Genomic DNA, 59,348 nt, shown 5'->3' on the forward strand with positions numbered 1-59,348 from the left:
AATTAACAAATAAATGAGAAATGAAATTATACATTAGTTTACAATTACATTCTATGATTCTTTCAACATATACACTGACAGTCATTATTTACTGTAAAAAAATATTAAACTTCAATAATCGAAAAATTCCATTCCGCGTTTACGCATTAATAACCATGATCAATAGCGTTCCTGACTGACTGTTGGAGACACACGTCGCGTTGCGGTGTCACAACGCTTACAACAGACAGGAACAAACATGTATAAATTTTGTTAGCGGACTTAAAGTTAGCGGAACTAAATTTAGCGGAAGCTAATTGGTCAGCTAAATACCAAAGTTAGTGAAAACGCTAATCTGCTAACGAGAAAGTTAGCTTCGCTAATTAGCGGTTAGCGGAACTGTGCCCACCACTGAGCACAGCCCGAAGGCTGAAAATATACATTGGACATAAATGACTTATTACATACATTGGTGGTTTAACAAAAGCCTTCATTAGAGAAAGGTAAAGGAACATACAGTGAACATACAGATTAATGTAGGTGTTGAACAGCAAAAACGTAGTGTAGTAACTCCCTCTCAGATGGTGTTAGGAGGAACTCACGTGGTGTGTAGTTCCCTCAGATGGTGTTATGAGGACCTGGCGTGGTGTAGTAATCCTCGCAGATGGTGTTATGAGGGCCTCCGTGGTGTAGTAATTCCTCACCGATGGTGTTATGAGGGACCTCCGTGGTGTCGTAATTACCTCACAGATGGTGTTATGAGGGACCTCACGTGGTGTAGTAATTACCTCACAGATGGTGTTATGAGGGGCCTCGTGGTGTAATAACTCCTCACAGATGGTGTTATGAGGGGCATCACGTGGTGTAGTAATTCCTCACAGATGGTTATGAGGGCCTGACGTGGTGTAGTAATTCCCTCACAGATGGTGTTATGAGGGCCTGGCATGGTGTAATTCCCTGCAGATGGTGTTATGAGGGGCCTCACGTGGTGTAGAATTCCTCACAGATGGTGTTATGAGGGACCTCACGTGTGTAGTAATTACCTCACAGATGGTGTTATGGGGACCTCACGTGAGTGTATTACCTCACAGATGGTGTTATGAGGGCCTCACGTGGTGTAGTAACTCCCTAACAGATGGTGTTATGAGGGGCATCACGTGGTGTAGTAATTCCCTCACAGATGGTGTGATGAGGACTTGGCGTGGTGTAATAATTCCCTCACATATGGTGTTATGAGGGACATGTGGTGTAGTAATTCCCTCACAGATGGTGTTTATATGAGTGAGGTTTGGTCTTAGGCCTTCCTATCGTGACCAATTAACATCGCTGGTTGTTGTTGAATTGGCCGTTATCACTGGGTACCTGGGACATCACTGTGTGAAGGTAACGTGCGACTGTTACTGTTGAGTTGTTCTCACTGACAGCACTGTTCACCTCTGTTTAACACTGGTTCCGTTCCTTTCCTAAATGAAATTGTAACTTCTGGCGAGCTTGTTGATATTCGGTGGGAGGGTTCAGGGAAGGGGTTGGTATGGGCCAACAACAGTTGACCTGGCTGCTCCGAGGCGCCAGAGTCGTCTTGTGTGTGTGTGTGTGTGTGTGTGTGTGTGTGTAACAGTGTGGTTAATGTTGGTGTGTGTGTGTGTGTGTAGCACAGTGTGGAATGTGTTGCTGTGTGTGTGTGTGTGTGTGTGTGTGTGTGTGTGTGTGTGTGTGTAAAACAGTGTGGGTAATGTTAGTGTATGTAGCACAATGTGGGTAATGTTGGTGTGTGTGTAACACAGTGTGGGTAATGTTAGGTGTGTGTTGGTGTTGTTACGCCGTCTCTTAATTTACTTAAATATCCAGGTTCTATGCGTAACCAAACAAAAAGTGAAGTAAATTATAAGAGAATAAAAATAAGTAAAGTAAACCTTTAAGCATTTAATTGATTAAATATTAACACAATAAAGACTCAAAAGGCTGTCACAACAAATTGATTCACCATCGAAACTTTTAAGACACAAGTGATACAAAACATGAAACATCAAAGAATAAAAATAAAGCATTGGATTACGTTAACACTGCATAAACATGTAAAAACTATCACAAATTAACTAACTTGAAACAACACTGAATTACTTGAATACTACAACTAACAAATACTGATGGACACAAACAGAGACATAAATAGGTACCACATAGATATACCACATTGGTGGCGACAGGAACAACACAAATAAATTAAGTATAAGTAACAAGTGACACTCAAAGGATGTGGACTGTATGACAGGAGAATTGAACTGACTCAAGTCAGTTGGTGGGTCCTATATATAAGGTCGGCTCCACCCGCGCGACCCGCCGGTGGATTTAACGATGCAGATAGTAGTTAGAGAACAAAAAATGCTGGTTACAATACAAAATAAAAGAAATAAGATGGGCAGACAAATAATGACAGTAAAACCTTAACAGCACAGGGTAAGGTGACTAGAATATATAATAGTAAATTTAACACATCATTACAGGAATAATATGGAACATGGGAGCATGTTATATATATAAAAAAAGAAAAAATCTGACACGGTAGCACTGTGTGTGTGGGTGTGTGGGGGTGTGTGTGGGGGTGTGTGTGGGGTGTGGGGGTGTGTGTGGGGGTGTGTGTGGGGGGTGGGGTGTGTGTGGGGGTGTGTGTGGGGTGTGGTGGGTGGTGTGGTGTGTGTGTGTGTGTGTGTGTGTGTGTGTGTGTGTGTGTGTGTGTGTGTGTGTGTGTGTGTGTGTGTGTGTGTGTGTGTGTGTGTGTGTGTAATATGTATTGACGGTTTATTGAAAAGTTCTGCAGCCGAAGGCTAATATACTTGGACATAAATGACTTATTACATACATTGGTGGTTTAACAAAGCCTTCATTAGAAAGGTAAAGGAACATACAGTGAACATACAGATTAATGTAGGTGTTGAACAGCAAAAACGTAGTGTAGTACTCCCTCCCAGATGGTGTTATGTGGGACCTGGCATTGGTGTAGTAATTCCCTCACAGATGATGATGTTGAGGGGCCTCACGTGTTGTAGTAGTTCCCCAGATGGTGATGGGAGGGACCTCAAGTGGTGTGTAGATTCCTCCCAGATGGTGTTAGGAGAGGACCTCACGTGGTAGTAGTTCCCTCACAGATGGTGTTATGGGGGCCTCACATGGTGTAGTAAATCCTCACAGATGGTGTTATGAGGGGCCTCCAGGTGTAGTAATTCCTCACAGATGGTGTTATGAGGGGCCTCACATGGTGTAGTAATTCCCTCACAGATGGTGTTATGAGGGGCCTCGTGGTGTAGTAATTCCCTCACAGATGGTGTTATATGGTGAGGTGTGTGTGTGTGTGTGTAGCACAGTGTGGGTAATGTTTGTGTGTGTGTGTGTGTGTGTGTGTGTGTGTGTGTGTGTGTGTGTGTGTGTGTGTGTGTGTGTGTGTGTGTGTGTGTGTGTGTGTGTGTGTGTGTGTGTGTGTGTGTGGGTGTGAAATGTGGTCTGTGCCAGGTGTGTAATGTGTTGGTGTGTGTGTGTGTGTGTGTGTGTGTGTGTGTGTGTGTGTGTGTGTGGTGTGGTGTGTGTTGGTGTGTGTGTGTGTGTGTGTGTGTGTGTGTGTGTGTGTGTGTGTGTGTGTGTGTGTGTGTGTGTGTGTGTGTGTGTGTGTGTAGCACAGTGTAGTGTGTTGGTGTGTGTGTGTGTGTGTGTGTTCGTGTAACGTGTGGGTGTGTTGGTGTGTGTGTGTGTGTGTGTAGTGTGTGTGTGTGTGTGTGTGTGTGTACACAGTGGGATGTGTTGGTGTGTGTGGCTGTGGTGTGGGAATGTTGGTGTGTCTGTGTGTAACACAGTGTGTGTATGTTGGTGTGTGTGTGTGTGTAACACAGTGTGGAATGTTGATGTGTGTGTGTAACACAGTGAAGTAATGTTGGTGTGTGTGTGTGTGTAACACAGTGTGGAATGTGTGGTGTGTGTGTGTGTGTGTGTGTAACAGTGTGGGTAATGTGTGTGTGTGTGTGTGTGTGTAACACAGTGTGGGTATGTTGGTGTGTGTGAACACAGTGTGGCTAATGTTGGTGTGTGTGTGTGTAGCAGTGTGTATGTTGGTGTGTGTGTGTGTGTAACACAGGTGTGGGTATGTTGGTGTGTGTGTGTGTAACACAGTGTGGCTACGTTGGTGTGTGTGTGTGTGCAGTGTGGTTAATGTTGGTGTGTGTTGTGTGTGTAACACAGTGTGGATATGTTGGTGTGTGTGTGTGTAACACAGTGTGGAGTATGTTGGTGTGTGTGTGTGTAACACAGTGTGAGTAATGTTGGTGTGTGTGTGTAACACAGTGAGGTATGTTGGTGTGTGTGTGTGTAACACAGTGTGGGTAATGTTGGTGTGTGTGTGTAACAGTGTGGGTAATGTGTGTGTGTGTGTAACACAGTGTGGGTAATGTTGGTGTGTGTGTGTGTAACACAGTGTGGAATGTGTTGGTGTGTGTGTGTGTGTAACAGTGTGGGTAATGTTGGTGTGTGTGTGTGTAACAGTGTGGGTAATGTTTGTGTGTGTGTGTGTACCAGTGTGGAATGTTGGTGTGTGTGTGTAGCAGTGTGGTTAATGTTGGTGTTGTGTGTGTAGCAGTGTGGAAATGTTGCTGTGTGTGTGTGTAACACAGTGTGGAAAATGTTGGTGTGTGTGTGTAACACAGTGTGGGTAATGTTGGTGTGTGTGTGTATACACAGTGTGGAATGTTGGTGTGTGTGTGTGTAACACAGTGGTAATGTTGGTGTGTGTGTGTGTAACACAGTGTGGGTAATGTTGGTGTGTGTGTGTGTGTGTGTAACAGTGTGGGTAATGGGTGTGTGTGTGTGTGTGTAACACAGTGTGGCTAATGTTGGTGTGTGTGTGTGTGTGCAGCAGTGTGGGGAAATGTTGTTGGTGTGTGTGTGACAGTGTGGGTATGTTGGTGTGTGTGTAACACAGTGTGGGTGTTGGTGTGTGTGTGTGTGTAACACAGTGTGGGGTAATGTTGGTGTGTGTGTGTGTGTGTAACACAGTGTGTGGGTAATGTTGGTGTGTGTGTGTGTGTAACACAGTGTGGGTGTGTTGGTGTGTGTGTGTGAACACAGTGTGCAGTGTGTTGGTGTGTGTGTGTGTGTAACACAGTGTGGAATGTTGGTGTGTGTGGCGTGTGTGTTGCTGTGTGTGTGTGTGTGTGTGTGTGTGTGTGTGTGTGTGTGTAACACAGTGTGGGTAATGTTGCTGTGTGTGTGTGTGTGTGGCAGTGTGGGAATGTTGGTGTGTGTGTGTGTGTAGCAGTGTGGGTAATGTTGGTGTGTGTGTGTGTAGCAGTGTGGGTAATGTTGGTGTGTGTGTGTGTGTGCTGCGGTGTGTGTGTGTGTAACACAGTGTGGAATATGTTGGTGTGTGTGTGTAACACAGTGTGGGTATGTTGGTGTGTGTGTGTGTGTGTGTAACACAGTGTGGGTAATGTTGGTGTGTGTGTGTGTAACACAGTGTGGGTGTGTTGGTGTGTGTGTGAACAGTGTAGATGTGGTGTGTGTAGTGCAACAGTGTGGGTAATGTTGGTGTGTGTGTGTGTAACAGTGTAATGTTGGTGTGTGTGTGTGTAACAAGTGTGTAGTTTGAACAGTGTAGTGTATTGGTGTGTGTGTGTGTAACACAGTAGTAATGTTGGTGTGTGTGTGTAACACAGTGGCAATTTGGTGTGTGTGTGTGTAGTGTGAATGTGTTGCTGTGTGTGTGTGTAGCACAGTGTGGGTATGTTGCTGTGTGTGTGTGTGTGTGTGTGTGTGTGTGTGTGTGTGTGTGTGTGTGTGTGTGTGTGTGTGTGTGGTGTGTGGAAATGTTGGTGTGTGTGTGGTGTGGGTAATGTTGGTGTGTGTGGTGTGTGTGTGTAACACAGTGTGGAATGTGTTGCTGTGTGTGTGTGTGTGTAGCACAGTGTGGGTATGTTGGTGTGTGTGTACAGTGTGTGTTGGTGTGTGTGTGTGTGTGTGTGTGTGTGTGTGTGTGTGTGTGTGTGTGTGTGTAACTCGTGTGTGTGTGTGTGTGTGTGTGTGTGTGTGTGTGAACACAGTGTGGAGAAATGTTGCTGTGTGTGTGTGTGTGTGTGTGTGTGTGTGTGTGTGTGTGTGTGTGTGTGTGTGTGGTGTAACACAGTGTGGGTAATGTTGCTGTGTGTGTGTGTGTGTGTGTGTGGGTGTAACACAGTGTGGTGTGTTGCTGTATGTGTGTGTGTGTGTGTGTGTAACACAGTGTGGGTAATGTTGGTGTGTGCGTGTGGTAGTGTGTGGGTATGTTGGTGTGTGTGTGTGTACACAGTGTGGGTATGTTGGAGTGTGTGTGTGTGTAACACAGTGTGGAGTATGTTGTGTGTGTGTGTGTGTAACACAGTGTGGAATGTGTTGGTGTGTGTGTGTAACACAGTGTGGATAATGTTAGTTGTGTGTGTGTAACACAGTGAGGGGTAATGTTGGTGTGTGTGTGTGTGTAACACAGTGTGGGTAATGTTGGTGTGTGTGTGTGTGTGTGTGTAACAGTGTGGGTATGTTGGTGTGTGTGTGTAACACAGTGTGGAGTGTATTGGTGTGTGTGTGTGTGTAACACAGTGTGGAGTATGTTGGGTGTGTGTGTGTGTAACACAGTGTGTGGCTAATGTTGGTGTGTGTGTGTGTGTAACACAGTGTGGGTAATGTTGCTGTGTGTGTGTGTGTGTGTGTGTGTGTGTAGCACAGTGAATGTTGCGTGTGTGTGTGTGTGTGTGTGTGTGTGTGTGTGTGTGTGTGTGTGTGTGTGTGTGTGTGTGTGTGTGTAGCAGTGTGGGAAATGTTGGTGTGTGTGGCAAGTGTGGGTAATGTTGTGTGTGTGTGTGTGTGTGTGTAACACAGTGTGGGTGTGTTGCTGTGTGTGTGTGTGTGCACAGTGTGGGTATGTTGGTGTGTGTGTAGCAGTGTGGGTAATGTTGGTGTGTGTGTGTGTAGCACAGTGTGGAATGTGTTGCTGTGTGTGTGTGTGTGTGTGTGTGGTGTGTGGGGAAATGTTGGTGTGTGTGTAGCAGTGTGGGTATGTTGGTGTGTGTGTGTGTAGCACAGTGTGGGTGTGTTGCTGTGTGTGTGTGTGTGTATGTGTGTGTGTGTGTGTGTGTGTGTGTGTGTGTGTGTGTGTGTAACACAGTGTGGGTAATGTTGCTATGTGTGTGTGTGTGTGTGTAGCAGTGTGGGAAATGTTGGTGTGTGTGTGTGTGGTGTGGGTGTGTTGGTGTGTGTGTGTGTAACACAGTGTGGGTAATGTTGCTGTGTGTGTGTGTGTGTGTAGCATGTATGTTGCTGTGTGTGTGTGTGTGTGTGTGTGTGTGTGTGTGTGTGTGTGTGTGTGGTAACACAGTGTGGTATGTTGCTGTTGTGTGTGTGTGTGTGTGTGTGTGTGTAACACAGTGTGGGTAATGTTGCGTGTGTGTGTGTGTGTGTGTGTGTGTGGGTGTAACAGTGTGGTGTGTTGCTGTGTGTGTGTGTGTGTGTGTGTGTGTGTAACACAGTGTGGAAGTGTTGCTGTGTGTGTGTGTGTGTGTGTGGCACAGTGTGGGTGATGTTGCTGTGTGTGTGTGTGTGTGTGTGTGTGTGTGTAACACAGTGTGGGTAATGTTGCTGTGTGTGTGTGTGTGTGTGTGTGTGTGTGTGTGTGTGTGTGTGGTGTAACAGTGTGGGTAATGTTGCTGTGTGTGTGTGTGTGTATAACACAGTGTGGTAATGTTGCTGTGTGTGTGTGTGTGTGTGTGTGTAACACAGTGTGGTTAATGGGCTGAAAGTTGTTTGCGGAAGCGAACCTTTTTAGTGTGTGAGAAGGAGGGTTGCGTGGTCAGTTCCCCCACTTCCTCCCTTCTCACTTAAGTGTGGCTAATTGTGATAGGGAGATGAATTTGATACAATAATGATCGTTTATAAATTCTCTATGAGACGTTTCCAATAATTCTGAATACTTTATCTAAAAGTTTTGTTAAATAAATGTATTTAAAAAACAAAAGCTCTCTCTGATACGGGCGTGAATTGAGCTGTGTTACCGTTCCTAGGAGCAGGAGTTATTTATGCAAGCACCACTGTACAAGTACAATATTGTTCACACTGTGAACATTATAATGTATACTACTGTATATATTGTACTCACCAGCAAATACTGTCATCTTTAGCCTAGAGTAGGCAGACACTTCATTCAGCTGACTGTAATACATAACTAATCATGTCTTAACACTTGTGATGGAGGTTGGGTGGGAGATTATTTGGTCATGTTATTAACCTGACCTGATGCAATGTCAGGTCACCCACTGTTGGGTGGGGGATTAGTGGGTCTTATGACCTGAAGATGTCTTGAATGACATTATTTTTTACCTATGAAGTATATACATAGTACTACAGGTATACTGTTTTGTATATGAAGGGTTCAGGTATTAAAAAGCACTGATTATTACAGTAACGTATCTTTAATAGTTAATGAAAAACTAATAAACAATATTGTATCATGAATGAGGCAGTACAGTACTGTAGTTGGTGACAAAAAAATCAGTGAGGCGACCCGGGGCGTGACATGGTCACATTGCATTTAATCTTCCCTCTCCTCTCCCCACCACCCTTCCTCACAGCATTCATTATAAACTTCTATTTGTGTTAGAGATGAATTTCATACCATAATGAGCCTGAATAAATTCTCCAAGAGACACTTCCAGTATGATATCTTAAATGACAAGCCAAATAATAAGGTAAAAATAAGTATTTTACTGTATATGGAGGAACTGGTATAAATAAGCTCAAATTATTACAGTTTCTATCCCCAAGTCTCTATGTACAGAACTAAACAAAGAATTTATTTGAAATACTCTGTAACATTCAATACCATAATACAGTCAACCCTCACTTCTAGTCCCACATTCCAGCGCGTTCCACGTTTAGCGGTGCCTGCCAGAACAGCACTCCCTACTGGCGGAATCGTGAACCCATTCACGCAGAGAGTGTCGGCCTGACGCTATTTTAGATTCGCCCCACCCGCCCACCCTGCCTGCTCAGCCTCGGCCTCCGCTTGGGCAAGCTGCCACGTATAAGGTTGCACAGTGTGTGTCTTGTTATGTTATCACTGACGTCATATGACGACGGACTGTGATTGGCCATGCATCCTGCACCCCCTCTGCTGCTAGCTGTAATTGGCTTAAAGTATTATGACGTGTCTACCCGGGAGGGAGGGAGGGAGGAGATGATCTCTGGACTTCCAGCTGCCGCTTAGTTTCATCTCTCCACGCCAGACTGCAAACGCAAGTATTCATTGTTTTTCAAAATGAGCTCACAACTACTACCCCCAGAGAGAAATTTCTTCTGGGACTCAGTGCATTAAGCCAAAGAAGACACAACGTTTTGCCATGAGAGAAGTATACTATCATTCAAGAGTTGGAGAAAGGAACAAGGCAGGTTGACGGGCGCTGGCCAGCATGGTGAATGACCCACGTATTCTAACAATAAAGAAGGATGCAGCCAGATAAAGGAGCACATGAAGATCACAAAGTCTACAGGTGCTTCTATGATCAAGTATTCACAACCAGGAAGCCAAGACAGAAAATGGCCAGAGGCACTTGGTGCTGCCAGGCTGAGACGTGAACATGGCGGCCGACACGCCTGTTGGCGACTACGCACGTGAACTGTGTACATGGCAGTGGCACGGAAGATGGGAACTACAGAGCCCAAAACCTTTAATGCCTCTGGTGGTTACAGAGGTTTAAGATCAGAACAAGATCACCAATATAAACATTGGTGGTAGAAGAAGCTTAGTGCTGACGTCAGAAGGCGGTTAGGGAATTTTACGCGGAGATTATGGAGGAAGGAGGCACTCGGATCACCAGGTGTTTAACATGGACGAATCTGGTTTCTGGAAAAAGTTACCTTCTGTTCTTCGTTGTAAAGAATGCTGAAGAAGATCAATGGAAGATGCAGAAGGAACGCATCACCGCCCAGTTTATCAATTAATGCCCGGCACCAGTAAGCTCAAGTTATCGGTGATCCACACAGCACGCAAAGCCGACTACAAAACCATGGACATGACCAAGCTAAATGTCTGGCTGGGACCGCACGTAAGGGCGTGATGTTTTCACACCGTTCCTCTCCTGTTTGATGACTGCTTGGTTCCGATGTAAATAGGGCCCAGAAAGCAACAGAATGTGCCATTCAAGACGGTTGCTGCCGGACAACGCAGCATCTTTGCATTTTCACTGTGCCAGATCGTCACCCCAACGTAAAAGTGGTCTTCCTTCCTCCCAACACTACGTCTAATTACAGCCCATGGACCAAGAGTTAATCTGTAATGTAAAAGCTGCATTCTCAACAAAAAAATTCAAACTCCTGAACGACTACACCAACACCAGGGAAGAGTTGCGTAACCTGAGTGACACCACCACCGATAGCAAGAGCGAAGAAGATGAGGATCAACAGTTGGCACAGCAAAAAATACTGTTCAAACAATTCTGGAGAGTATTTAACATCAAGAAAACTGTGGACTTCTTGGTGGAGTCATGGGATCAGCTGTCTATTGCTACAATTCGTCACGCATGGAGACATGTGTTGCATGGAATACCAGGTGAGAGGAGGAGTCATTCTGTGACTGGTGAGGTTCAGACTGTTGCAGTAGCAGTGGACCTTGCCAGAGAAGCTGCGCAGACTGTTACAGTTCCAGGCTTCTCCGAGACCACCAACGACGACATCCTGGAGGTGATAAGGGATCCTGATGTGACTACCGACGAGATGGTAGATGATGATGATGACGACGTCAGTGAAGAGGCAGGTGATGCGTCATCCCAAGAAGAACAACACTTATCCCATAGTAATGTTAGGGGTGCCATCGAGTGTATCGAGAAAGCCAAGCTCCTCCTTTCCAACGACCCTGACGCAAACAGGTATGAAATCTTCACTACCCAGCTGATGCAGACTATAGACCCCTACATCAAGGTGTATCACAACATCATCAACACCAGCCGTCAGCAAAGCATAACAGATTTCTTCGCCCGCAACCCACCACAGCCAGCCCAAGCCAGTGATAGTGACAGTGAAGATGACTTTGAGGGATTTGTCAGGGAAGCCCTGACAACTGTAAGTGACAGTGATGGTGATTCACCTAGTAATGGTGATTCACCTGAGGGCCAGTAATCTGCCCTCTGCCTCGGAACCGGCCTCCATCCCCGTATGCCGACCCATCTCTTCTACTAACGTAAGTGTTCCACCTAACTTTTAGTTTTCCTAGCCTAACCTTTATTTTTCCTATGTTAACCTTTATTTTTCCTAACCTAACCTCTTCTATATTACTTGTTTTTTCATACCATCATAAAGTTAAGATAAAATTTTGACTACAACAAAGTTGTGTCGTCAAAAAGTGGAGTTTGGGGGTCGGCCCGGACTATATTTCAATTAATCCCATATGTTATGTTATTCACTTTACACGTTCCTCACTTTCCGCGGAACCCTGCGGGTTAAATTAACCGCGTAAAGTGAGGGTTGACTGTATACTGACCACTGGGGTTAGTTATATAGACGTTTTCCTGTGAAAAAGCCATAATTTTGAGCAACATGTTACTGTACTACTGATTTTGTAGTCAAATGTACTAAGCGGAAGGACTAAAAGTTTTATCTCTTGTACAAACTATGAGATGTTTATACTCAAATTATTGCTATCTTGCAAGGATTCCAGCAATGCAAGTTATATTCTGCCAAGTCAAGTCAGTGACATTTTATAAACTTGAAGCCTTGGAGGAGGAGGGGGGGTAGGTGGGGGTGTTGACAGCCAGGAGGGGAAGTTAACACATACTCAAGGATTATAAAAAACAGTGAGCTAAGAGATTTTTCCCGCCAAATATGCTTGTTTGGCATCTAATGACAATTACTGGTGAAACTTCCCATAGTTTGTATTAGACATGAAAATTTTAGTAATTAACTTAGTACATTTGAGCACAGGTTGTGATAATTTGTGTGGTTGCTCAGCAGTTGTGGTTACATTTGCGAAGCTTCATGACATCACTAGTGTATAATGCATCTCCATATGCCCTGGTTTATTCACCGATTAGTTGTCTCAGTGCAAAAGTAGCCCTGTCAAGCTATCATGTATCAATTAATTTATAAAAAGAAATTATAAAGTAAAATGTTATAAGACAATGGTTTAGTAGTGCTGTTAATGTGTGTGCTGTGTAAGTGTCTTGGCATGTCACCTCACCTACTGCCTCGTCACCTCACCTACTGCTTCATCACCTCATCCATTGCCTCGTTAGCTCAACTCGGAATTACAGTTGTCCCTCGGTGAACAAACACAATTCGTTCCACAGAGTCGTTCGTTAACCGAATCTATTATTTCAATGGGATAATGGGTAATTGGTTACAACTCACAGAAAAGGTACATACAAAGTACTGTATACCAGTAATAGAATTAACAAAACATTAAATATATACTAAATACAGTATTGTACTGTACAGTATACTGTACAATAATAAATAAAAAAACAATAGAATACTGTATTTTAACTTACTTTGAGGTGTGTATGTCGTATTACCGGAAGCTTTGTTTACATATCAAACAGCTGATTGTAGAGGCAGTCGATGATGACGTGCCATATTCTTTACAGAGTGCATTGGTTCTAATGCCTTCTTCATGTTTCATAATAATTTCTGCACTGTATATTATCAATATGTTAACTAAATTTCAGAATGACCAATAATTTTAATGTAAAAATGCAAAAATATTCAAGAGACCAGCAAAATTGAAGTTCACTCCACTGTAAACAAAGTTAAACTGAGAAGCGTTGTTGGGTGATTCAATGAGCTGATGGGCGCAAAAAACTGTTCCCTGTACTGTCTATATTATCAATATGTTAACTAAATTTCAGAATGACCAGTAATTTTAATATAAAAAATGAAAAATATTCAAGAGACCAACTTTCTTAATATTTACTTCACTGGAATCGAATGTAAACACAGAACCAATTACTGTATTGGCAGACTAGCCGATCAGCTGATGCTCACAACAAAACATGTTTGTCGTAAGGATTTCGTTAATCAAAGTTTTGTTCGTTAATTCTACTGAAAAATCCTTATGGGAGCTAATTCGTTAACCAAAATTTCGTTAATCGAACTGTTCATTAACCGAGGGACCACTGTATATTGATTTATTACTGTATTATTATTATTTTTTTTTTTGCATTATATGTACAGGGGGTACATTTAAAGAAATATCTACAGTTTATTGGCACATTAATAATAAATAGAACATGAGCAGAAAAATCCAGCATTACCCAAGTGGTTGGTCTTCCCACCCACACACCAGCCATGTGAGGATGTGGCGAAACATGATGCAGTCGTTCATAATGCCGGGAACCCTTGTCCCCAGACCCTGAGCAGAAAGGTTTGGAGTGATTTTCTTGCACTTTTCTCAGATTTTCTAGTAATTGCGCATTATTTCATAATCAATATTTGCTTCCAGACCCAGAAATAATAATTTTGACACATTTTTCCAGATTTTTCTTTTTTGAATTTTCAGAAAATGACTCTGATTTTCAACCTTGGAATTTGTTCCCAAACCGGAATTTAGGGAATTTTACGGAAAAATTCCAAGAAAATTTCAATTCTGGCTATTGGAGAGTTCTGGGTTTGAGGGATTCTGGCTAACGAAGATATTACTATATGGATGTAGGATGGTGTGTGCATGTAACTGAGTAAAAATAAATGAAGAAAGTTATATATATCTGCCCAAAAATGCAAGATGAAAAACAATCATAACATCAGTAGCCTGGTGGTTATAGTGACGAATCTAACCTGAATACAATGCTGCCAGCTATATTAAGAGATGCAATTGTGAAGAAAAAAAAAGTTACAGTACAGGTTGTACCTCTCTAGTCCGGCAACCTCGGGACCTGACCGGTGCCAGACCATGGCAATTGCCGGACCATGGAAATTCACACTTTTCCTGGATAGATAGTGACTTGTGCTTATGCTTGGAAGCACTAGCACCACTTTCTCTGCATCATGGTCTCTTTGAAGACATATTGAAGGGTTAAACGTCGTATAGTAGTAGGGTGTGTCATAGGAGGGAAGATCAGCTAAAACTAATGGCCCATCACTTTTTTGGTAGATTTTAGTGTACAGTTGTACCCCACTTAACGCGGTCAATTGAACCCAGAGGGTCCCGCTTTAAGTGAAAACCGCGTTAAGTGAATAACAGAACATATGGGATTAATTCCAATAGAACCCAGCACGACCCCCAAACTCCACTTTTTGACGACAAATAACTATGTTGTAGTAAAAATAACATCTTAATTTTATGATGGTACATGCACACAATTAATACTTAAGAGAAATAGAGAAATACAGTCGCCAAGTTAATGTCCATTCAAATAATGGACTCAACTCCCTCCCCCTCTTCTCACACTACACTCACTGGCTCTTCCCTCTGAGAAATTTTTGGGGGAAAACCAGGTATAGTAATAAATAATTCCTCAAACTAAAGTTAGGATAATATAATAGACATTGCTGGATTCCTTGTAAGACCAGGAATATTTTGAATATAAATGTCATATATTTTTCACAAAAGATAACATATTTACTCAGAATAAATTTTACATCTAAAATTTGTATGTCTAATGCAAAATCTATGATGTTTATATTCAAAATGATCAGCAAATTGTAAGAATTCCAGCAATGTAAATTATATTCTGGCCGGATAATTTGTATGAATTTTATGAGCTAAAACAAATATCTTCAGTTAATAAAAAAAAAAAAATATTCTTCGACACTATCTGTCAATCAAAGTACCCCACCTTGCCTTCCCCCCCTCTTCCAACCGCATGGTCAGTCCCAACCCTCCCCCCACCCCCCACCAATCCTCCATTCAAGAGTTTTTAACATTTAGTATTAAATAATACCTCAGATTAAAGTTAGGATAATATAATTGACATTGCTGGATTCCTTGTAAGACCAAGAATATTTTGAATATAAATGTCATATATTTTGGACAAAAGATAACATAATTACCTAGAGAACAATTTTTATCTAAAAATTGTATGTTTAATGCAAAATATATGTTGTTTATATTCAAAATGATCACCAAATTATAAGAATTCCAGCAATGTAAATTATATTCTGGCTGGGTAATTTGTATGAATTTTATGAGCTAAAACAGGCAGTCAGGCAGGGTGGCGGGTGGGGGGTGGTGCGAATCTAAAAATAGCTCTGAGCCGGACACTCACCGCGTATATGATGAAAAATGCCGCGTTAAGTGAAAGTTCAGCTTTGGCAAGGCACCGCGTATATGCGAAAACGCGTTAAGTGAAAGCGCGTTAAGCGGGGTAATACTGTATATAAACAGAAAATAATTTCAGTTTCAATATTTTGCAACCTTTTGCAAGGTAAATTTTAGCGTGAAATTTATCGAAAATCTAACGTACAGCTGCATTAGTGCATTACAATTAAATAGTGAACATTGCTTTCTGACTTCATTCTTTAACAACCCAACTTACAATATTTTTTTCTATTTCAGATTCTGATGCAATTATAAGTTGATAATATTTGCGATGGCTGCTTGTGTCAGGACGAGGAACCAAAAATCCAGCCATCTCAGTCACTATCTTGGGTCTGGGAGAGAGCTCCTGAAGTCGGAGTTGCCTACATTGAGAACATTGAGAGATGCTTTGAGATACGGTGTTTTAATCAGGCAAATCAGTGAAAAGAACCAAAGAACTTACACAAACAAAGACATTGCCAGTGATATGACCAAAGCTGTCTTGGCACAGTACACTCTGGCTAACGCTCAGTTCAAGCCTCCAGTCATAACAAGTCAGAAGAAGATTAGTGAGAGACTGCTAGCCAGTTGGGAAAAGGCAAGAGATATCTCTCTTGGGGGAGGAAAACTTGCAGTTAAGGACAGCTTTGCCAAGCAACTGGACCAGTTATTTGACATAATTACTTGCAAGTGCCCAATTGTTCTCTGTCTTGAGTTTGGATCACGATCGTGACTGTAAATCCGGGGGCCCACATCTCCTGTATATTTGCAAGCGTGAACTGAAGATTCACATGATCGAACTGGCATTTGTCAAAAGCACAGAGAGAGAAGACTGGCAGTATAGGGGCTCTCTCATGATTTCTAGCCAAGATATTCCGGAGTCAAGAGATGGGAGGCTGCCTGAAGAGACAGAAGAGGAGAAGAGTTGCCAGGGAAAAAGAAGACTTGAGAAGGCCAGGGTGAGGTAAAAAGACCGATGATTGAGTCAAAGCTGATTCAGAGTTTAATGACTTCCCATGGCTGATCCGAGTGCTGACCAGGAGAATGGTGACTTTGTCCCTAACCCAGAAAATAATGATCCCAAACCTTCCAGGCATAAGATTCGAAATAGGAAAGATATCCCGAGCATAACTCTGGCCAGCATGCGACACCACACTGGTCTCAGAGAAACTGCAGAGATAGCAACAGCTGCCTGGATTGACGGTGGTTTGATAACACCTGATGATGTTCACCTAGTGATAGATCATAACAAAGTAAGGAGAGCTCAGGAGAAACTTGTCAGTAACCTAAAAGAGGAGTTTGATAAGGGGATAAGAGAAAATGGAATCAATTGTTTGTTCTTTGATGGGAGAAAGGATGACACTAAAGTGTTCATGAAAGTTGGAGATTCTGACAAGTTGTTCCCTGCCATGGTGAAGGAGGAACACTACTCCTGCTGCAGTGAACCAGGAGGGAAGTATTTGTGGCATTTTACTCCAGAGAAAGATGACATCAGGAAACCAGCTGAGATAGTGGCAGATAACATTGTGAACTGGCTCAGAGAGAGGAACGTAGACCAGACCCTGCAGGCCATTGGAGGGGACAGCACCAACACGAACACAGGGTGGCAAGGGGGGTCATACAGTGGATAGAGCGGAAGATTGGGAGGAAGCTGGAATGGATTGTTTGTGACCTCCACACCCACGAGTTGCCACTCAGACATCTGATCCAGGAGCTGGATGGCAAGACTCTTTCAAACAACAGATGGTCTGGTCCTCTTGGCAAGATGCTGGACTCTGCCACTGAGTTAGAAATAAATCCGAGCTTTGAAAAAATCACAGTTGGCCCTCCACTCGTTGAGCTTGCACATACTGTCATTGATGACCTGAGTACTGACCAGTACTATGGTTACATGATTTGCAGTGCCATCAAAACTGGGGTCATGCCTGATAGACTTGCTTACTTGCAGATAGGTCCAGTCTCACATTCTAGGTGGCTCACAACGGCTCTCAGGTTCTGCAGAATTTGGGTCGCTCATCATAAACTGAAAGGGAACCAGCTTCACAACCTGAGACTTATTGTCAATTATCGTGAGTGTCTACTTGCCAAAATTGGTTCAACACAAGGTCAAGTCATGGATTCCTCCGAAGGTCCGAGCATGTTCTCTTCCAGCTTGAGCTCCTGAGAGTCAGCCAAGAAGGTTGTTCAGATTGTGGAGCAGACTGTGAGGAGATCTTCCTGGTATTATGCTCATCCCGAGGCAGTTCTGCAGACAATGCCCTGCAGTAAGGATGAGGAGGAGAGAAGAGTGGCAGTCAAAAAGATCTTGGATATGAGACTTATGAGAGGATCTGGGCATGGCGAATCAGTTGGTGACGATTCCTTCAGGGTCAGGAAGACTCCTGAAGTCAATCTAGGTGCCAAGACCCTCACTGATCTCATAGATCTGGATAACATCCAGGCTGGCAGTGAGCCTCCTCTTACCTGCAGCCTCACCAATGTTCAAGTCAGAGCTTTCCTGGACAACCCCATGCATCTCCTGCCTGGCCCTCGCACACCAGAGTATGGGCGTTGTGTGCAGCAAGTGTGAGGCCAGCAATCCGTGTACAGCCAGGAGAGGAGGAAGGCTACATCCAGGCTCAGGTGGTCAGCAAGGAGAGGTGATGAGTAGAAACAGAAGCAAGAAGACATATTCTCCTATGGTGTGCAGCAACACCGGGTGCATTAATGGTAAAACCGGTTTTTGTATTTGATGATTTTGTTTTCTAAAGGAATATTAAATTTAATAAATGTGTCAAGATCATTAGTTTTCACTATTCTGGATCATTTTCATCCTAATAAATTAACCTGAAATACATTTACTTTACTTTAAATAAGCTATTTAGTGGTGTTGGTAAAAGGGTGGGAATACTGAATTTTCATAAGATTTCAAGTTAAAATTTACCTAGCGAAAAATGAAAACTTTTCAAATCTGAAGATATCACATGATTCTGCACATAGAACTACATCATTAATACCATGGGCCGAATTTTCAAACTCAAAAAAAAAAAAATTCGCCTCCGTATGACACACCCTATTATATATACTTGTATGATCAGCCTCTTATGGTGTAAGTTTTATCATGGTTAATATAAAATATTGAACACATTAGAAAAAATATGATGTATAACTATTAATTTGACATTAAAATTACATGACAAGTCGAATATAAGGCAATTTTTTCACCCAGACCCCTCTACTGGGAGGGGAGTAGGTGGCTGGTAAGCTTAGCCATTGCCAAATTTATCAGTTTTTTATTTAATAATTACAGTACAGTGGTCCCTCGGTTAACGAGCACAATTCGTTCCAGAAGGTTGCTTGTTAACCGAAAAATTCGTTAACCGAAACCATTGTTTCAATGGGTTTTTGGGTAATTGGTTCCAGCTCACCGAAAATTGCCTAAAGTCAACAAAAAAGGTAGTAAAGTACACTTACTTTGAGGTGTGTATGTAGAAGGCTCCTGGATGATGATGATGATGATTAGAATGGGGGTGGAGGAGAAGGGAGAAGAGAAGGCATTGGGGTGGAAGAGAAGTCACCCCATGGTGCCATTTCACCCATAAAATTTGAGTTCACTTCGTGTAATTCAACATTATTTTCTTTAAATCAACACTGCACTGCATTATATATTGTCAATATGTAAAATAAATTTCAAAATGACCAATAATTTGACCGGAAACAGAGAAAAAAAGCGTTTATGTTGAAGAGAGCCTGAAGCAAGATGTTACCTCCAATGAAAAGACACATACAGTAAAAGTAAAAAAATCCGGATGCAAAAAATCCGGACCACCCGAGAATCCGGACTTTTGGAAAACTAATTATTATTTTTTTTTTTTACGGGCTTTTGTGTGTATGTGCACATGCGTGAGCGCCACAGCTGCACAGCGACAGCAAGCGACCACGTGGTCTCCACTTTAAAACGAGCAATCAAACTGTGACAACATACCGTATATACTCATCTATAACCCCCCCCTCGTTTATCTGTCGACCCTGATTTTTTGACCAAGAAATCGTTAATTTATGATATTCCTCGTTTATAGTTCGACCCACGTTTTTGAGGGTAACAACAAAACCTTCAGTAAAAACGCTCTACGTCCTATAAACTGAAACACGAGTGCCGAAGGCAAATTGTTTACCATTTATTATTACAACACTTTACACTGAAACGCGGGTAGTTTCAACAAAAATATTGTATATTTCCATTCAAGTATTTATTCAAGTCAATTAGGAGGGAATATTATTGTAATACAACAGTTTTTTAACTAAACCATTCAAAAAGCGATTACGGTAACATCTTTTGAACGAAAGAAAGCGAAAGCCATTGTTTTCATCACGATTTTATCCCACTTTCCACTGTAATACGTACGTAATTTCAGCAAAAATATTACATTTCCGTGAATGCATTATATCAAGCACAGTATGAATAGAATATCATTGTAATATAACAAAATTTTAACCGAAAACTATTAAAAAATAAATTTTAGTTCCTCACTTTACGCGGTTAATGTAACCCGGAGGGTACCGCGGAAAGTGAGGAACGCGTAAAGTGAATAACATAACATATAGGATTAATTGAAATGGAGTCCAGGCCGATCCCAGAGGGCAGATTACTGGCCCTCAGGTGTATCACTATTACTAGGTAAATCACCATCACTGTCACTTACAGTTGTCAGGGCTTCCCTGACAAATCCCTCAAAGTCATCTTCACTGCCACTATCACTGGCTTGGGCTGGCTGTGGTGGGTTGCGGGCGAAGAAATCTGTTATGCTTTGCTGACGGCTGGCGTTGATGTTGTCGTGATACACCTTGATGTACGGCTCCATAGCCTGCACCAGCCGGGTATGGAAGACTTCATAGCGGTCATCGTCATTGTCGCGGGAAAGGAAGGACTTCATCTTCTCAGCACACTCCATGGCACCCTTAATATCACTATGACTTAAATTGTGTTCTTCGGAGACTGCCGCACCTTCTTCCTCCTCTTCACTGACGTGTTCTTCTTCCAACATCTCGTCGGCAGTCACTTCAGGATCTCTGATCACCTCCAGGATGTCTTCGTTGGTGGTCTCGGAGAAGCCTGGAACTGTAACAGTCTGCGCAGCTTCTCTGGCAAGGTCCACTGCTACTGCAACATTCTGAACCTCACCAGTCACAGATTGACTCCTCCTCTCACCTGGTATTCCATGCAACACATGTCTCCATGCGTGACAATTGTAGCAATAGACAGCTGATCCCATGACTCCACCAAGAAGTCCACAGCTTTCTTGATGTTAAATACTCTCCAGAATTGTTTGAAGAGTATTTTTTGCTGTTCTAACTGTTGATCCTCATCTTCTTCGCTCTTGCTATCGGTGGTGGTGTCACTCAGGTTACGCAACTCTTCCCTGGTGTTGGTGTAGTCGTTCAAGAGCTGGAATTTTTTTGTTGAGAATGCAGCTTTCACATTGCAAATCAACTCCTGGTCCATGGGCTGGATTAAAGACGTAGTGTTGGGAGGAAGGAAGACCACTTTTACGTTGGGGTGACGATCTAACAGTAGGGGCGAGTGTCCTGGTGCGTTGTCCAGCAGCAACAAAATATTAAATGGGACATTCTGTCGCTCACAGAATTTCTTTACATCGGGAACAAAACAGTCATCAAACCAGGAGAGGGACAGTGTAGAGAACATCCATGCCTTACGTGCTGTCAGCCAGTGGACATTTAGCTTGGTCATGTCCATGCTCTTGTAGGCATGCGGCTTGCGGGCTGTGTGGATCACCGATAACTTGAGCTTACAGGTACCGGAGGCATTGGTGGTAAACAGGACGGTGATGCGTTCCTTCTGCATTTTCCGGCCCCGAATCCTGCTGGCATTCTTCACAACGAAGGACTTGGAAGGTAGCTTTTTCCAGAAAAGACCAGATTCGTCCATGTTAAACACCTGGTCGTCACTGTACTGTCCTTCCTCCATAATCTCACGTAAAAACGGAGGAAATTCCCGAGCCGCAGCACGATCAGCACTCGCTTCTTCACCACCAATGTTTATATTGGTGATCTTGTTCCGGATCTTAAACCTCTGTAACCACCCAGAGGAAGCATTAAAGGGTTTGGGCTCTGAAGTTCCCATCTTTCGTGCCACTGCCATGTACAGTTCACGTGCGTAGTCCTTAACAGAGCGCGTGTCGACCGCCATGTTCCGTCGCGCCTGACGCACCAAGTACCTCACAAGTAATTTTTCTGTCTTGAGTAGCACCTGGTTGTGAAAATACTTGATCATAGAAGCACCTGAAGACTTTGTGATCTTCATGTGCTCCTTTATCTTGGCTGAATCCTTCTTTATAGTCCGGATCGTAGATTCGTTCACGCCATGCTGGCGCGCCAAATCAACCTGCCTTGTTCCTTTCTCCAACTCTTGGATGATGCTATACTTCACCTCGTAGCTTAAGGAACGTCGTGTCTTCTTTGGTTTAGTGCCGCTGGGTCCAGGTAAGGAAAGGTTTCTCTCTGGGGGTGGTGGTCCGGCGGAAGCCATTTTACGGAACAATGGATGCGCGTTTACACGGAGTGGCCTTGAGGGATGAAACTGCCGCGGCTAGGTCAAGCGTCGTCTTTCCTCCCTCCCTCCCTCCCCCGGGTGGACACGTCATAATACTTTAAGCCAATTACAGCTAGCAGCAGAGGGGGGTAGGGATGCATGGCCAATCACAGGTCTGATACGTCATATGACGTCAGTGATAACGCAACAAAGACACACACTGCGCAACCTTACCGCTCCGCTTGCCCAAGCGGAGGGAGGAGGAGGGAGAGGCAGGCAGGCAGGGGGGCGGGTGGCGGGTGGGGTGAATCTAAAAATAGCGTCGCGCCGGACACTCTCCGCGTAATGGGGTTCACGTACCGCGTAATGTGAGCACGTGAGGTTCTGGCAAGGCACCGAGTAAACGTGGAAACGCGGAATGCGGGACCGCGTAAAGTGAGGGTTAACTGTAACATCTCAAGAACATCGGAAGCTTAGGTAAAGTCTTTTGTTTTCGACATGTATTTTATCCTATTTTACATTGAAATACATCACGTTTCAGCAAAACTACTATTTATTTCCGAGAATATATTCATTCAGGCGCAGTTTAGGTAAAATATACGTGTGATGTAATAGTTTTTTAACTGAAAACGATTCGAAAAACACGTACCCTCTAGCCCTGTTCAAGGAGAGGACTGGGAGAAGCTGTTTGGTGCTGCAGACGATGACAAGGAAAATGATTTTGATGGATTTTAATGAAAATATTCAGAAATATGGTATCGTAGTATTTATTCAAGTCAATTAGGATAGAATATTATTGTAATACAGTACAACAGTTTTTTAACTAAACCATTCGAAAAGTGATTACGGTAACATCTTTTGAACGAAAGAAAGCGAAAGTCATTGTTTTCGTCACGATTTGATCCCACTTTCCACTGTAATACGTACGTCATTTTAGCAAAAATATTACGTTTCCGTGAATGCATTATATCAAGCACAGTATGAATAGAACAATATTTTGAGTCCTACTCTTTCCATTTACAGATTACTGTACAAGCCCATAATAATGGCTCCTAAAGTAGATAAACTTCGTTGTGTGAAGAGAAAGAAGAACACGTTGAAATTGAGTGACAAACTTGAAATAATTAAGAAACTAGTACGTGGTGTGAGCAATACTGTTCTAATGGAAAATACAACATTGGAAAGTCTACAATTTATGATATCAAAAAGGCAAAGAATAAAATTCTAGAATTCACAGCTTTTTCATTAAAACTGCTCATTTTGATAAATGAAGCATGCTATATTTGCTAATGAATAAACTATCAAAATGTACCTGTTCATCTCTTCTTTATTCCTCCTTAAATTTTAATTTTAAAAGTACTGCCTGAGAATCCGGAAAATCCGAAAATCCGGACCGACCCAATCCCCAAGCAGTCCGGATTTTTGGACTTCTACTGTAGAATGACGCCTGTATGGTGTGTTGACAGGCTGTTTGGCGCGCTAAAAACTAGTTTCCTTGTACAGGTTGTACCTCTCTAGTCCGGCAACCTCGGGACCTGACCGGTGCCGGACCATGGAAATTCACCCTTTTCCTGGATATATAATGACCTGTGCTTATGCTTGGAAGCACTAGCACCACTTTCTCTGCATCATGGTCTCTTTGAAGACATATTGAAGGGTTAAATGTCGTATAGTAACTTCTCAAATTTTGCGAGTTTTTAATTCTTAACGTATTTTATTGGAACACAAAAAAAATCAATACAAATTTTGACGGCGGAAACTTGAATTTTGACTGGTTTGAACGGCCCGCCAACGTGCAGACGGCGTGCATAATCATGTAAACAGCGTCATTTCTCTTATGTACAAAGGATTCATTATTGTTTATTACTGAATGTCTTTTTTATTGAATTAATGTTTATGTGTGCAAAATGAGTAATACAATTCATTAATAATACGTAGAATATTAAAACACACGAGGAAATGACACAGCATTGTTTTCGTTGATTACAAAACCAGTGACTGACTGGTTCTACATATAAAACTGAAGAAAATAAGACCCTGGTTGTAGCTGTAGTAAAATTAATATGGTTGTTTTAAGTAATGTTATTTAATGCTAATAAATGGAACAATAGAAGTAGCTAACGATAAAGGTAAAGAAAAAAAGAGAGATCTCGTATGTAAGTGCGCAAATGGGAAAACATATCTCCATTACTTTACATAAGAATACGAAAGCAATACTTATTTACTGTTCATATATATTTTAATTAATGTTTCTGAGTTTGTTTTTATTGAATTAATGTTTGTGTGTGCAAAATTAACAATGCAATTTATTAATAATACGTGGAATATTAGAGGAGACGAGACGGCTGCCGGCATTGTTTATGTTAAAGCTTACAAAACCAGTGACTGATTGGTTCTACATATAAAACTGAAGAAAATAAGACCCTGATTTTAGCTGTAGTAAAATTAATGTAAAAAAAATTAATATGGTTGTTTGAAGTACCTGTAATGTTATTTAATGTTAATAAATGGAACAATATAAGTAGCTAACCATTAATGGTAAAAAAAAAAGTGAGACTGCGCGTATGTAAGTGCGCACATGTGAAAACATATCGTCATTACTCTACATAAGAATATGAAAGCAACACTTATTTACTGCTCATATATATTGAAGGGTTAAATGTTGTACTCTGTATAGACAAGCAGAGAGAGAGAGAGAGAGAGAGCAGCCGAACTGCCGGATGTAAACAAACCTTAATTTCCCGCGGCTTTGTTTTTTTTTTTTTAAGGGGATTAGCCCACCCGGGCATAGGTCACTGACCCACATTGGGAGGGCACAAAAAACTGTAATAATATGTAATAAAAAAAAAAAAAAAAAAAAAAAAAAAAAGCTGCCTATCTACCTATTGGACAAACTAAAATCGTTCCGGACCACGGGAGTTTCCGGACCACAGAATGCCGGACTAGAGAGGTACAACCTGTACTTAAATTATGTTAAATAATTGTTAAAATGACTAAAAAATTTAATATACTGTAAGACTTAAAATTATTGAACAGTACAAACTTCTTGATATTTACTAAAATAGTAAGGAATTTAAGCCCTAGAACCGATTACTGTATTGGCGGACTAATACGACAGCTAGTGGGCAAAAAAAAAAAAAGCTGCCTATCTACGTATTGGACAAACTAAAATCGTTCCGGACCACGGGAGTTTCCGGACCACAGAATGCCGGACTAGAGAGGTACAACCTGTACTTAAATTATGTTAAATAATTGTTAAAATGACTAAAAAATTTAATATACTGTAAGACTTAAAATTATTGAACAGTACAAACTTCTTGATATTTACTAAAATAGTAAGGAATTTAAGCCCTAGAACCGATTACTGTATTGGCGGACTAATACGACAGCTAGTGGGCAAGCAAAAACATGTTGAGGGGCGCTCGTAAGGAATTCATTAATCGAGGGAATGCTCGTTAACCGAAGTTAAGAATCTTATGGAAGGTAATTCGTTAACCGAGGCGCTCGTTAACCGAGAGGGATCACTGTACTGATACATTATAAAAAGTATTGTACTGTATTATATTAGAAGGGTACAGGTATTAATAAGCACAGACTATTACAGTAAACTTCTCTTTATTAGTGAATAAAATACAAAGTAAAATTTTTTACAATGGTAATGGCAGACCTGAGGAGAAGAGGAATCCTCTCTCTCTCTCTCTCTCTCTCTCTCTCTCTCTCTCTCTCTCTCTCTCTCTCTCTCTCTCTCTCTCTCTCTCTCTCTCTCTCTCTCTCTCTCTCTCTCTCTCTCTCTCTCTCTCTCTCTCTCTCTCTCTCTCTCTCTCTCTCTCTCTCTCTCTCTCTCTCTCTCTCTCTCTCTCTCTCTCTCTCTCTCTCTCTCTCTCTCTCTCTCTCTCTCTCTCTCTCTCTCTCTCTCTCTCTCTCTCTCTCTCTCTCTCTCTCTCTCTCTCTCTCTCTCTCTCTCTCTCTCTCTCTCTCTCTCTCTCTCTCTCTCTCTCTCTCTCTCTCTCTCTCTCTCTCTCTCTCTCTCTCTCTCATCTTCTTATTCCTTACTGAATTTTAAATGAAAGAAAACATTATATAATTTGTATAACGAACATTCTCATAAATTACCGACTCATGAATTATAGGAATAGAATATGAATTACACAGTACAGTATTAAGATACTGTACAAAACTAGATTTGGGTGTGTAGACCGGGGGAGATGACGGGTGGTAGAGGGAGGACAAGTGGACAACTTGCCTCCTGGCCCGTGCTGTCACCAAAATTCCAGTGCTGTACTGTATTAAGGTTCATTTTGCTTCTGTTGACATCTTAACACAGCTTAAACACTGTGTTGTAGGATGATTGTGTTCTATGTACAGCAGTTTTACAGTACTGCACAACAAACATAGGAGCGAGCAACAGATGAACTTTGTAGGGGGACTGGTGACAAAGAATTATGCACTAAGTCTGCCCTGAGGCTAGCCTGGGTGAGGAGGGGGTCATCTACAAGATGCAGCAGCCAATTACAGATGTCCCATGAGGTCACATGACAGCATTAGCCAATCATTGCATGCGAGCCTATGACCTAAGTTACCTCGAGCGTCTCCTGAGCCTTCTGCCACCCCTGCACAGGTGACCCAGGACTCGGGAGCATGATGCAATATTTCCTCATTTTTCTATACAGTAGAATGTCGATTTAAAGCGATTCAATTTAAGATTATTGATTTACGGCAACACCCACAATTCAGGACAATGTTTTAATTTAAAGCAAATCTTTCCTATTTTGCACGAATCAATCTGGTGCATCATATTTTAAAATTCGCACCTAATGTTTCTCTGGGCATGCTACACTGTCCTAAGGGCAAAGCTGTACTGTATATGTACTCAAAATAATGTACTAAATGATTACTAAAATTTTTGTCTAGTGCAAACTATCGCATGATTATACAGTATAGTCTGCATTTGCGCGGTTTTTGTTTACGAGTTTGGTCATTTACGCGTTGCCTTGCCAGAATTTAAATGCTTTAATTACGCGGTAAATTTGGTCATTTATGCGGAGAGCGACTGGAGGTCCAGATGAGCCGCGCCATTTTTTATTCATGCAGTCAATTCTCGACTATACGCTGGAAGCGGCGCGGATATGGATGCGCAGTATGTCGCTGTTGCGTTATCGCTGACGTCATATGACGTATCGGACTGTGATTGGGTCACGCATCCTTATCCCCCTCCGCCGCTAGCTGTGATTGGTCTAATGTTATATGACGTGGCCTGGCACGGGAGAGAAGCTACTGACCCAGCCGCGTCAGTCTCATTGTTCTCAGTCACTGCGTATACTGTTCTCTCTTGTGCTCGCTAATCTGTTCAACAATGGCATCCACTGGACCCCCACCACCCCAGAAAAACCTTGCATTACCTGGACCCAGCCGCCCCAAGCCCAAGAAGATACGACGTGCCCTAAGTTACGAAGTTAAGTACAAGATCGTGCAAGACTTAGAGAAAGGAACGAGACAAGTTCATTTGGCGCGCCAGCATGGCGTGAACGAATCTACGATCCGAACGATCAAGAAGGATGCCGCCAAGATTAAAGAACACATGAGCATCACAAAGTCTGCAGGTGCTTCAATGGTGAAGTACTGTCAGAATAAGGTGCTGCTCAAGACTGAGAACTTACTGGTGAGCTACTTAATTCGTCAGGCAAGACGTAACATGGCGGTTGACACGAGAGCAGTGCAGGACTACGCTCGTGAACTGTACTCATCAGTGGCACGCAAGATGGGAATTGCAGAGCCCAAACCCTTCACTGCTTCCTCTGGGTGGCTGCAAGGGTTTAAGAAAAGGAACAAGATAACCAACATTAACATTGTTGGTGAAGGAGCCAGTGCTGACAGTGCTGCCGCCATGGATTTTCCTCCATTCTTATGAGAAGTTATGGAGGAAGGACAGTACACCGACAACCAGGTGTTCAACACAGATGAATCCGGTCTGTTTTGGAAAAGATTACCTTCCAAGACCTTCGTTGTCCAGTCTGCCAGCAAGTGTCGGGGCCGGAAATTGCAGAAGGAGCGCGTCACCGTCCTGTTTACCACCAATGCCTCCGGTACCTGTAAGCTCAAGTTGTAGGTGATCCACACAGCCTGCAAGCAGCTCGCTTACAAGAACATAGACATGACCAAGCTAAATGTCCATTGGCTAACCTCACGTAAGGCGTGGATGTTTACTGGTCTGTCCCTCTCCTGGTTTGACGACTGTTTCGTTCCCAACGTGAAGAAAATTCTGAGCGCAAAATAATGTGCCATTCAACATTTTGTTGCTGCTTGACAACACACCAGGACACTCGCCCCTACTGTTGGATCGTCACCCAAGTGCAAAAGTGGTCTTCCTTCCTCCCAACACTGTGTCGTTAATCCAGCCCATGGACCAGGAGTTGATATGCAACGTTAAGGCTGCATTCTCTGCAAAGAAGTTTAAGCTCATGAACAACTGTACCAACACCAAGGATGAGTTGCGTAACCTTCTGAGTGGCATAGATAGCGAGAGCGACGACAACGAGGATGCAGAACAAGAGTTGGCGGAGCATGAAGTGCTAGTTAAACACTTTTGGAAAATGTTTAACGTAAAGAAAGCTGTTGATTTCTTGGAGGAGGCATGGGGGCAGCTGTCTGTGGCAACGATTCGTCACGCGTGGGGGCATATGTTGCAGGGTATCCCAGGTGGGAGGCAGAGTCAAGCGGTGGCTGGAGAGGTTCAGTCTGTTGCAGTGGCAGTGGACCTTGCAAGAGAAGCTGCACAGTGTTACAGCTGCAGGCTTCTCCGAGACAACCAACGACCACATCATAGAGGTAATCAGGGATCCTGAGGTGACTGCCGACGAGATGTTGGAAGACGATGACGTCAGTGAGGAGGCAGGTGGTGCGGCAGCAAGAGAACAGAAGTTAACTCATGGTGAAGTAAAGGATGCCATCGAGTTTGCCGAGAAACTAAAGCTCACCCTTTCAAAAGACCATGTCAATCACTGGTATGAAGTCTTCAATAACCTTCGAGACCAAAGTACGGAGCAGTACATCCAGATGTATCACGACCACATCAACACTAGCCCTCAGCGTAGCATCACAAACTTCTTCGCACGCAACCCACCACAGCCAGCCCAAGCCAGTGATAGTGACTTTGAGGGGTTTGTCAGGGAGGCCCTGACAACTATGGTGGATAGTTATGGTGATTCACCTGAGGGCCAGTAATCTGCCCTCTGCCTCGGAGCCAGCCCCCATCCTCGTATGCCGACCCATCTCTTCCACTAACGTAAGTGTTAAACCTTGTTTTTCTTTTACCTAGTACAGTATATTATTCTCTTACTGATATTTCTCTTCTATATTATGTGTGTGTGCATACCATCATAAAATTAAGATACTATTTTTACTACAAGGTACGTATTGTGTTGGAAAAAGTGGAATTTGGGAGTCGGCCCAGTCTCTATTTCAATTAATCCCATATGTTTTGTTATTTCATTTACGCGGCACTCCACGGGTTCAATTGACCACGTAAATGCAGACTATACTGAATTCAAATTAATCACTATCTTATAAAAATTCCAGCAATGTAATTTATATTCTCCCCAGTCACTTCTGTGACATTTTTTGAGCAAAAAACATAAACTCAAGCTAAAGGACAAAAACAAACAAATAAATACTTCATTAGGCCTTCGGCGCCAACTGTCAAACGTGTCACTGTCACCTCCATCCCCCCCCCATCTTCCCAGCCAGGGTTTGGTGGTCATAGGCTTACAGTTTTTATCTTATATAATATCACAGACTAAAGTTAGGAGAATATAATTTGCATTGCTAGAATCCTTGCAAGACAGCGAATAATTTGAATATAAACGTCATACATTTTGCACACAAGATAAAAATTTCAGCCCTTTGTAATAAAATTAATTAGAACATGTCAGTTCAGTGACATTTTATAAGAGAAACACTTAAAGTCACTCTTAGATAAATAAATAAATAAGCACTAGACCTTGGCATCAACTGTCAAACATATCACCTCACCTCCCTCCCTCCCCCCTTCCCATCAGCTGATCACTAGTAAACAAACCATTTCATGTCCCATAATTTTAGCTGTGTTGATTTATGAGTGTTTGTTTTAACATAATACTACAAAAAACAATGTTTTGTTTATTCTTGGAGATGGGCTGAGGTGCATCTGGGTAGACTCTCAGTCTTTTTAGTATCTTGTGTTTCTCTCAAGTACCAAACTAAATTATTCCATTGATACAACACTTCGATTTAGTGTGAATTTGGTAATACAGTAATAATAAATGTTGGAACTGTGAGTATCGCTGTATTGGTATTCATAGCTAGGACCCTTTTCTCAAAATTTATAAAATACATTAATGAAAATGAATGGAAATTAGAAGCAATAGATTCATAAATTGCAAGAAGTTAGATGGTCCATCTTTATTGTTATTTGTATTCCTTTCATAAATACTGTATACATAGTCATTTCTGCTACAACGCGTGTTTTGTCAACGCGAATTGGCTATAACGATATTAATGAATAGAACGATATTTATAAAATGCGAACGCGTGTTGGCTGTACTGTAATGCGATTCCACTCGAACGTTTTAAGTGTACTGTCGCTTGGCGCGGGGTTATGCAGTGTTTACAGTTCACGTTCGGCATCACATGTTCAATTGATTCATGTGTTTTGTTTGTGAAGTGTTATTTGATAGGGACTCTATAAATTTCATCCTTTTTTTGCAAATTTAGCTGTTCCCATAAACAGTGTATGAAAAAAATAAATAAAAACAGTGTTTCGCAGTGCGGACTAATAGCGTTTTACACCCGCGCTCTCTGTTTCCATCACACAATCAGTTGAAACACGTGGGTTGTTTTGAAGCTTCCTCAGCGATTTTTGCTTACAATTTCCCCAATTTTGTGGTATTAACTGTTAATACGGAAAAGAAGAATATCCCCAAGAAGCGTTCTGGTGATCGCATTCCCGGTGGTGATCTAAAAAGAAAGGCTATAACACTTGAAGAGAAGCTTGATGTTATCAAGCGTTTTGAATGTAAGGAAAGAACATGTGATATTGTGTGTGCAACGGGAATAAAGAAGCAGGATTGCAGTTCGCGGTGTTAAATCTTTTTGGGCACCTGATGAACAGCTTCTTTGTAAAAGAAGAAAGGCGGCAAAGCAGCAAACATTAGACGTCTTTTATAAGTCAACCCCCAAGAAGCAGTCTGATGACACTGAACCACAGCCATCCACTTCTGGAATTAGACTTTTTTTTCGTCCCAACCATGCAACAAAAATTGCACCTGATGATGACAACTCTCAACTCCTGTCTGCATGACTACTCAACCTCAACATCACCCTTCTCCCCTATCAAGTTATATTCATATTTTTTCAAGATAAAGTGTAACATTTACTGAATGATTTCATAATTATATATGAATGTAACATTTATTGAGACTGTGCTATCGTTTGTGTTAGGCTAACTACTAAAATTTTTTCGATTTCGAGTAATCTGCACCTAAACCTATTTTCTCCATTCAGCCCTGTTATTTCTATTGTGTGAATTTCTACAACGCGAGGTTTTACAAGAACACAATTATCGCGTTGTAGCAGAACTGACTGTACGTATATTCAAAAGATTCCCTGAAAATTTCTTGATTTTATACCATATTACTCATTGATGAGTCATCTATCATGAAACAAGTTGACTATACACCTATGTGTAGTGATCTCTTGGTGGGGGGGTGCAGTCGGCATCTCCTACCATATGGACAGGACTGATTCCCGTCAGCTTACAGTTACCATTTAGGGATTTTTCCAAAGCAATTATCCAATAGTATTTGGGATGAAATGAGCAGGTATTAGAGCTTATTGTATTGATCTTGTGTACACTCGCAACAAAAAGTATCAGTGCATACTGTAGTGTGAACAATTTGAGACCAGTGACGATAAGTATTGGGAAAGGTGAGTTGTTCCAGCCGTATGTTGGCAGCCCTGTAATCCTGCTGAGCTGCTACTATGGCCTGGTCAAGTGAAACAAACCATTATAAATAAGGTCGGGTGGTGATAAATGGACAGTATGGAATATGAGGAGCTCCCTGTTAACAAAATTATTTGTGATACTTGCGAATATTGCCACATTAATTTATGCTACCAAATAAACCACTCAAACTGGTCGTCCTGAGGGGTGGTGCAGCGCAGACGGCCGCTCCGAGACCTGTCGTCTGTAGCACCAGTTTCGAGGTATCGCCGAATCCATCGTGCAAGGGTGTTCCTGTGGACACCAACCCGCTGGCTAATATCTGTGAAGCCGAACCCTTTGTTACGAAGGACAATAATAGCTCCTCGTGTTCCCTCTGAGGTTTCCATTTCGTCTGGCATGTGTAGATCTCTACTGCTTCATATTGCCTCTTTTTTCTACCCATGTTCACCGAGACCAAACCCTCGCTCATCATTCAGTCGACACAAAGCAACAATCCGAAAAGAGGAAACAAACACACTGATTGTCAGCAATATGGCAACACCTAGTGGTGGTGGTGGGGGGGGTTATGAGGATACACTTACCAACTCTCCCGACATATCACATTGTATACTTATCGTTTCGGAAGTCGTCAATCTCACCCTGCACCGATACTTTTTGGTGCGAGTGTACATTAAAGCCTTGACTAATAATGGTTGTAGATGTACAGTAGTAAAATTAATGTAAAAAATACTGTATGTATCTTTTAATTAATGTTATGTAATGTACGTACAATAGAAGTGATCAATGAATTGGTAGAGAAAAAAAGTGAGACTGAGCGGGAGGCAACATATGTACTCATGGAAACAGTGTCATTTATCTTATGTACACACACACACACACACTCCACACTGACACACACACACACGGTGAATTAGCCGTTTGGGGGGAGGGTGTTGCGGTCACTTTTACCCCCAACAGACCCTTTTCCTCAGGCTGGGAGGAGGGGTGGGGGAGAGATTAACGCATACAGTACTTAAGGATAAAGGCAGAAGGTTTTATTGTTTTGCTTACAAAATGTAACTGATTTGACTTAGGAGAATATAACTTGCATTGCTGAAATTCTTGTAAGATTGCAATTAATTTGAGTATAAATATCCCTTATTTTGCACTATACATAATAATTTTAGTAATTAACTTAGAACATTTAAGTACAGGTTGTGATAATTAAAGTGGTTGCAGTTTCAAAGCTTTGTGACATCACTAGTGTATAATGAGTCTCCATATGCCCTGGTTTATTCATTATCCAGTTGTCTAAGTGCAAAAGTAGCCCTGTCGAGCCATCATGTATCAATTACTGTAATTTTAAAATATAAATTATAATGTAAAATGTTATAAGACAATGGTTTAGTAGTGCTGTTAATGTGTGTGTTGTGTAAGTGTCTTGGCATGTCACCTCACCACCTGACTCCTGAACAAACTCTTCATCAACTTCTTCAAATCTACAATGTGCTTGGCAAGCTCAAAACACACACACACACGGGAATTAAGACAACAAGCCTCCAGTGAGGGTCTTGTTGTGTGACTGCATGGAGGCAAATTAAAAGATCAGCTGTTAAGGAGCTTATCTCTTGGCAAAACTGGTGCATGTTACCACTCCTTTCCACTCCATCTCTCTAATCACCCACACCTTTCTCACTCCATATTCTAAAATGTTATGTAATGTAATGTTGAAGGGATACAACTTTACTCATTTATACTTATAATTCTCACAATCTCCCTAAAAATACTTAAGGTTTCGTGTTTAGTCAAGACATTTTCAGAAAATGCTCTCGATTTTCAACCTTGGAAAATTTGCTCCCCCAAAGTCAGATTTTTTTTTAAATTTCGGCTTTGGGAATGATTTTTCGAGCAAATTTTAATTCCGGTTATCGGAGAGTTCCGGATTTGAGGGATTCCAGCTAACGTAGATATTACTGTACAGTAATGTTGCTCAAATTTATGGCTTTTTCAAATTCAATTTACATTTAATATTTGTTTAATTTAAGTTTCTACCAGTCCATGGTGCTTTAGAGACACAGGAGGTGTATAATTAGTGGGTCAGAGGTGTATTGTTGATTTATTATTACCTGACCTCGGTTGATCCGGCAAAACGGATAATCCGGCATGGCTTTGGATCCAAGGGTGCCAGAAAATCGGTGGTGAACCCATAATAACAAACCCCTAATATCCACTATCTACACTGTTTGGTTTATGCATTTTTTATTTACATAACCATTGTCAGGAATACAGTGGTCCCTCGGTTAACGAACGCCTCGGTTAACGAAATTTCGGTTAACGAACTGCCTCCCATAAGATTCTTAAATTCGGTTAACGAAAAAAAATTCGGTTAACGAATTTCTTACGAACTGACCTCAACATGTTTTTGCTTGCACTGGCCGGTCAACCAGCTTTAGTATTAGTCCGCCAATACATTAATCGGTTCTAGGGCTTAAATTCCTTACTATTTTAGTAAATATCAAGAAGTTTATACTATTCAATAATTTTAAAAGTTTAATATTAAATTTTTTAGTCATTTAAACAATTATTGAACATAATTGAAGGTAAAGTGACTAGTTTAATGCGCGGCATCCGGCCTCTTAACACAGCAAACAGGTGTTAGTCTCTTTCTGTTTTCACTGGAGGTAACATCTTGCTTGAGACTCTCTTCAACTAAACGCTTTTTTTCTGTGTTCCAAGCAAATTATTGGTCATTATGAAATATATTTTACATATTGACAATATATAATGCAGTGCAGTGTTGATTTAAAGAAAATAATCTTGAAATACACCAAGAGAACTAAAATTTTATGGGGGAAATGGTGGCATAGGGTGACTTCTCTTCCACCCCAATGCCTTCTCTTCTTCCTTCTCCTCCACCCCCATTCTAATTCCCATCATCATCATCCAGGAGCCTTCTACATACACACCTCAAAGTAAGTGAACTTTTCTACCATTTTTGTTGAATTTAGGCAATTTTCGGTGAGCTGGAACCAATTACCTAAAAACCCATTGAAACAATGGTTTCGGTTAACGAACAACCTGCTGGAACGGATTGTGTTCGTTAACCGAGGGACCACTGTATAATTATTGTGCTCTTAATTTTGTTATAGTTTTATATTATATTTTCTTTTATATCTAAATCACATTAGAGTGTTGAAATAATATGTCCACAACTTTTATAGTTCCATTACATGTAACAATGGCAACATACCATCTCACAGGTCACCTCATACCCAGTTTTTCCCCTTTCCAGTGAGTCAAACTATCGCTAAACTGTATTTTGGCCTAACACTAAGTGAGAAAGGGGTGTAAAAATTTTTTTGAGCTAAACTGAATTAACATTAAGTGAATTAATGCTAAGTGAGGGATAACTGTATGTGCAGTCGAGACATATGAGTTGCAAGATGTGAGAAGAGAAGTCAAATATTCAGACAAGAAAAACAAACTCACTAAATTAAAAAAAAAAATTTTAAATTTGATGAGCAGTTATGGAAATACTGTACAGTACTGTTCTGTAATCAAATCATGTATACACTGGATATAGTAATACTGTACTAGCATTATAATACTTTACTGTACTCACATTCCTTTTTGCATAGTGTTTCTGCTTCTGATAAACATTTCTATCAATACCAAACTGGCACTCCAATAGTTTGCTGCCGAGGAGAATGTACGGGATGCCATCATACATGGGAGTGTAATTTTCAGTTTTAATCTTTTGCTCATCTTGATGCCACAGAATTTTATGATTTTCTGCAGTCCAATCTGAAGAATAAAATCAATATTAATTTAATAAACCAATTACTGTACAGTTCAGGTACAGTATTACACATGGGAACAGAATACCTTCTTGTATTCAGTTACTGTACATAAAAAAAGGGGGTCTTTGATGGTGTAGGGCATTAATCAGTAGTAAGAAGAGAGTGAGTGAAACTATGTTAAATCATATGATGTAACAGTACTGTCTCTTGCAAGTCATTCCTCTCCTCTAATGTAGGAATTTGCACCAAAATTTGTATTCAGTTGAAAGTTGGCCACACTTCTGGAATACAGCTAGACCCCGACTTACGACCACATGGACTTACTTTCCATTGGTACTTACGACCTGCTTTGACCGTACGTCCGTCGGGACACGACCGCGGCAGTCGTGACCAAAAATATTTTCAAATGATGCGCGCATTTTCGATACCGAAACGTTTCCGTCTGGGGCGAGTGGGTGGCGCGTCTCAGGTCGCCTCATGGGTACACTCACTCAGTGGGGCGCTTTGTTTGTGTTTGGCTATCGTATCCTATACTGATCGCGCTGTGAACTTTCGTTATTATCATATTTAATTGACTTTATAATGACTGGAAAGCGTAAAAGTGAGAGTGCTGGTGGTGTTCCAAAGAAAAGGAGACAGGCAATTACTTTTGAGATGAAAATTAAGATAATAACACAGCATGAGAATGGAAAAACAGTAGCAACAATCTCACGCGACCTAGGTTTCTCACACTCGACTATACCCACTATTCTGAAGGACAAGGAACGTATTCGTGAAGTAGTGAAAGGAACAACACCTATAAAGGGAACTATAATATCAAAGAGAAGATAAGGTCCTATTCACGACATGGAAAAATTATTGGTGATATGGATAGAAGACCAGATACAGAAGCGTGTACCCTTAAGCCTTCTAACCATACAGGCTAAAGCAAGAAGCCTGTTCCAAAGCCTGAAGGAGCAGGCAGGAGATGAATGTGATCAAACATTTACAGGAAGTCAAGGGTGGTTTGATAGATTTAAAAAACGCTACAGTCTACACAATGTTAAGGTGAGTGGAGAGGCAGCTAGTGCCGATGTTGATGCTGCCGAAGCTTTTAAGGAGGAGTTAGATGAAGTGATTGTGGAAGGGAATTATTTGCCTGAGCAAATATTCAATGTGGATGAGACTGGATTATTGTGGAAGCGCATGCCTGAGCGGACATACATCCACAAAGAGGCAAAAACAATGCCCGGATTCAAGGCATTCAAGGACAGAATTACACTTCTGTTGGGGGGAATGTTGCTGGTTTCAAGCTAAAGCCCTTCATGATCTATCATTCAGAGAACCCCAGGGCTTTTAAACATGTCAGCAAGCACACACTGCCAGTGTTTTATCTCAGTAATAAGAAAGCCTGGATGACCCTAGTACTGTTTGAGGATTGGTTCATGACTTGTTTCATTCCACGAGCCAAGGAGTATTGTCTGCAACAACGGATTCCATTCAAGATTTTACTGATTTTGGATAATGCTCCGGGACACCCACTACACATGGACGACATGCACCCTGATGTTAAGGTACATTCCACCTAACACTACCTCTATCATCCAACCCATGGATCAAGGTGCTATTGCGGCCTTTAAAGCATATTATTTACGCACGACCTTCGCTCAGGCTGTTGCTGCTACTGAAGGTGAGAAAACGCTCAGAGAGTTTTGAAAGGAGTACAACATTTTGTCATGTATAAAAAACATTAGTGCAGCATGGGATCAGGTTACAAAACATTGCATGAATGGAATATGGAAGAAAATCCTGAAAAGATATGTGCACAGTTTCAAAGGATTTAATGAAAATGAAGTTATTTCGGATATTAGTAACACGATAGTGGAGTTAGGTAAACAGCTGGAGTTAGAAATTGATACTGAAGATGTTGGACAGTTGGTTGAAAGTGTAGCAGAAGAGCTCAGTAACGAGGATCTTATTGAACTAGATGCACAGAAAATTGCAGAGGAAGAAGAGACAAAATGTAGCAGAAGAGCCTGCACCCCCCAAAAAGTTTTCAGTGAAACAAATGGCAGAGGCATTTGCTACAATTAATAAAGGAATGCAAATGTTTGATGGCATGGATAAAAATTATGAGCGTTATGCCAAAGTTGACAGAACGATCCAAGATGCACTTGCTCGCTACAGAGAAATTTATAATGAAAAGAAAAGCAAACTGTGCAGTCTAAATTGGACATCTATTTCAAGAATTCCCCCAGTGCTGTCTCCTCAAGCCCCACCAGTGCTGCCTCTTCACTCCCTCAAGATGATCCAATACCTTCAACCAGCAAGTTTTCACAGCACATAAACCTGTCTGAAGAAAGCGACATTGATGACCCACCCAACCCTGTCTCCTCTTCTGCTTCTTCCAATTAATATAGTCTCCATGTATCCTGTAAATATAAAATTAAGGGAGCCCTGTGTGCATTCAGCTGACTACATTTAAGGTAAGTGCTCAGTCACACTGTATCCATTCCTCATTATTTATTACTTTTACTGTACTGTATCCATTCCTCATTATTTATTACGTTTAGTGTACTGTATTTCATTGTAGATTTTTAAATTTAAAAAAAAAAAATTGATTTATTTTTTATTTTTTATCTATGTCGGACTTACGACCTGGATTTGGGTCCCTAACCCCGTCGTAAGTCAGGGTCTAGCTGTAATGTGTTCTGGCCATTCTATCAATCTGTTTCAACCATTTGACAATGTATCTTACACGAAGAGTGTTCAAGATTTCTTATTCGGGTAAAGATTTTTTTTATGCAATAACGGTAAATTTTTACTAAAATAGTTTTTTCTTATGTATTTTTTCTTTTAGAAACATGAGTCATGCAAAGGAATCTGATGATAGGCAGACTTCAAATCAATGGTTGTAAAGAACCGGTACTGTGCTACCTTATTGACTAAGTCATCGATACGAGGCAGTGGGTATGCATCAAATTGAGTAAAACAGTTCACAATCTGAGAATAGTCTATGACCATCCTTCTCTTATGTCGTTCATTAGTAGTAACAAGAGCCTGTGGCCGCTAAGAAGATGAGCTAGGTTCAATAATGCCTTCTAAAAGTTGTCGACTGACTTCAGACTCAATGAGTTTCTGATCGGCGGTGCTGTATCGTCTAGACTTGGTAGCAATGGGCTTACAATCAGGCATTACATTAGAGAAAAGAGGTGGAGGAGGAATTGATAAAGTGATCAACCCATTTACTGTTAAAGGAGTTTCGTCCCTCCAAATTTCACACTTACATAATCATGTTGTTGCATAAAATCCTGATCTAATATAACATCACTACACAAATCTAAGTTTACAATACAATATCCTGCCACCTTAGTCGAGAAAGACGAGGTGGCCATAGACACTAGGCTATTTCTAGGATACAGTGATATATCATAATGCTTCGCCAGCTTTTCACATACAGTATAGTTTTTTTTAAGCGTAATGTTAATGGTAGGAATTAATGTTGAAAAGATGATTAATGTCTATCTATCAAAAAAATAAACGAAAATTGGTCTCATGTTGAGGTTGCAAATCACCTCAATACTAATTACAATAAGGGAACTGTTCTTAGAAATAACCTTTATCATCTTATGAAAGCAGTACTACGTCAGACGGTAATAGTTCTTCTCCTCCTTGGCGTACCGGTACACCTCTAAAGTATCGTCCAATAGATTGTCGCAACTTGTCAGCAAAAGTTGTGTGAACACGTGAGTTTTGTGGAAGGTGACTACACTTTCCTCACCAAACTATGTGGCCTGTCAGTTTTAAACGAGAGCTACCAATACGAGTGATTGATTTCTTTTATGGATAACTGCCACAACTAGAGACATACAGTATACAACACATAAAATGTTCGCTCAACTCCAACTAAAAGTGATAAGTGGGACACACGTTTCATCACCGAAGTCGCCGTAGATTTAATATTTTACACCTGAATCAACGCTTAAAAAAGAATAATTGCCTTAAAGTTCTTCTTTTTTTTAAGGAATCTGTTTCGCTTTTCTGTGTAAGAATGAGGTTAGAAGATACTTAATTCTTTAAAGGGAAATATGCACTGTGATGAACCTTCTCCTTATTCCTCGATATGTTAAATTATTGTTGGGACTTAATGGTCAGGGAAGGTTCAAGACTGGCAAGCGTAAAAGTGAGAGTTCTCGTGATGCTGAGAAGAAAAAGAGACACCCATTTTAGAATGTCTATGTATTATTTTCGCCTTTTCGATTTACGACTAATTCGACTTACGACCTGGTCGTCGGTACGAACCCCGTCGTAAGTCGAGGAGAGACTGTACTAGTTGACAAGGGTTTGGTAGCATGGATCAAATATGCTGAACTTTATTAATTTTGGGTTGCTGGTTTCAAGTATGGCAATAAAAAATATCAGTTACAAAACATTTTTATGATACAGTATGTGTGTATATGTACTGTAGGAATATAAGAGACGTATTTGTGTTGATAGGGATATATTAAATGCAAGGTTCACAATACTGAACAGGAGAATGGAGAGAATACTCGTACAATGCTGAGGCTGTGTTAATTCACCAAATTGCGTATCAAAATGTACCTTCAGCAATAAGGCCCGTTCCTCACGGAGAAGGCCTCTCTATACCCACACCACCGGCTAATTTGGAAGAGCTCTCAACTTCAGATGAGGAAATTGAGGAAGAAATTCCAGAATCATCCCATGATTCTCATTTCATTGACCAGACTTCCAATGAACCACATCTTATAGAATAAAGTAAACTTAATGATCTTGTACATGATCTTCCTCTGTCAAAACAGCAGGCGGAATTTTTAGCATCAAGACTGCAGGAATGGAACTTGCTAGGGAAACAAATAAGAATGTCTGTTTTTAGGAAAAGAAATATTACATTACTTTCATTCTACAGTATGCAGGATTCTCTCTGTGTGTGTACTAATGTAGATGGACTGATGTCAGAGTTGGGAGAGAAACATGACCCAAAGGAATGGTGGTTTTTCATAGATTACCCCAAGTTTAGTTTGAAAGCAGTGTTGTTGCATAATGGGAACCAGAAGCCCTCAGTTCCAGTGAAGCATTCTGTAGGTTTGAAGGAAACCTATTATAGTATGGAGGAAATACTGACTGCTATTAAATACAAGTAGTATAGATGGCAGATCTGCGGCGATTTGAAGGTTATAGCCCGTCTATTCGACCTTCAATGAGGGTTCACGAAATAGTGCTGTTTTCTGTGTTTATGGGACAACAGAGCAACAGAAAAACACTACAACACAAAGGACTGGCCAAAGAGAGAAGAGATTGTTCCAGGAAAAAGCAACGTTAAATATACTCCCTTGGTAGACCCAAACGATGTACTTCTACCCCCTTACATATCAAGCTGGGACGAATGAAGAATTTTGTGAAGACTATGGACAAACAAGGTGATGGGTGCATGTTCTTGAAGGGAAAATTCCCACAGCTCAGTGATATCTAAAGTCAAAAAGGATGTCTTTGTTGGCCCACAGATAAGAAAGTTACTTCGTGATGACGACTTTGAAAACAAACTGAATGAAAATTAGCTAGCTGCATGGAAATCCTTCACATCTGTATTCATGGTTTCTTGGAAACAAGAAGGAAGAAAATTATTGCCAACTTGTAAAGGAACTCTTAAAAAACTACAAAACTTAGGAGACAGGATGTCCCTAAAGGTCCACCTCTTAAACTCACACTTGGACTTTTTTCCTGAGAATCTGGGGCCGGTTAGTGATAAACAGGGAGAGCGATTTCATGAGGACATTAGACGTCTGGAGTAAAGGTAACGGGGTAGATGGGATCCTGCCATGATGGGGGACTATTGATGGTTTATACAATCGGAGGACAAAACAACACATAAAAGGATGAAATAAAATAACAAATGCCCAAACTGGCTAATTTAATACTTTTGTGTCTTCTTAGGATTGTTTTCATTCTTTATTGAATTTTAGTGTGATGACGTGGAAAAAAATAACAGGAATAACAGGAAAAATATTAGTTTTCACTTTTTATATTTGTAATATTTTTTTTTATAAAAAATAAACTGTACGTGCCAGAGAATTTTCATTGCCAGATTTGAAATCAGCACCTCAAAATTACCAAAAGGAAGCTGCTCTGAACCATGTTCCGGATTATTTTAAAACATTTGTTGCCTAGTGTTATTATATCACAACTCAGTGATGAAAATATATGGCATTAAGAATATAAATATCAAAACAAATAACTCGTCAGCTGTGAAGTCCTCCATATTAGCCATATCTCCTAATTTACAACAACTTTTCCGAGAAACACTTCCATCGGAAATGAATATTAACGAAAATAAATATCTGGGGGTAAGAAATTAAGTGAGCATATTCGGAGAGTTCTTTAGTCTACGCTGCCTATGAAATAATGACAAGTAGAGACCTCTAGTGGTTTCCCAGAGAGTTACCCCATGCTTATCTGCACTTCATCCTTGACCACCGAAGGGTCAAGGCCTATTCAGGCGCTGCTTCTGCTGAGCAGCGGCACCCCTTGGCCATGTCGGCCTATCCCTTAATTCCCTCTTCCCCGACTCATCCTCACCACAGGAATACACATGAATCAGGTTGTTGCTCTCACGTCCACCAAAAATGTCAAATTACACCATATAATAGTAAGTTCTTTCTGTTTAATATGCCGGAGGGTTGAGCCTCACAGCTAGGAAGTTAGACAAGGTTAGGTGGGTTTCTTTGATTAGGTGTTCTAACAACAGTTTTGCTGTTTGTTTTTCTTATCAACTAAGGTTAGGTTAGGTTTCATTTAGAAATAGCTGTAACTAATTTTTAACACATTTGCCAGTGAATATTTAGAAAATGACACCAGCAACTGAATATTGAGGGAGATACATTGGGAGAGAGAAAATAAAATAAAATTATTTTATTCTATAACGTTTCCGCCAAAAATTTATAGTTTTTGAGTAAATGTAAAAAAAAAAAAGAAGAAAACAAAAGAAAAGTAAAATAAAATATTTGGCCAATCAGCGTGTGTTGATGTAACGTCATAGTCATGCTCGCCAATCAGCGTGTGTTGAAGCGACGTAATACACGTGCGCTAATCAGCATTCGTGGTCACTTGGAAGCGGGCGTTTGCGTAAAATGGATGTACATGGGCTGGCTGTCGTATTATTCAGAGCATTTTGGACAATGAATCAGCAACCGTTGTCATTTTTAGGGCTCACGGTGTTTTTGTTTCGTCAGTACAGTAAAGTGTCCGAGAAGTAATTCAGAGTGTCAGTACCATGTATGGTGGCCAAACGTCCGGCTTTTGAGCACTCTGTCCTTCGTCCGGCGCTACCTCGTGCCAGACATTAATTTGTCCTCCTTTTTGTTGTCGGAATAAAAAGAATTATGTAAATTACCTTAGGTATACTTTTAAAACAGCGGGAACTGAAGGCCATAATAACCGTTAATGTATTTTTATTAAATGTAGTTGCATTGTGAACACTGCTGATGAGCCGCATTGTATGATAGTACGAGTCAAGTGGTCAACACTGTCAACACGTCCGAGATGGTCAGTCTGCCCAAGGCCGCAGTGTATAGTGGTTGACTTTTTTGTTCTTGCTTCAATTTGGTTAGCATATGTTGTTTCAGCAGGAGTAAAAATGAATATTCATTTCTTTCAGTTCTTTATTTATACTGTATGAATGTATGTATGTAATATATACAGTGCATTTCCAAAAATTTTAAATTTTATAAAAATGACCACAATAGCATTCATCACATTATAGTGATATTTGACAAATCAACAATTTTTATAAGTATGTTTTGTGTATTTTATACCTGTACAATGTTTTATATATTTTCAACTCATCATTAAACATGCTTATTTAGGTTAAAAAAATGGGTCCGCCTAATTACCCAAATGTAGCCGCAATGAAGTCAAATAATGGTCCTACATGAATAAATCGGACTGCCAATCACTTCTCGACTAGTATTTGGTGTCACAAAGTAAAAAAAAGGAACACTTAATTTAATCTGAGTTAATAGATTGCGTGCATGTACCGAAGGAGCGATTAATTACCCAAATGTACCCAAATGTAGCCGCAATGAAGTCAAATGATGGTCCTACGTGAATAAATCGGACTGCCAATCACTTCTTGACTAGTATTTGGTGTCATGAAGTCACAAAAAATTGGTAAACTTAATTTAATCTGAGTTAATAGATCGAGTGCATGTACCTAACCTAACCTAACCTAATACAACTCAGATTAAATTAAGTTTACCAATTTTTTGTGACTTTATGACACCAAATAATAATCGAGAAGTGATTCACAGCCCGATTTACGCTTGTAGGACCATCATTTGACTTCATTGCAACTACATTTGGGTACATTTGGGTAATTACTCGCTCCCTCAGTACAAGCACGCGATCTATTAACTCAGTTTAAATTAAGTTTTCCAATTTTTTGTGACTTTGTAACACCAAATACTAGTCGAGAAGTGGTTGGCAGTCCGATTTATTCATGTAGGACCATCATTTGACTTCATTGCGGCTACATTTGGGTAATTAGTCGGACCGTAAAAAAATAGGTGTCACACAAATAAATTAAATAAATGTCCTCCCTCTTGGAAATGGTAGATGGCCCTGCATGGTACTGTGGTAAGAGACGGACACTGACAAAGATACCACTACCTCATTCAAGTCACATCACTATATCCTCCTGTATCTCTTACTTAAGGTAACTTTCTTATGCACTAGGGGTTAGGTCTGGTTTGGTTTGGATATATATATATTTTATTTTTTAGGTTTTTACATTGTTTGACCTTCCACTTTTTTTTTCAAATATCTCAACTACTAGTCATTTGCGATGACAATTAAGGTCATCCTTGTATTTAACACGATGACTTACACTAGAAAAACCTATTTTCAATATTCAGTTGCCTGGTGTCATTTGCCATAACTACGGAGGTGTTCACCATATAACAGTGAAGTTGCAGCTATTTAAGAATTCTTTTTCTGTGAAAAATAAGCGGCTGTGAAGCCGTAAATTTTTACCGGAGATATAGCAAGAACATCGGTCAAAATTCCCGAGAACCAATTATGGCTGAAACTGTGCTAATACCAAAACATTTACCCTATCTGTAGTCAAAAGTACTTACCATCTCTTCCAAAACTTCTCTGAACCTTGTAACAAACAAACCGATTCAAAGTTCTCTCTTGAAATAAACTTAAAGTCTCGTTTGCCTTCTCCACAGTATAGACATAACCAAAGGTGTGTTTCAGCATAACATCAAAATAATCATGGTGTGAGGGTGTTGATGGACTACAAGGCAACTCTATCGTCTTCTCGGCTCTCGCACTATTGCTATCTGGATCTGTGACAATTTCTGCATTTATAACAGCTTCCTCAACCGTTTGGGGATCTTCTACCTTAATAGTAATTGACTCTTCCATATTTAAACTGTGGCGTATATGAAGAAGCGTCCATTTACAATGTTTACATCGCCTTTGCTATTATTACCGTCTTCTTCCCGCTTGGAAATTATTGAAACTCTATTTATAATAAACACAAAAAAGTCTTCAATAAAATGTAATATAATTAATACTTAAAAAAATAAATGAAATATAATTAATAAAAATAAAAACAAAAGGAAAAAACAAACTATATTTATTTAAAATGAAATCGGCCATTAGGATACAAGGTGTTTGAAAACTTGTGTTTTATTTCTCATAGAGGAAACGTTATCACTTTTTTATTACGCTAATTAAATATCTCGTTTTACATTACATAGTACAGCATAGCATATTATACTCTTTTTTACTATGCAAAGTATATAACAACTTCTAACTGTATAATCATTACCGCAGTGGCATATCACAGGTAATAATAATAATAATAATAATAATAATAATAATAATTGTAGGGTTGGTGGCAGGTTATTCTACGAGCTTGTGGGGTTCAAGATGTTTGGTTCACACTCAGAATGGGATGGAGAAAGGAAACTCACAATGTGCTCTCTATATACATGTTGTATTGGATGTACTGTAGTGGATTTCTCCCCTACAAACGCTGTTTGTCGCTGAGTAGCTGACCCCACCAATTCCCCAGTGTATGCCTCGTGGTCTGGGTCAACCAGCGCCGCCATACATCACGGAACGGGGATCAACTACTAAGCCACGCCTATCCCCGCTATTTAAGACCTGACCTCGTGGTGACCTGCCTCTTTCTACCTACACCAACCAGCCAGCAACACCTCCTCCGCCGCTGCCTGGCGGCCCTCGCTCCTCCTCCGCCTGCCTGGCGGTCCTCTCTCCCGCCGGCAGCATGGCGACCCACAGGCTGGTCCTTCTCTGAGCGTCCTCACCATCCAGCTTTCTCTACATCACGCTTGTAACAATGCTGCCTTCCCAGCACCAAGCTGCATTGTACATCCAATACAAAATGTATATAGAGAGCACATTGTGAGTTTCCTTTCTCCATCCCATCCTGAGTGAACACAAAACACCTTGAACCCCACAAATGGTGACCCCGGAGTTTCGCACTCACACAGGATGGAGGAGAAACCGATCACTCTCCCAGTCTTCAAGCAACATGGAAGACTGGCTTATCCACACAGAAGCAGCTCTCATCGGCTCTACAACTACTGTCTCTACACCGCAGGTTAGACACCCTAGAGCAGCACTGCTTCTCTAAGCAGACACCAGCTCCTCTTCCTGCCCCAAGCACCACGTCTTACCGACCCCAGCACACCCGTCCTGCCTCAGACGCCGCCCCCGGCCCAACAGTAACCCCTGCCGCCCCTGATGCAGCCTCTGTTCCTGAGTGCGGACCCACACACCCCTCTTTTCTCCCTCAGGTACTCCCTGCTACTGTCCTGCACCCTGCTGCTGTCACGAGCCCTCATCCGCTTCTGCTGATGCAGCCCCTGCTCCTGACCCAGGCCCACACACACCACAGCAGGCGCATCTGACGACTCTGTACCTGCCGTGAGGGAAGCACAACATTCATCGCCTCCACACACCCTTTTTCTCCCTCTCTTCTCCCACAGATAGTGTGTATATAGACAGTTGTATCCAGCGACCTGCTCATCCACGCCATCGCCGTTGTCTCACATGAGGCATGCACCGCCCATTCTGCCTCACATGTGCTAAGCATCCCTGCAGACAACAAGTCCCCTGCACCGCCTGGAGGGAAGGGGGAGTATTGTAGTGGATTTCTCCCCTACAAACGCTGTTTGTCGCTGAGTAGCCGACCCCACCAATTCCCCAATGTATGCCTCGTGGTCTTGGTCAACCAGCGCCGCCATACATCACGGAGCGGGGGTCAACTACTAAGCCACGCCTACCCCCGCTATTTAAGACCTGACCTCGTGGTGATCTCCCTCTTTCTACCTACACCAACCAGCCAGCAACACCTCCTCCTCCGCCGCTGCCTGATGGCCCTCGCTCCTCCTTCGCCTGCCTGGCGGTCCTCTCTCCCGCCAGCGAGCATGGCGACCCACAGGCTGGTCCTCCTCTGAGCGTCCTCACCAACCAGCTCTCTCTACATCACGCTTGTAACCATGCTGCCTTCCCACCACCAAGCTGCATTGTACATCCAATACAACATATATACAGAGAGCACATTGTGAGTTTCCTTTCTCCATCCCATCCTGAGTGTGAACCAAAACACCTTGAACCCCACAGTACAATGCAGCTTGGTGCTGGGAAGGCAGCATGGTTACAAGCGTGATGTAGAGAGCTGGTTGGTGAGGATGCTCAGAGAAGGACAGCTTGTGAGTCGCCATGCTTGCCGGCGGGAGCGAGGGCCGCCAGGCAGCGGCGGAGGAGGAGGAGGTGTTGCTGGCTGGTTGGTGTAGGTAGAAAGAGGCAGGTCACCACGAGGTCAGGTCTTATATAGCGGGGGTAGGCGTGGCTTAGTAGTTGACCCCCGCTCCGTGATGTATGGCGGCGCTGGTTGACCTAGACCACGAGGCATACACTGGGGAATTGGTGGGGTCGGCTAATCAGCGACAAACAGCGTTTGTAGGGAAGAAATCCACTACAAACTCACAATTCTAACTCTAAAAAAGTTTGCCCTGACAATTTCTGAACTTTCAGCCTCTACAGTACAAAGCTGTGACCTCTAGTGGGGTATGGGATGTTTTGTGTTCACTCAGGATGGGATGGAGAAAGGAAACTCACAATGTGCTCTCTGTATACCTGTTGTATTGGATGTACAATGCAGCTTGGTGCTGGGAAGTGGCAGCGTGGTTACAAGCATGGTGTAGAGAGAGCTGGTTGGTGAGGGTGCTCAGAGGACAGCTTGTGGGTCGCCATGCTCGCTGGCGGGAGCGAGGGCCGCCAGGCAGCGGCGGAGGTGGTGGTGTAGCTTGCTGCGGCTGTAGCTAGAAGAAGAGAGGGCACCACGAGGTCAGGTCTTAAATAGCGGAGGTAGGCGTGGCTTAGTAGTTGACCTCCGTGATGTATGGCGGCGCTGGTTGACCTAGACCACGAGGCATACACTGGGGAATTCACGGGGTCGGCTACTCAGCGACAAACAGCGTTTGTAGGAGAGAAATCCACTACAATACTCCCTCCTTCCCTCCAGGCGGTGTAGGAGACTTGTTGTCTGCAGGGTTGCATAGCACATGTGAGGCAGAACGGGCGATGCATGCCACATGTGAGCCATAACGGCGATGGCGTGGATGACCCGGCCGCTGGAGGACATAACTGTCTAGATACACAATATCTGTGGGAGAAGGGAGAAAAAGGGTGTGTGGAGGCGATGAATGTTGTGCTTCCCTCACTGCAGGTACAGAGTCGTCAGATGCACCTGCTGGGGTGTGTGGGCCTGGGTCAGGAGCAGGGGTTGCGTCAGCAGAAGCGGATGAGGGCTCATGACAGCAGCTGGGTCCACGACAGCAGCATGGTGCAGGACAGTAGCAGGGGATACCTGAGGGAGAAAAGGGGGGTGTGTGGGTCCGTGTCAGGAGGAGCGGCAGTGGGTATTGCTGGGCCGGGGTGGCGTCTGAGGCAGGACGGGTGTGTTGGGGTCGGTAGGACGTGGTGATTGGGGCAGGAAGAGGAGCGGCTGTCTGCTTAGAGTAGCAGAGCTGCTCTAGGGTGTCTAACCTGCGGTGTAGAGACAGTAGCTGTAGAGCCGATGAGAGCTGCATCTGTGTGGATAAGCCAGTCTTCCATGTTGCTTGAAGACTGGGAGAGTGATCGGTTTCTCCTCCATCCTGTGTGAGTGCGAATCTCCGGGGGTCACCATGTGTGGGGTACGTGATGTTTGGTTCACATCAGGATGGGATGGAGAAAGGAAACTCACAAAGTGCTCTCTGTATACATGTTGTATTGGATGTACAATGCAGCTTGGTGCTGGGAAGTGGCAGCGTGGTTACAAGTGTGATGTAGAGAGAGCTGGTTGGTGAGGGTGCTCAGAGGACAGCTTGTGGGTTGCCATGCTCGCCGGCGGGAGCGAGGGCCGCCAGGCAGCGGCGGAGGAGGTGGTGTAGCTTGCTGCGGCTGTAGCTAGAAGAAGAGAGGGCACCACGAGGTCAGGTCTTAAATAGCGGAGGTAGGCGTGGCTTAGTAGTTGACCTCCGTGATGTATGGCGGCGCTGGTTGACCCAGACCACGAGGCATACACTGGGGAATTCATGGGGTCGGCTACTCAGCGACAAACAGCGTTTGTAGGGGAGAAATCCACTACCCGGCAAGCATCCGCCAGCTCCAGTGTGAATAGTCGACAAAGTAATATTCTCTGAGATGTTTATAAACGAGCTGAACAGTGACGAAGAGGAAAAAAGTACAAGTAAATCCGTTGTCGCCAATACTACAAATAGGCAAGCGGTGCAAAAACTGAAGCACTTACTGTTTAAGTAACTTAGAAAGTGTGAGTAATCGTTCTTATAAACAGACTATAAAAATATTGCGGTTTTGCTGGCATTCAAGAGTTACAAATACATAATTTATGTTATATTAATTTCATGACTAAGCAAAAAATATTTAGGAAATACTGTAATTATGTAACCTTTAGTTTATCCCCTTCGCCACTCATCGGTCTGTTCGCATGGGCGGTCGGACACTTTTACGTACTTTTATCTTCTTCGCCATTGATCGGTTCGTTAGCCGCTTTGGTGGTCAGTCACGTATGATCTCTTACACACTGTTAGCAAGTACTGGGACTCTACTCATTGGTACAGGGCATGCATGCTCCGGCTCCTGAATATATCTGATAATCTGAACTGTGCTTGCTTGGAGCTGCTCCAACAATTTATAACTCTTACTCCCCAAAAAGTTTGCTCTGGCAGTTTTCTGAACTTGTAGCTCCTTTAAACTTAAGCTGTAACTTCTAGTCATCTAGTGAGACAGTCCACCCTAGAACTAGAGAGCTATGGGCTAACTGGTAGGAAAATCCAGTACAGCATGAATATATCTTTTACTTTACTTTTATCCTCTTCACCATTGATCAGATCGTTACCCGCTTGGGCGATCGGTCACATCTCTGTTACTTTTCTATTTTTTATCCTCTTCACCAAATGAACGGCTCGTTAACCGCTTGGGCGATCGGTCACGTCTCTGTTACGCACTGTTGGCAAGTACTGGGCATGCACCGGCTCCTGAATGTACCTGAACCTGCTCCAGTGTTGGTTAAGTCTGGTCTTGAAAGAGCTCACACTCGGTGCCGTCACAACACTTTCTGGTAGATTGTTCCAAGAGTTCACAACACTCACTCTGAAAAAGATTGCCCTCACAGTTTTCTGGACTTGCGACTTCTTCAATCTTGAGCTGTGATCCCTTGTGGGGCGAGAGTCCGCTAGCTCCAAGTAAGGACACTCGACTGAGCAGTTCTCCTTGAGAAGCTTATACATCTCAATAAGGTCGCTCCTTGCCCGTCTGTAGTATAAGCTAGGCAAGCTCAGGCGCTCCAATCTCTCAGGGTAGTTGAGGTGCCGAAGTGCAGGAACCAGTCTGGTGGCAATCCTTTGAACATTTTCAACCAACTGACAGTCCCTAGCATATTTCGGGGACCAGCTGGGGTGACAGTACTCCAGATGGGGAAGCACTTCACTCCTGAAGATCGTTACGAGGGACGGACCGTCTAGATATCTGAACGACCTTCTTATAAGACCCAATAATTTATTTGCCTGATATACCTTCTTCTCGCAATGGCCCAAGAACTTCAGCTCATTGTCAACATACACACCTAGGTCCTTCTCACATTCAGTCTCAAATAGTGCCGATTCTTCAACCCTTTGGGACATATGATACACCTCCTTACCGTTGTTACACCACATACACTGCGTCCGGTCATATAGAAAGTCTTCTATCCATGCTAGGACATTTCCCAGAATTCCGTACCATTCCAGTTTGGTTTTCAGCCTTTCGTGGGGGTACACTGTAAAAAGCCTTAGTAAAATCGCTTGAACTTGCCTAGCTTATACTACGGACGGGCAAGGGGTGACCTAATTGAGATGTATAAGCAACACAAAGGATATTACTCAGTTGAATGTCCTTACTTGGAGCTGGCGGACGTTCGCCCCACAAGGGGTCACAGCTCAAGATTGAAGAAGTGGCAAGTCCAGAAAACTGAGGGCAAACTTTTTTGGAGTGAGAGTTGTGAACTCCTGGAACAAGCTACCAGAAAGTGTTGTGACGGCACCTACTGTGAGCTCTTTCAAGACCAGACTTAACCAACATTGGAGCAAGTTCAGGTTCATTCAGGAGCTGGTGCATGCCCAGTGCTTGCCAACAGTGCTCAACAGAGACGTGACCGATCGCCCAAGCGGCTAACAAGCCGATCACTGGTGAAGAGGATAAAAGTAAAGTAAAAGTAAATCTAGGTATATTTTGTCGATATTACCACCCCGTTCCAGAATATGGGTCCAAATATCCAATACCTTGAGCAATTTTGTCAAGAAGGAGCGCCCTGGCATAAAACCGTGTTGGCAATCCTTTACAAGGTTGTTTTGTCGTAGATGTTCCATCTCTGCACCACAGGACATGTTGCACCACAACTTGATGTTCGTGCCAGGAACGGGGAGTTCTTGGAGGGCGAGACCTGAGGGAGATGTCTTGTATGCTGCAAAGTTGTAGAGGCCTGGCCAGCAGGATATAAATCCCTTGCCAGCCTAAACAGGATCTTATAAAAAGGAAAGTCAAGAACCATGGGTTTCCAAGGGGTAATAAACAACTATAAGAGATTGACATCTCTTTACTCAGAAAATAATAAACAAAAATTCACTCTGACACCACTCACACAAACATTAAATAAACAGCACTGGAGTCAAACAATTACTTAAAACAAAACAATCAATAAAACACGGAACAGTTATTTCCTACGGCTGCAGATGAAACTTCCTTCTAACCAGTCCTGTAGAATGTTCTGGTAATGCGGTGATCCTCTCTCAGGGGGAAAAGCCAGGGCAGCTTCCTCACTTGGCGCCGGCGTTGGTGGGTGATGTCTTGCCACACAAGAGAGACGTCAGGGCACGGACTGAGGATAGGGCTTGGAGGAAGTTGTGATCACCTGGCAGCTGCGGCAGTAGCTGGAGTAGGTGACTGGAGTTGACAGACGAATAGTGAAGGACTGGAGAATCAGCCCACGAGCCCCAGGAACCTCAGATGAGTACACAACCAGAGTTGGAATCAAACAGCGGGGTGAAGTAACAGCTGTGGTGAAGGCTGAATCATGTCTCCCATGCGACGAGACAGCAGCGACCTTCTCACCTCCGTCTTCTCCCCCTAGTGGGGCCACGAACAAGCAAACGGGCGGCGGACAACCATCCTGCTCGTTACAACCTTTACATAGGTCTTGTCGTTCTCTTGAGCTACTGAGAGCTGTCTGTAATCCATGGGTGGAGATGAGGGAAGAATGCTAGATATACAACGAGAGAGGGTGTCGGTGATCTCGTTGTAGCTGCCCTTGATGTGTAGGATGTTGCTGGTTAACTCTGAAATGTAAGCAAAGTGGCGAAGAACACGAAGTGTATGTGTCTGGGAGGCTGAAGCGAAGGCTTGGACGAGGGGCTTGTGATCAGTGAAGATGGTGAATTGACTGGCCTCGAGGAAGTGCTGGAAAAGCTTGACAGCAAGACATATGGCCAGGAGCTCTTGTAAGGGGGGGGGGGTTATCTCTCAACTTCAGCTCTCAAGCTGCCCCCTTGGTCTTACTCATACTTCTCTTGTCTTTTCTTAGTTCCTTCAATTGTTCTTTCTGCTTACTCAGTTCCATGGTTACTACATAACCTCAGTTCTTTGATAGCATGGCGATGGTCAAAGCACGTGGGTATTGTAATTCTGGTATCAGGGTCACTTGGACGGAAATAAAGGTGAAATACTACAGGAAAATGAATACCCCTAATATACTCTAAGAAAAGGTTTAATATGAAATCAAAGTTGTAGATATATGAGACGAATATTGCTGTAATATGTAACTCTGTACTATTTACCATTATTGATTCAGGTCTCTGTATTATATGTTATAATCATACTCCCTTTTGTCACAGTGTTAGTTCAGACTTTGGGCACATGCGCGCTGTACGCGCATGCGCAGATAGAGATACCCAGAGAGATTCCAAGACAGGACGCTGTTTCCCGTCTTAACTCCTTTTGTGTGTTTGTCCCAGAAATAGAACTTACGAACTTGACATCAGTGTGTTTCCTTCACCCCTGATTGTAAAGATCACCTGAGTCTCCCACATGGCGCAGTGTTTAGCTGGGACATCACATTATTCAGAATTGGAGTGGACACAGAATCTCTCTCGGAGCCGCCATCTTGTCAACTTCCCTTGTCGAGTGGATCTCAGTGCGTCCTTCAACAAGATATTCCTGGATTTACAGTGCAGTGTTGTGAAGTGCTTTTTCAGTGTTGTGTGTGCCCTTTAGTGTCTTTAAAGTGTTTCCCCGTGTGCCTGCACTTTTTACAAAAGAGGGAAGCCTATTTAAGACCTATGGGAGAGCTCAAGTTTTGACATCCACCCTCGTTCATGTCTCGACCGGCACTGAGCTTCGCGCTCGCCAGCCTGCCCCGAGTACACGCACGAACGAACGCACACACTCACAGACGCTCGCAGTTATCTTCCATTTAAAGACGATTGCTCTTCTGCTCACTTATTAATTACAGTAATTGTGAGAGAAATAAACCAGGCCATATGGAAGATCAGGAATTTATTGGGTTTTCTTCAGATACCCAACAAGACCAACTTCAGACGGATGTCGGTGCAGTAAGTGGACTCCAAGTGGATCGGAAAGTGGATCAAGCGGCCCCCACCCACCCTTAGCCCCCACTACACACGTCCGCAATCTGCCACAGGTGTCGACTTCCTTCATTTAATTCAGTTTTTGGAAGAAAACCGACGACAAGACGACATCAGGAGGCGACAGGAAGACGATGAACGAAGACGTGAAGAGGATCACAGACGTCAACAAGAAAATGCCAGATTCAGTGCCATTATCGAGTTGTTGGCACCTGTTACCCTTCAAGCAGCTACTACACCTGCCTCTTCATCCACAGGAGCGCCTGCAGGGTCCTCTTCAACTTCTTTGCCCCCCCCACAGAAAGCACTTGCTCAGAGTCCACCGCCACTCCAAGCTGATGCCTCGTTCCAGGTATTCCGTGAATGGCGTCGGAGGTGGGACGATTATTCGATGATGGTCGATCTATCAAGGTTGCCTAGGGAGAAACAGCTGATCCAGATGAGGATGTGTCTCACCCTAGAGACGCAACGTATCCTGGAGCACACCCTGCAAATTCCCCACGACACAGACAAGACTGTGAAGGACGTCTTGGATGCTTTACAGACGCATATCAAGGGTCTCCGCAACGAAGCTCTGCGTAGGAGAGAACTTCTCAGTTGTAAGCAGCTGGAGGGTGAGTCGTTTGCCGATTTTTACGTACGACTCAGACGCATCGCTGAGGAGGTTGACGTTTGTCCTGGGAACTCGTCGACTTGTGAGGAAACACAGCTGAAGATGATTATCCTCATGGGCGTGCGGGACGAAGAGCTTATTCAGAAGCTTATCTCCCTCGACACTGCCTCTTCTCTACAGGATGTTGTCACCACCTGCCGCTCTTACGAAGCCACCAGAAGTGCGACTTCTGCCATTCGTGCTCCATCTAACCAGCTGTGTGCCATCTCCGCATATAAGAAGAAGAAAGGACGTGACCGGACTTCAGCTTCACATCCGACTTCAGCTTCACATCCGACTTCAGCTTCACATCCGACTCCAGCTTCGCATCAATCTTCAGCATCACTTCAGACTTCGACGCCAGGTCATTCCTGCCAGTATTGTGCTTGTCGGCATGGTTCTGAATGCCCTGCCGCTGACAGCACCTGCAATAACTGTGGACGTCGTGGTCATTGGGCTAGGACACTGAAGTGCCCTGCCAACAACGTGCAGTGCCGGTCCTGTAGCCGCATTGGACTATGACAAATGCTGTCAGTCACAGAAGAAGAAGAATACTACTTGCAAGTCTCAGGCGGCGAAGAACAAGCGCTGTCGTCGCGTGGGATCCTCTTCTTCCCCTGTCAGCAAGACACCTCAGCCCATCTGTGTTCACCTGTCATACAGCGACATTACTTCCCGTATCCAGATGCTTCCTGACACAGTCATCGGCACAAGACACCTCGACATTCTGGGAATCCCTAGGAGCAGCTTGCAACCACCGTCAACTTCTACAACGCTCACCGCAGACGGTTCTACAATGGCACCTGCTCTGGGTACATTTCAGGCTACCCTCACCCTAGGTAAGCAGTCATGTTCTGCCAGGATTCAGGTCCACAAAGGTGTTCAGATGCCACTACTGTCTTATGGCCACTGTCAAGAGTTGGCCATAATATCTCCAGACTTCCCTAAGCCAATTCTGGAAATAAAACATGTCAACAGGTGCAAGGAGCTGTCCCTCCCACCCAATACGTCACCTTCTGCAGCCAGGGAGTTCTTCCTACTGCAATTCAAGGACGTGCTGGTTTCCAAGGAGGACCTCAAGACGGCTCCACTCAAGCCAATGGCTGGCTCCCCCAGGAGAATACACCTGAAGGTTGACGCAGTACCTTTCGCCATCCACACACCGAGACAGATACCCTTCGCTTTTCAGAGCCAAGTTAAGAAGGAACTCGACTCTATGGTAGCCCAGGGAATCATTAAGCCTGCTGGTGACGACCCTTCGGATTGGTGTCACCCCATGGTAGCAGTCGCCAAGAACATTACTGGAGTTCGTATCACCGTCGACCTCACCAAGCTGAACAGCCAAGTTTCCCGCCCGACCCACCCTTCACCGACACACTTCACCGCTATACGCAGTGTGGACCCGAAGGCAAGGTACTTTACTACAGCAGATGCCTTATGTGGGTACTGGCAGATGGAACTTGCGGAAGGAGATCAGCACCTCACGACGTTCATCACACCGTACGGCCGATTTCAGCACTGCAGAGGACCTATGGGTTTCGCGGCTACTGGCGATGCTTTCTGCCTCCGTGGTGACATGGCCCTACAGGGTGTGGCGAACTGTGTCAAGGTCATCGACGACGTGCTCCTATATGACGAGGATTACTCCACGCATCTTGAGCGTATTCACCAGATGCTCACCAGGTGCCGCAAGTACGGGATCACCCTCAACAAGGATAAGTTTGTGGTCGCCACACCTAGTGTGAACTTCTGTGGGTACACCCTCTCAGGCAAGGGCATCTCGGCTGATCCTGGAAAGGTCAGCGCGATCCGGGACTTCCCAACTCCTGCCAACCTGACCGACCTCCGCTCGTTCATGGGCCTGGTAAACCAGTTGGCTGAGTTCACCCCCGACATCGCCGCTGCAGCACAGCCCCTACGCCCCCTGATGAGCCCCAAGAGAACATTCACCTGGACAGCTGACCATGATGAGGCATTCCGTCGCGTCAAGACAGCTCTCCTTAGCCCACCTGTTCTCGCTTCCTTCGACCCGGCCCTGCCAGTTGTCCTCCAGACTGATGCCTCTCGCCTCTACGGGATTGGATACGCTCTGCTACAGGACCACGGCAATGGACGCCTTCGTCTGGTTCAGTGTGGCTCTCGGTTTCTCACTGACGCCGAGACTCGCTACGCCACCATCGAACTGGAGCTGTTAGCCGCCGTCTGGGCCATGTCCAAATGTAGGTTGTATCTGATCGGCCTACAACACTTCAACCTCATGACGGATCATCGGCCACTCATCCCGATCCTGAACCACTACTCCTTGGATGCGGTCGAGAATCCCCGCCTCCAACGCCTTAAGGAGAAGATCTCGCCCTACCTCTTCACAGCTGTGTGGCGTGCTGGCAAGCTGCTCTGCATCCCTGATGCTTTGTCACGAGCCCCAGTCAGCCACCCCACACCAGAGGACGAGATCGCATGTGCTGATGCTACTGCACACCTCAGGACCGTAGTGACCGTGAACGCCGTCATCTCAGAAGAGTCGCCACCGCAGGACGCCGACAGGACTCTTCAGGAACTCCGAGCCGCGGCAAGAGCGGACCCTTCGTACATCCGTCTACTGAACTGCGTGACCTCGGGATTTCCCTCCAACCGGTACGACTTACACAGCTCTTTACTCCCATACTGGAAGATGCGGGACGACCTCTATGCTGATGGCGACCTCGTCTTGTATGGAGCAAGAGTTGTGGTTCCTGCCGCCCTCCGCCGCCGCACCCTAGCCCACCTGCACGACAGCCACAGGGGTGTGGAAGCTACGAAGCGCCGGGCGAGACAAGCTGTTTTTTGGCCAGGCATCGACTCCGACATCGCTAGTTCCGTTCAAGTCTGCGAGCCATGCCAGGTGCTGCAGCCTAGTCAGCAGCAGGAACCCCTCCTGAACAACGACAACCCTACGAGGCCCTTTGAGTCCGTCTCTGCGGATTTCTTCGTCGTGGCGGGAAAGTCCTTTCTCGTCATCGCCGACCGGCTCTCAGGGTGGCCTGTTATAGTTCCCTGCGGAGGCAACACTACTGCCTCTCATACAGTACGTATGTTCTGTCGCTACTTCCGGGAAGTTGGTGTCCCTCTCCGCCTGAGGACTGACGGCGGGCCCCAGTTCACCAGCAACGACTTCCGGGACTGCATGGAGCGATGGGGAGTTTATCATGTGGTGTCCTCGCCACATTATCCCCAGTCCAATGGACATGCCGAGGCTGCCGTAAAGTCCGTCAAGCATCTTATCCTCAAGACGGCACCCTCAGGCAACATTGACTGTGAGAAGTTTGACCGGGGTTTATTGGGATTGCGGAATACCCCGAACTTCACAGGTCGCTCCCCAGCACAGATGTTATACGGCCACCCACTACGGTCATGTGTCCCTGCCCATCCTGAGTCCTTCTCGAGGGAGTGGCAGGCCAAGACCGAGGACTGCGATCGTCGTGCAGCCGCCCGTGCTGACCAGGTAAAGGCACAGTACGATCAGCACGCCCGACCCCTTCCCAGGTTGAGTATCGGGCAAACAGTTCGGATTCAAGACCCGACGTCTCACCGCTGGGACAAGGTCGGGGTTGTCATGGGCTGCGGCAAGACCAGGGATTACGAGGTCCGTCTCCCTAGTGGTCGGGTATGGTGGCGGAATCGCCGCTTTCTTCGTTCAGTACCGTCCCCTAGTGGTGAACCCCTCCTCCATATCCCTGTGAACCCTTGCTTGGACGAGAAAAGTAAGTCCTCATTCAGTGACCCCCCAGTTTTCCCACGTCACTCTCAAAGGTTCCTGGAAAAAGAGTCCGCTCGAGATTGCACTATGAGCGTGAGGGGGAGGGAGGTGTAGATATATGAGACGAATATTGCTGTAATATGTAACTCTGTACTATTTACCATTATTGATTCAGGTCTCTGTATTATATGTTATAATCATACTCCCTTTTGTCACTGTGTTAGTTCAGACTTTGGGCACATGCGCGCTGTACGCGCATGCGCAGATAGAGATACCCAGAGAGATTCCAAGACAGGACGCTGTTTCCCCTGTCTTAACTCCTTTTGTGTGTTTGTCCCAGAAATAGAACTTACGAACTTGACATCAGTGTGTTTCCTTCACCCCTGATTGTAAGATCACCTGAGTCTCCCACAAAAGTAGGGAAAAATATATCATTAACATACAACTCCAAGGTGCAACTCCTCGGCTTTATTCAACTACAATTTACTCATATGCTGTACTCTTACTACACACAACCTTACTGGTGTTACGTTACATTTCAGTTACCACGACCAACTCCTTGGCTTTACTCACATTACATATAGACCCATGACAACTCCTTGGCTTTACTTAACTGCCAATCAGATACTTTACTTCTCACACCTTACTGGTGGTACATGGCATTACATCCAGTCATAAGACAAATTTACATATGATACCTTCACAGACTGTTGGTAGTGCATATGAGATGCACTCACAACACACAAAACGTTAATACTGAAACCAACAACTTATACATGGGTTCACTACCCAACATGGGATAATTATATTCCCGTTAATTATCCCCAAATAAATACAACACACACTGTGGACCATATAACTTCCAGGAGCGCTCCAGGGTAGAACACTCTACAACTGACGACCGTTGTTGTGGTCGGTTGTACTCTGACACATGGCGAGCGTCTGGGGTCTAAGGCCGACGAGGCGGACCTGCAGTTAATCATGTCGAATCACCGACATTGGCCACTACAGGGGAGAAGCATGGATGACTCAAACGCAAACAAATCTTTCGTTTTGCAATGTTAGACGACATTTACTTTATATTACTTCTTACACTGGGTGAATGACAATTCCATTGTTACAACATGAACACTGATACTCACAAAATTGACTGAATCAAACTGAATGGCTATATTGACAGGGACACTGTT

At 43.3% G+C, this 59,348-nt stretch overlaps 1 protein-coding gene across 1 annotated transcript; it reads right to left on the reverse strand.

The window, feature by feature from the left end:
• Window positions 1-13,196: 13,196 nt before the first annotated feature.
• Window positions 13,197-45,024, reverse strand: LOC121859377. Its single transcript, XM_042356155.1, has 3 exons — window positions 44,684-45,024; window positions 35,378-35,559; window positions 13,197-13,384 (listed from the first exon to the last, which is right to left on the reverse strand). The coding sequence occupies exons 1-3, from the start codon at window positions 44,976-44,978 to the stop codon at window positions 13,283-13,285; spliced, it is 579 nt and encodes a 192-aa protein (XP_042212089.1). The 5' UTR covers window positions 44,979-45,024; the 3' UTR covers window positions 13,197-13,282.
• Between the last annotated feature and the right edge of the window lie 14,324 nt (window positions 45,025-59,348).

The sequence above is a fragment of the Homarus americanus genome, unplaced genomic scaffold (genome assembly GCF_018991925.1).
Source record: "Homarus americanus isolate GMGI-L3 unplaced genomic scaffold, GMGI_Hamer_2.0 scaffold7626, whole genome shotgun sequence".
Taxonomy (NCBI): domain Eukaryota; kingdom Metazoa; phylum Arthropoda; class Malacostraca; order Decapoda; family Nephropidae; genus Homarus; species Homarus americanus.

What these genes read in the sequence shown, in the direction of transcription:
- LOC121859377 (XM_042356155.1), bottom strand. Translation starts at nt 44,978, where the DNA reads ATGGAAGAGTCAATTACTATTAAGGTAGAAGATCCCCAAACGGTTGAG. An exon ending in GAGAAGTTTTGGAAGAGATG is followed by an intron (nt 35,560 to 44,683) that starts GTAAGTACTTTT and finishes TTTATTCTTCAG; the next exon opens with ATTGGACTGCAGAAAATCAT. An exon ending in AACACTATGCAAAAAGGAAT is followed by an intron (nt 13,385 to 35,377) that starts GTGAGTACAGTA and finishes CTTTCTGCTCAG; the next exon opens with GGTCTGGGGACAAGGGTTCC.